A 71,659-nucleotide genomic window follows, 5' to 3' on the forward strand; every position below is an offset into this window, starting at 1 on the left:
CCTACGCTAGGTGAGACATATCCTACCATTTTCCCGTTATTCCCGAACCCTAATCGGTGTCCATTCCGTTTAGACTCGAGCTCCACCCTAGCCTAGATCCCATCCATGAAGCTTTCCAAGTTTGGCTCGGTGAATGTTGTCCAAACCACCCTAGAAGCACTCCACTAGTCTCTTAGAGCTCTTTGTACCTTTCGTGGCTGAAGGCATTGTCGGAGCCTTCGTCGGCGATCTCACTAAGGTGCTGCCGTCAAACCCCGCAGTCTAACCGCCAGCTGCTCAAAGCCTCATGGACTTAGGACGTCTTATCCGAGGTTCGAACCTTTTCCATCCTAGTCATTTGTCGATCTTTTGTAAATTTTTTCGAAACACGACACTTTATTATTATTCAAGCATGCATTTTCATCATCATTTTCTTATTCGATGCATTCTCAACTTATTTAGAGAGCGACGTGCCGACTATCCAAGTGATCGAAGGCGACACTGAACCGCCAGAGTTTTGTGAGTGTTGTGCATGAAGTGTCAGGTAGGAGCCGAAGCAGCAAGGCAAGCATCAAAGCAAATTTCACCTTATAATTTGGATCATGTGGAGTCTAAACTGATAAGTTATTGCTTATGTAAGTTATGCATGTTAACGTTCAATGTCGGGTTATATGGGTAGAACCTATGTTGCTGTATTACTTCTAACTTGAATTGTTGATGATCCGTATCCTTGTAACCTGGGTTAACAATGTTGTTGTTGAATTTGAAAGTTTTCTCCGACATGCTTAGCAATGGATAGGTCCTCGGTAGAAGTCGAGTAGTGGTTCAACCATTGTTCGCGAGCTTATGGCTCATTTATTGTTCACAAGAATAATAATGATGTTGGGAAGTATGAGTTGTAATAATGAGGCGAGATGCGAGCGATGCTAAGGGTAGGTCGAGAGAGGAACCCGTATGCCATGGACCGCTTACATCGTTTAAGCATTGACCGTTGTTGCAGTTGGCCCTAACACTTTCCATACTAACCACATATCTTATTATAGGAAGGATAAGTCGAATACCTCGTGTAGCTGTGACCCTTTGGCTTGCACGTCTCGGGTGTCGTGGGCATAATAGGCTTGTAAGGGTATCTAGTTTGCTCTATGAGTAGTTTTAGATGAATCCCGCACCTAGAGACATCTGTTCAAACTATTGGAGCTTACTTCAGAAAGGTTGTCACGAGTACCCCCTTGTGTTGACCTATGTGGTCACACAAGCCGAATGGTCCTCATGACGTGTGGGTAAAGATATACCCCTGCAAGGTGTAAAAACAATTCAAATTACCGTGATCTCGATCTTAAGCATGCTTCTGTCCATTTGTAACAGTCATAGAGTACCGATGTGGGATGATGGTATGGTATGTTGGGACATGGTCGGTGATGGCTGTTGATGAGATAAGATGATTTTGTTACAAATATGTTTATGTTAGGGATTTCAGGATAGAAGGGTATATGTGGTTAAGTGTAGATGTCCACACATTTGTGTTAAAAATTGCTTTTGCATATGAATCTACTTAACCTTGTAGCCGATTCCTTGCTAACCCATCCAAATGCATAATTCTTAGAGTGGGTTATTATATGTACATATTATGGATTAAGTCTTGTAAGTACCTTCGTAATCACATTGTTTTTACGGGTGCTACAGGTGAGGAGGAGCTAGTGTTTAGTTACTTCATATCCACCGATGTAGGGGACGGGAAGGAGTAGTGCAAACTACTCGAGTGATGAGGTTTTGGGGTGGTGCCTCAGGGCAAATAGATTCACCTATCTTTTATTGTTTATAGATCTTATTTTTCGTTGCGTAGTATCTCTAGGTGGCTAGGAGGTGAGACTGTTCTTTTATCATCCTACTATTCGAGTGTTGTAAATTGTTGTAAATGACAATCCTCTAAAGACTTGCAATATAATTTCATTACTCGCTCTTTATTAAGTTTGGTTGTGATGACATATTCTGGAAAGGTATGTGTTCCGATCTTGGGTATAAAACACATGTTGGGACTACCGGGATGGTATTATGATTAATCATTGCGGTCATGATTATGTAAATAATTGACTCAATGATTAATTACAATACTATTTGGACGGTTTCTCATAGCGTGACATCAGAGCTTGGTTTAATGAAGTAGCCTAAAATACTTAAGATGTGGGTTAATTAAATGTGTCAACATCACTAAAGCAACCCACTAAAATTTATCTTTAGATCCTAAGTATTTGCTCTACTTTATTCCTCACCTTGTGCTAGATTTTGTCGTACATCCGCTTGTTAATAGCATATTTAATCTTGATTCTTGACTCATCTCCTTCTTAATAGGTTGAGGATGATTTCACACGCAAGTCCAGGTGTATCTCCTTGTTCGGCACACAATCTCGAGAATGATGAACTAATTAGTATGAAAGCTAGTTTTTGTATTAAAAAGTAAATTTCATAAAGTGGAATGCCATTTATGCCGTTACCATTCGGAATATGGATCGATCACTCCATTTCCATTGGTTCTAGGGGCAGCATCAGTTCTGGTGCACCACCTTTAGATATTGAATCTTCTTTATCATTACCACAGTCACTCGATGCATGATTAACTATTACAAAATGAAGGTATTAGTTAACATACACACAATACTTTACATTCATGATACTATTCAATTACAATATGGAAAGAGGGTCTTACTCCTGTTGTCCTTCTCTGGACCATCGGCTTTGTGAGTTTGCAATGTACTTGCACCATGGCGTGTGTTAGATCAGTTGAGTGGGTTTTCAACAGGTTGTTCACTATCCTTCTCAAGAATCCGCCTCACAGTGCGAATTACTTCGTGATGTGCATCCCTTAGCATCACCGTCCCGTCTTTATGGTACCCACTGCTCTTTCATCTTCATGATCAAATTTGGCCAAAGCTTCCATTGCCTCTCTTTTCAGCATCCTGGTTACAGCCTGCGCAACCAATTCGCTAATCTCAGCCTGGATGTTAGGGAATGAAGCAACCTGCATAGGTTCTTCCACTGTTGCGTCTTGTGACAAGATTGGGTCACTCATGTAGTAGCAAGTGTTGACGTTGTTCCGAAGTTGCATGCAAAAAAAAGTAAGTCCTTGGTATAGATAATGCAAAAAAGAAAACTATTAAATGGCTAAGCATTGAATAACAGGGGAGTCAATGTTTGCTACTCACGTGCAGGGTGCCAAATGAAGCCTTTCCATCGTTATCCTTTTTCTTGTCTGCATTTTTTATACGATTAATTACAGTGGAATCGAAGAACTTTGCGCGTGTGGTATCGGTGTGCGTAACCTGATGGTGGCATCTTAGGTTGTCCAATAGAAAACCTAGAGCAAAGTGACAAGAACAAAGCATGAATTAAAGTAGTAATCAATGATCTTAAGAACTAATCAATATTTACTATAATCTATATCACAAACTAGTACAGAAACTCACTATCAAGAAAATTACGCAACCCGAGATTGATTTGATTCCTTTCTTCTCCCTATCTATCCTCCAGGACAGTGCAGCGTCACGTAGGTCATCCACCACAGCATTGCACCAATTAATACCGAGTATGATGGACAGGTCAAGAGTCGTATATGCATCCTTCCCCTTGATATATTTGTTTGTGTTTGGGAGCAGCAACTTGTTAAAAGCAACCATAAAGAAAAATCAGACTGTAGTTTCGTCATCTAGCTCGCCAGTTTCCAAAAGAATCTGGAGATACTATGCTGTCACCTAGTCATTGTTTTCAATACATATGAAATCCCTAAAATCATTTAGTGCCTTAGTTTATTCAGATTTTGTCGGAAGAGGTGGATCTCCATCACCAAGAAGTATGCCAAGTACTCTTTTCACAGCCCATGGGGTGATTTACAGATCCTTCTCTTTCCCAAGTTCAAGCTTCATATTGTTGGGGTTCAACCTATCCATTAAAAACTTTAATAGGTTCCAACTCTCCAAACCATATGCCGATACCTGCAGGAGGCCTCCAAATCCCATATTTCTTATTTTGGTACGCTGACTCATTGTTAGGTGATCGAGAAATCTACTGAAAATTGCAGGGGCAGAACAGGCAGTAGGCGGCCGAACATATTTGACCACATTTTTGGAAGGCTATAACATGATTAAAAAACAAGTTATAAATCCATGGAGACATGAGTGAAAAATACAAAATATGACAGCTTAGGATCTCATGAAGGAAGTACAAGATCACATACATGTACCTTTACAGTTGGCGCGATGGGATGTGCAGCGGTTGACTTGCCCTTAACCTTTGTTAGTTTATTGACTAGACATGTACTAATGCACTATTTCTTGTGCATATGGCCCAAAGAGGAGAGGCAGCAGAAGTCGTCATCGTTGTCAGTTGATGTACGATCCGAAGCAGCGGCACGCTTGGCAGCAGGTTGTTTTTGAACATTAGCTAGAGGATTTGGGTTGATCCTCACCGCTGGGCATTGCTCCGCTCCCGGCGGTGCTTGTGCTCCACCAGATTCCCCTGCAGGTTTAACCCTAGTGATCGAACTAACATCGAAACATCAAGCCTCCTGGGTGGTCTCTATAGAGAAAGCTTTGACCCTCCCATAAAGCTGCCGGGAGGATTCATCACTAAAAAATCATTAAATAAATGGTTGTAAGTAGTCTGCATAAATATAATATCAAGCTATATCATTGATCTGATATTTTGCAGCATGTATAATTTGGTATACAAATTACCACAACATAATCATGCACTTTCCAATACCACAGTTTAGGATTTACAACAAATCAAAATTGCGAGAACTGAATAACCTGATAGCACACATTTACTATAAACCTAATTGAAGTTACGAAAGCATTCAAAAATTAGTATTCCTAGTAACCCCAAACCGAACTATCAATGAACTTAGTGGACAAGCAAACAAATTATAGGATAAACATACTTAATTAATTTAACCTAGTGACGTGAAAAAAGACAATTTTATGGTTATGCTCCTAATTCCACATTCATCTTGCCCTGTAGTGATCAGGTCTATGGAAATCCTAATTCCACATTCACTGTTGCGCTACCCAAGTTACGATCCTAAAAGCAATATATTTACGATCCACAAAATAGGTTAGTTACTACAAATATATATAGTCACAACTATACTATTTTTTATCATATGATCGTAACTTGTTCACCTCTACACACACCCTCAGTTACGATCGTATGAGACTACTGTGTCAAATGTTGGACGATCAAATATATATGGTCGCAACTCGGTAACATTCTCTAGTCATATTTATGTGATCGTAACTTATTTATCTCTGTGTACACCCCCAGTTACGATTCCAACAGTAGTATAGTTGCGATTCACAAGATAGGTTGGTTACTATAAATATGTATGATCGTAACTCGGTAACCTTCTCTAGTCGTAATTATGTACTTTTTTATCATATGATCGTAACTTGTTTACCTCTACGCATACCTCTTGTTATGATCCTAAAAGAAGTATAGTTGTGATCCACAAGATATATCAGTTACTACAAATATGTATGTGAGCGTAACTCGGTACCTTCTCTGATCATAATTATGTACTTCTTTGTCATGTGATTGTAACTTTTTCACAAATATCAACTCACTACTTCAAAGTACGTAAACAGTGACACCGTGCAAGCTAGCAGCTAGGTAATCAAGTAGTCGAGTGATTAGATGACTCATCAGGTAAGCAGCAAGCGTGCCATTGTGACCATGGGAGTCGTCATAGTTCTGGCCGATGAGGTAAGACGAAGAGCCCTCCTCCATGTCGCTTGAGCTCTTCGGCTACCACGGTGTCATCGGGGACGACTACAAAGGCCGGTGCGGCTCGACCAATTACTACGACTGGGCCAGCTATGGCGCTTCCGGCAGCTCCAACTCTTATGGTGTAGGCGCCAAGGGTGCTACCGATTGCGTGTTGTGGATGGACGTGGCCTAGGCACAGCGCAAATCTATTTCGCACCTAGGCACAGAATAAACTTGATATGTGTATATATATAGTGTGACTCAGTTTATTAATTAGTTTCTAAATATGTGACTCAATTTGATCACCCCGACCGATCAAGTAGTATGCGTGGATATCGATTAACCTCCTTAAGCACTTGGTCAATATTGTATATCAGTCATTAACTTCCCATGCAATTTCCCAGCAATGAGCCAAAAAATGGCAATCTATAGAAACAACAATCAACTACATGTGCTCCTAGGAGGCTAGAATATGGGTGACGCAATAGATTTTCTAAGCAAAATTACAATGAAATTCACTACCAATATCAACGTAAAACACGAAGGATTAGAGTGTAATATTGTGTGTGGGGTTACGGGAGGTACGTGTCCGCTGTCCCCCGCTAGCTATAACGGACCTAGCCATGAATGAAGGGGGCACCGATTAAAAAATTGTGAGTTTTTTTAATATAAATATAAAGAACTAACATGGTGGTCGGAGCAAATTGCGTGGCTAGACTAAGTATTTAATATTTGAATGCGCGAATTATGCTTAAAAGTTTTTTTTAGTTTCTTATAATTTCTTCGTGACACTTCATCCTCTGTAAAGGAGCAGGGGAACAACTAAGATGAGCTGCACTTCATTGTGGGCGTGGAGGCTGTGTGCGCAAAGCTTTAGCTTTAAATTTTTTAAGAGTTTGGTATCTGTAGTTTCAAAATTTTATGGAGCTAGAGCGCAGGATGTACCGGAGGTGTTTGGATGAGTAATCTTGTTTCTATTTTAGATTAAAAATAGATATTTAAACCACTTTATATTAGCTTACTGGTGACGAGAGGGGGCGAGCGGAGAGCGCACGGGTGGACCGGGCTGCAGCCCAATTGTGGCCTACCGGAGCGGCACACGGGCGGCGGAACAGTCGTGGATGACCAGAGTGGCTCAAGGGCGACGACGCAGAAGAGAGTCGGGTGGAGGAGAAGAGGGGATCGTCGGAGAAGGGCGATGGGATTGGGGGATCAAACGCGTTTCTGTTCGAGATGGGATCGAGGACCAGAGAAGGGGGGTATGGAGCAAACGAACGAAGCAGAGGAGCAGAGGCATCACGTTCGGGAGTCGGGAGAGGAGCAGCACGTTTGAGACTCGGAGAGGAGGCGAAACAATAGTGGGCTCATGAGTGTTGGATGAACCGGGCGCTTTGGGCCATCGGATTTGATGAAGTTATTTGAGAAGAGATCTTAGCGCTTCATTTTGAGGAAGCATGATTTCTGGTGCATCGATTAAGGTGGATGGAGGATAGGTCATCTGTGTGAGGGCAGAAGGTTGTGTGGACATAGAAAAAAATTGAACCAGTACATTATAAGGGGTATAGATATAGATATAGATTAAAAATAGATACTTCGACCACTTTATATTAGGGTATAAATTTTAGATCTGAGGTGAAGTTCTGAGCTATAGCTTTATCTATCTTCTCGAGCATCGATGGATCAGACAGGGAGAAATAGTACTAATATCAATTTTGCAAATAGTACTATCAATTTTGTTTTGGCATTAGTTAGAGTCTCGGCCTCTTTTAGAACCAAACTGAGTCTAGGTTTCTATCACCACACATCCACACGGGGACTCCTGGTCTTTCTAAATTAAGCATGTAGCATCAACCAATCTATATATCGTATTTTATTTGAATTCACATGTTTATCTCGACCGTCATAATCTAGACCCATCAACTTAAATGGTGTAGTTTTTTTTTCCCTTTTACTAAACTAACATGAGATTTTCTAGGCATTGAGATAAACGTGGAGGCTCCCTTTTTTTAACCAACTACTAAGATAATAAAGATAGATTCAATAGCAATATCCTAAACATCTTTTCAGGACTCTTTCGGCCACGTAGTATATTACATAGGTTCGGTACTTAGTTACGGGGTATTAGGAAGGACTTAAAACCAAAAGTCCTGTTGGGGACGGCTGCTACTTGCTGGTCATCTTGGTTATGTAGGAATGATATGGTATTTGATAAAAGAATTATTTCATCTCCTTTGCAGGTTATCTACCTCTGTACTCACTGGCTCCGTACCTGGGCTATTTTATAGAAGTTGAATTCGCAGGATATTGTTACAGTGACGTGTCAGCATTTGGAGAAAGTGGTCAGAGAGTGTTTTATCCAGGTTTATGGTGACGGCCTAACCGGCGGATCGGAGCCCCTTAGCATCTCCCTTTTTGACCTCTGCTAAACATTTTATGTTTTCTCTTCTCTTTTTAGGCTATGTACATTTTTTTGCGGGAGACCAGGAATGTTCTCAGTACGATTGTATCACCTTAATGTAATAGTCTGAGATCAATAAAAATTTCCTTTATCAAACACCCCTAGTTTTGTTACTACATTCAACACTAGGAAAGACAAAAAGGCTGGGCACCAAGCAAGACCGATCTGGTTCTTTCACATTGAACAAATAAAAAAAAAAATCCTAGCTAGCTTTCATTTTGCTACCCAAACCTAGCCCTAAGCACCATCGAGAATACACTAAGAAGGAAGGCTAGAACTGATCTGGCACCGTCGATTTTTTATCTCGGCTCTTTAATTTTGTCGGTCTATCGCTATCTGTTTCGGTGTTTAGTCTAGTCTCTCGTCTGTAGTTGTAGTAAGTTTTCTAGGGAACATTTGGCAGTTATAGCTTCAGTGAACTGCGGTTTGTGTGGATCTCATCTGAACTGAAAGGTAGTATCGAATTGTCGTGTCGAATTGCCTTATCTAACTTGAAGCAGAATTTTACTATCATTCTGAATGTCTGGATTTGATTTGTTGTAGCTAGTCCATCATTAGAAATTGTGATTTTGATTTTGTGCTGCTAGATGATTACATTTTGCTACTGTTAGGTCAGGGTGATGCAATTTTTCACCAACTATGGATAGAGATTTAGTAATAAGATTAATACTTAATAAATTCTCGATATCTAAATTATGTTGGTTTTTATTCGTTTAAGTTATTTTATCATCATGAATGTGTGATTTAGCTGTCTGAGTACTATAACTATATAATAATAACTGTGGCCAGCCACTCTTATGTTAAAAGGCTAGGATATTCTATTCTATTATTAAAAAAAGGTCAAGGTGGCAGCAAAAAATATCTTGCTCATTAGTTTTAATACATCATGGAGCGATTATTTTGTCAAGAAAGTCAGTCAGTTCCTTGTGAAAATGTTTGAAGGTTGGCCCTGCTTTGTCATCAACATTAACTGTATGATAGAAACAAACTAACCAACGATTCAAATCTCAGTTAGATCAATGATAAACCGAAAGTTTCAAAGATAGGAAGGAACAAGCTAACTCACGCTTGCATATTAAACTCTGTCAAAACAATTCCTACTATACAATTTTCAGGCATCACATTGGTGTCAATATACTTCAGTCGATGACCTTGAGATCGGATCAAGTTTGCATGCCACCTGCAGAGCGATGTGTGATTCTGCAGATGCTGCTGCTGTACTATTTTATGTATACTACAAGCGTAGAGTTCAGAGTTCTTCGAGGCAGAGGCAGTAGTGTACATATGCAGATAAACAAATGGCAGGAGCACTAACAGAAAAGGTATTGGCTATTTAATTGTATTGTTCTCGTGAGAAGCACATGGTGATGATTTGTCAATGAGTGAGGACAGATTTAGATTGAGATGGAGGAAGTTGAGATGGGGAGTTGGGTTGGAGGTCGGTGGGTTCAGCTCAGCAGATTCCATCCATCCAAGTCTAATCACATTTTTCAACACATCCAAGTCTAATCACATTTTTCAACACATTTTGTGTTGAGATGGGGCCTAATCAGCCTTGCACGCATGGTCTTGCACACACCACGGTGCTGCGTGTGGAAAAAAGAAGAAGAAAAAACACGGTGATGTGCCTGTGTAGTGCGATTTGGGTGGACACCTTCCTTGGATGATGATTTCAGAGAAGCATGGTTTGCAAAGGAAGTAACTTCGAGTTGTACTAACGATGGTTCTGTCTTGAGATTTGGCTATAATCTGCTAAATTTCGTTCAGGTAGCATCGAATAAATAAAACGTTTGTCCTTGCTTGAGAAACAAATTCGTGGTTTTGATTGGCATGGTGCAAGGATATTTTTTTTTTCGAACACGCAGGAGAGTTACGTGTCATTATATTAAAAAGAAGAAAATGATAGCGTCCGATTACAAAGCCGTACCAACGGCCAGGTTAGTATTTGGATACATGTGTGCCACTAAAAATATAAACTACCCCGACCGAAAGCTCACGGCCACAAAGACCGCAATCTCCTAGCCCCTCCTAAGCACCATAAGCTAGCCTCTTCTTTGATCTCTCTTAGTAATTGTGGTATCCTGGGTTGAGCATTGTCGAAGATACAACGATTACAAAGCTTCCACACCGACCAAGCGGTCAAAATCACCAAAGAGTTGAATATCGTGCCACCACTCTTGGAAGTCACCAGCAATCCTCACATATTTAATTAGCACCGTTAATTAATCTTTTCGAGTTAGTAGGCCACAGGAGACAGCTAACGCCGACCAAATACCTAACTCTTATAAATAGGCTCTTTGTCAACAAATCTGAACTAGTCATAACTGACACAGTAGTTTATCCTCTCTTGACTTACAAACCATTCTATACATGCAGTTCGATTTCATGTCTTTAAGCTAAAGCACACTATTTTTAGACTAGAAAGCTCTACTTTCCTCTCCTAACCCACCTGATACTTCCCGTTAAAACCTCTAGAACCACCATTCTAACTCAGACCAAACCAAACAAAAAATCATAGGAAAAACAAGCTCAACAGTCCATGGACCCGGTGCACCTACACATCTCCCTCCCTCACACCTCGCATGGGCATCTCTGGAAATAAATTTTATGCAACCGTTGCATATGCAGCATCACTAGATGACCGTCATTTGTTCTTAATATGATTTAAAGTGGTAAATTTCACCTAAATGGGTAACTATCTTGCATGTTTATTACTTAATATAAGTTATTAACTTGAGTAGATCTTATCATCACTTTAAGATCTACGTTAAAAATAAATAGCGACTATTTAGATAGTGCTATCCGAGAATATATAGCAACGCTATATAGAATTTATTTCTCATATCTCCCTCCCTCCTCGCTTTCTTCCATCTCCACCTCCTCCAAGCTCCACCTCATCAGCAACATCTCTCTCTCTCTCTCTCTCTCTCTCTCTCTCTCTCTCTCTCTCGCTTCCGATCGTTCAGTTCAGGCGAGACAAACAAAACGGCAAGCAGTTGCTGCTAGCCCGTTCGGCGGCGGCGGCGAGCAGAAGCTATTCTTCTCGTCGCGTCCCCGGCGTTGCTTGATCTGCCTCCGTAATTGACCCGACCTATCGTCGCTCCGCCTCCGCCTTTCTTGACTTCGCCGTGCGCCTCTGGATTGCCATCAAGAACCGGCGAGAGGTAACGTTTTGGATTCTTTCTTGTGGTAGATTAGAAATATGCCACCAATTAGTTTTTCATTTGTTTTTCAAGAATCTGATTGCAGCCTTTACAGAACTGCAACAGAAATATAAATAAAGGGAAAGCATGATTAGCTAGATTATAAATTATACAAGTTAGAAAAACACAATCACAGCGGCATGGATGCGAATATTCCGTACTCTTGATTACTTTTGGTCCCTTATATTCTAGTACATATTTTAGCGTTGTGTCAATGCTTTTTTTTAAAAAAAAGGAAGAAGAGTGGTGTCAATGTCATAATATGGTTGACTTGCATCAACATGTAGTATTTTGCTTTGATGACAAATTACTGTAACTAAAAGGAAAACTAGCAACCCATCAATGCAGCATATTTCTGCGGCAAGTTCTTACTATTAGGTGATGAACATCTTGAACAAGTTTATTCACTATTCAGTAACGAAAAAGCGGCAGATATGGGCAATAATTTTGATGTTAAACACAGAAGTGGCTTGTTTTGTACATCGTCGTTAAAATCTTGTTTATGGTATCACTATGTCAATTTCTTGTGTGCTCACACCTGTGTCTGCAATGCAGCACCTGTGCTTCTAATGACTGAAGAAGTGATCAAAGAGGTTATCACCTCAACTCCTGTATCAGCTGAACCAAAAATCGAAGATCAACTGATAAATTCTCCAGCTATTATAGATGGCAACAGCGTGCAACCTGATCCTAAGAGGAAGGAGAAGCCAGTCCCTCATTACCTAAGACCATCCACTAGCTCTTGCCATGACAACTGCAAATTTGGGATCCGGCATTCCTCTGAATCCAAGAAATACTGGCCTGTTCGTCGTGCACAATTGCGCCGTGCGAGCACTGGGAACCAGGAATGCAACCGGGCTGAAATCATACTACCACAAAGAGCTAGGCGAAGCAAGGACCAGAAGCTGAAGATTTGTCATGTAAGAGATGGTAATACTGCTGCTCCTGCTAAGCTTGAATTCACCAGTCCCAAGGCACCACTGGAAAGAGCAGCTGATCATTCTGACAGCACTCCCTGCGTAGAAGAATTTTTGTCAGCTGAAGCATCTGAACCTTTTGTGGCTGGAAACGTACCAACTGATGCAAAATGCTTCGTCATCTCTCATGATGATGTGGCAGACTGTGGAGATGGAGAGCCATCTGATGGGGCTGTTAGCATTGAGCTGGAGATGCCATTAGCCATCCAGGACAGCTATGCATCCGATGAAAACATGGAGGATGCCATTCTGCCTTCCGAGGATGTACACGAAGATGGAGAAAATTCACTTCTGGAACTTGTGTCTGATCAATCAGCAAATGATCGTGCAAGTTCAGAGAAGAGGATTACTCAGATTGCGATGGCCTCGGAGAAGCATGAACAGGCTGGGCTTGGGACTAAATCAAAGAGTTCAGCTAATGAGTCTGTAAAACCGAAGGCGAAAGCAACATCGAGTGTAACCAGAAACACTGTCTCAACCCAGAATAGCAGAAGAAAGTCGCATCCGAAGGCTACAGGTGCAACTGTTGAAATCTCAAGCGGACCAAACACAATGAGAAAAAGGGCAGATGCTAGTGGTACGACAAAGTTCAGTAGGGAGAAGAAATTCAGCCCTACTGTTTCATCAGCTGTGCCAAAGGTTAAGGAGATCAATGTACCATCACCATCTAACGCGACCGATTCATCTGCCAAACCTGCTAGATTGGCAAAGCTGAAGGCTTCAGGAGCGAAAAGCGCTCCGTCTCCATCGCTTTCTTCAGGGAAAATGACTGACCGAAAGATGACAGTGAAGAATTTTGTCAAGAATGCTCAAGTTTTGCAAAATAAGGGAGAAGAGAAGGTAATAACAGGTCCAGTGAAACTGTTTCGTTCTGTAAACATGCCTGCCAAGCCTATCTCGAGTGTAAAATTGAGAGTAGTCAGAAAAGAAAAAATTGCTCCCCCAATCAAGAACATTAGGAAGGTTTCTGGAACAGAAAATTCTGCTGCTGATGCTAAGGATGCTAAAGAGAGAGTTTTGAAGACGGCTTCACCGAAAGTGCGAAAACCAGAGGTTAACAATAAAGAGAGCAGACCTCGCAAAGGTATATCGGCATCTCTTGAATCGTCACATGATTGCTTCCTATATCATGGGTTGCTTAATTATGCATTTGACAGTAGTTATAAATTTCGCATGTTAGTTCACAATGCCTGTTATAAGTTATTTTGCAGTGTGTGCAACAAAGCAAATCAGTGAATTTACAGATTTATCACGCTGTGCTTCTTGTGCATTTCTTCTTCTTAATGCAAATACTTTTCTGAATCTGGATGCATTTCTTCTTCTTAATGCAAAGATGCCTAGTTCGTCGGGTTTAACTTTTTCGGTAAATTCTTTTTTAAAAATCTTGCGATGTATGTTACATATTTGCACTGCACGTGGATGACAATTTTTGGCTCGCATCCTACAGAAAAATCTGCCAAACCAAGAACTGCAACTGCAAGGCGACCAAAGCCTGCACCCACCATCCCCTCGAGCAATGCGACGCAGCCGCCGCCTCGCAAGCTGACGTTCCGGCGCGGCAAGGTGCTGAACCCCGACGACAACAGCAACACCGCCCCGAGACGGCTCCAGTTCAGGCCTGCCATGGCCGCCGCAGACACGACCGGCAGGAGCAGAGGCGGCAGGGTCAGCACCGGCAGGAGGGTCGGCAGCAGCGCTGCAGGGGCGAGAGATGCAGGCACCTCACGAGCCGAGGTGGTCGTCCTGCGGCGGAGGCAGGACGGCGGCGGGGAGGGGAAGAGGCAGGAGCAGGGGCTGTTCAACAACGTGATCGAGGAGACGGCGAGCAGGCTTGTCGCCGAGGCGAGGAAGAGCAAGGTGAAGGCGCTAGTCGGCGCCTTCGAGACCGTGATCTCGCTGCAGGAAGGCAGCAAGGCTGCTGCTCCGGCGACGGCGGCAGGTGTGGCACCATGAGCGCTTCTTGATCCGGAGCTAGCGCGCTTTCGTCGTCTTGAATCCGTGGAGTTCGTGTAAATGTGGCACAAATTTGAGGTTTGCGTGTTTTTCTTCGTAATAATATAATGATCTGTAGCTCTCGACAAAAAGGGCTTGTACATTTGGAGATCTTCATAGGATTTCTCGTGCTTGATCGATCCGTGAAGTTAGAGAGATGTCGTGAGGATTTGCGTTTGTGATTGCACGTGTCATATCTCCTCGTGTTTTTACAAGTATCTTGATTAATTTTGATTACTTGTCCGGTGCATAAGATTTTTGTTCATTTATTGTACTAGTAGGAAAATGAGATAATTGTGTGAATCCAAGACTACAATTGTAAAGCCCTTGAAAAATGTACGATAACTACACAAGACTTATCCTAGTTGGAGTTTTCAGAAAAGAAAAAGGGATCTGTTACCACCTGACTGTACCAAACTTCAATGGGAGTATGGGACTAGGGTGTCAACTGGAACAATTTTCGTGAACAGCCTGACGACAAATATCTTACAAAGGCAGCACAAAATTCTAATCAATGAAGGTTATAAAGAAAACATCGATCTATATCCAAGATATCAACACAAAGAGGACGCTTAGAAACATGCCGCCACCATTTCCATATTATTTCCCACCATCCCATCATTAGATCCATTATTGAGATCGTCCCTCCATATACTTCGCCATGCAAACAAGGAAGACATGAAGTTTGTATTAAACATCGTGTACTCTTTATCTTATATCAATATCATGATGTTCTTCTTTGAAAATATGTCTTGCTTTATTATCTTTGTGATGTCTGAGTAGATCCGTTGGGGTAGGGAGCTTATGCGCCATGTAGCGCAACCCTAGTGTAGATCGGGGTATAGTCTTAATTTTGTTTGATTGGCCATAAATCCGAGGATTGAGCACATAGGTTGAGGAGACAGACCAAGTTGAGATCAGGGCTTAGTGACAAAGAGACCCTAAGGGTTAGCAAAAGAACTCTTGTAGGGAAACTACGATGCAACCACCATACTTAAGGTATTGGTAAGGGAGCAATCCCTTAGTAGAGGCATGATGCGAGTGTTCACGGATACAGAAAGAATAATTGTCTTGTCTAAATGGGAGGATGGAGGATAGAGCACATAAGGTTATGCCACCCAAGCATTGATCATTTATAGTTACTATAATAGGATTTAATTCTGCATTTATCTTTATAGATCAAATCTCGGTCACACAAAATATTAGCTGCGTGGCATTGTCATGTCTCTGTCCTTCTTTTATTATATATTGCTAAAATCCTAGTTTTATTCTCTCAATTGTTCTTTTAGTTAATTGTTATTTGATTCTGCATTTATTTTATTTTCAATCAATATAAATATTTCCCATATTATGGCACAACCAAGAAGATCTTTATAAGATAGGATCCACACTGCATCTTGGTACAGCACTTCACGCTCCCTAAGGGATCAATAAATAATCTAGAATCACTCTGGGAAAAGACATTGCCGCTTTTTTAAGTGATATTGGAGAAACATTCCTACGGGACATTAGTGATACACATGATTTTCGGAACTGCGATGATATTCTACTAAACTGAAAAGCAAAAAAAAAAAAAAAAAACGTTTTTTTGGTAGCCTGGTTCCTAAACCGATGTAATAATCCGCTGCCATATTTTCTTTGCTTCTTGTTTCCTTCACTGCATAAATTGGCAAATTCAACGCAGCTCAAGCAGTCATATTTGACACGTGTTCAATTCAAGACCGTTCTGACCATTCATGTTGGCTTGACTGGACCGTTGACCACGAAGCAGAGGGGTCCATGCTATATGAATTGGTTGACCAGGTCAAACCCATTCTTTTTTTTTTTCTTCTGTGAGGAGGTCAAACCCATTCCAGGAGCTGAAATCTGATGCTACTTCAATCATGTCTGAATGAAAGAACACAAGGGCTCTTGGGTTAACACTCAAATTACTAGAAAGGTATTTAAGTCGAGCCCAAATTTGGATTTATTTGATGGACTAAATGGAAATCAGAGTCAACATTTGAGGGAAGATTCCTCAAAAAAAGAACATTTGAGGGAAGATTTGGAGTAGTTCCAGAGAATTCCAACACGTAACCAGTTCATGATTTGGAGTAGTTGTCATAGTAGGATACAACACACATAAACAGTGGAAGCATCCAAAATTCCAAGTGGATCAGCCTGGCATATGTTCTAACTTTTGTAAGATTTTTTTTAAAGTATGTTCATTCTGATTACAAATACTTGTTGTTTTAGACGTATATGAAGTTTTTTTTTTTTTTGCAACATTGACTGTGAATAGATCTTTAAATATTTATATTGTAATCATGAAAATCATGTGTGTCACGTAAAATGCTTTCATAATGTTATTATTGTAGTTATTATTTTATTAGATTTTATAAATATAATACTAGAATTTTGTGAAAAAACCATGTTTCGGCGATTATGTTGATATTTAGAAATCATAACGATAAATAATGTGGCTAGACGGAGTATGAATGAATACAAAGGTTCTCGGAGTAACACTAGAATTGGTAGAAATACATGTCGGGCCTAAATTCATATTTATTTGACTGTGGATGTGTGACAAAATTCAAAGTCAACATTTGAAGTAAGCATTCAGCAGCTAGCCAGCCAAGAATTCCAACACATAAGCAGGTAATGATTTGGAGTGGTTGAGGCATCCAAAATTCCAAGCGGATCAGCCTTGCATTTCATTTTTTTTGTGTAAGCAATAGATAAAGTATTTTGGATAGAAGTCACTGGATGATCATGTCTTACGTAGTTACGTGGCATTGGCCTCCATTTGGACCATTTCCAGCCTTGTACTTCAGATTTCACTTCCCACATCCCAATTTGTATCTGGGAAGAAAAAACAGATATATCTGTATTTGTATTAGTTTATACTAGATGCAGATTTTTCGTACCATATTTATATTTTGCCGGATATTATATCGGTAATACAGATTATTTGTATCCATTTTCCTTCTATAAGTGATTTGATGTGAGAGGCCTATTGGATAGGAATCACATAGACATGTTTTTGGTTGCATGGGAAAGTTGCACTAGATCCGAGCATATCCACTCAACAAGCACAAAGTTCTTTGCTTTTTATGTTGCAAGTTGCACGCTAAGGAAAGTGGATAGAAAAAACACCTCCCTCCCTTCTCTCTGTCTCTCTCTCATTGATAATGGTGATGTGGATTTGGTTGATCTCTGACTTGCATCCTCTCCATTCCAAATGAAACGTGAGACTTGGACTTTCTCCTTCAATCAACAGACAACATTTCAGCCTCCAATTCTTGCTCTTTCTTCAAGCCAAAGATGAAAAGTCAGTCATCCTCTCTTTCTGATTGTCCTTGGTGCTCTTTCTTCCCTCGTTATAAAGTAAAACGTGCTTATCTTGGTAACCAAAACTAATTAAAAAAATTGCGCAAAGACTTGTAGCTAATTGGACTATTGTTCAACACCAATGTGATCCTATTGGATACTGGGGCCCACATGTCTGAGTCCGATCCCATACCAACTCCGCTCGTACATTGTATAAAAAGTTAGTCGCATAAGAAAAATCCTATCTCAATTTTTTTAATAACAAAAGATGATTTCTTTTAGTGCTCCTCTTACCTCTCTGGATGTAAGAGTTATGATAAATCATAACTGTTGATTAATAGTGATGTTTTTTTCTAATAAAAAGATATGGTTTCCTTCCCACTAAAACACACTATTACAAAAACTATTTTTCAGGATACTCAGTGTCTTTCCAGAGTGGGCTCAATGACAAACTGTCTTAGCAGGCCCCTGCGGTTTCGGACCTTCTATAAAAACAAATTTTCACAAGCGGTTGTCGTACAAATGGGATGATTACTACAGATGATTCTTTATGTGAACCCTGGTGTAAAAAGTCTTTTAGAGGTGATTTCTTATGTGAATCACCTCTGGAAATGTGATGATACCATATACGGTTCCTTATGTGAACCATCTATGTAAAAGATTATTTTCATAGACGGTTTCTTATGTGAACCATCTCTAAAAGAGATGATTACCACAGACGGGCCACATAAGAAGTCATATGTGTGAAAGAGTATTTACAGAGGCTGTTTCATATGTGAACCGTCTCTGGTAATGGGGATGATTTTCATAGACGATTCCTTATGTGAATCGACTTTGGTAATATGTTGCAAAAATTCATAAATTTTTCATACGAGATATAACTTTATAGTTGAAAACTTTTTTATTTGAAGTCATTATCAGATGGTAAAATATTAACCCCCATCAATAGTTTGAGCCATATTCAAATGGATCTGTCCAGAACTTTGAACCTTGGGATGGGCAAACTGAGAATGATTATGCACAAGTCTTAAAAGAGGAAGCACTCTTGAGATAAGTTTTTGCACCACTAGTAAAGACAGAAGTGGAAGTAGCTTTCTTTCCAAGATCAGTCTTTGGCTTTCTTATGAGTCCTCTCACTAAGATCAGATCCATATATATGTTTTGCTTTGTCATTATTTGGATATCCAATAATGGCTTCAAATAAAAAAAGTTTTCAACTATAAAGTTGTGGATCTCATCGAGGGCTATAATTTTTATATAAAATTTGTCTTCATCCTACTTCGTATAAAAATATAATGAATTTTTGCAACCCATTTCCAGAGATGATTCCTTATATGAACCGTCTCTGGCAATGCGGATGATTTTTAGAAGCGGTTACTTATGTGAGTCGCCTCTGGTAATAAGTTGTAAAAATTCATAACTTTTTCATACTAAGTCGGATGGAGACAAATTTTATATAAAAATTATAGTCCTCGATGAGATCTACAACTTTGTAGTTGAATTTTTTTTTATTTAAATCATTCAGATATCCAAATAGTCATTTGAAGTTTCAGACAGAACAGATCAAAAGGATTATTTATGTAATTATTATTACTAGTACTTCTGTGGTAGGATGGTAAGAACATATCGCGCGAGCTGAGAGGTCCCAGGTTCGAGTGCCACAAACCACATGCACGCGAAAAATCGTGTGACTTATGACTTACAATGGCCTTCACGGTGTTCCTCGAGTGCAAAAAAATCACTTTTTGGGTAAAAAAATATCAATTCTGGAAATTGATTACCAGATGCGATCCACTTAAGGAACCACCTGTGCAAATCAAATTATCAAAGATGATCCGCTTAAGGAACCGCCTATGAAAACGTATTACCACAGGTGATTTCTTAAGTAAACCGCATATGGTAATAAATTTTCACAGACGTTTCTTTAAGTGAACCGCCTCTAGTAATAGGTCTTTACAGTCTGTCTCTTTTGCGTCTATGTAAATCATTTATTTCTACAGATATTTGATTAGAGACGGGTGGTTAAATATCTGTACAAATGAGTTACCATCCGCCTTTAAAAATAAATTTTTAGTAGTGACATAAGGGCTAAAAGGAAAATAATAATGCACATACATATCCATTCTAAACTTAACCATGCTTGAAATCAAGGAAATCAAGGGCGCGTCTACCGAAGAGAGGCAACGCCAAAGTCCAAACCCATAATTATTGGGCCTACAAGTCAATGGAATCATCGCAAAAATGTTCTGCCTATTCAAAATTATTCAAATATCTGACATTACACAAATTTTTGTTAGAAACTAAAAGTAAAAGTTAGGCATATATTTTCTTTATGGTCTAATTTGGTATTAAGACATTTCCCTGCTAGGATATAATATTTTATTCTATTTACAATTTAAAATTCTCACTGAACATTTAGATAAGTTTTCATGTTTGTAGGACGTTCAAAATCCATAAATAAAAACTACTAGTTTGATTAGCGCGTCTACGTCGTGCCTGTTTTTTATTTTTTTGTATGGAGCACGACAAAAGAAGACTAAAAAAATTAGGTTCACAAATTTTGTATATTTCAATATTTATTTATGAAATTATTAATGTTAAACACATTTAATTAATTATAGAGAAAACAATAGTACTTTTATGCATGCACATAGTTTTAACATGTAGGTGAAAGTAATACTAACCTAAAAAAATTTGTTTCATATTTTTTTGAGTTTTAGATATTTTTCTTTGCATTTTAGATTTTTGTTCAGCTGATTTATTAATATAACTAATATTTATTTCGACATTTTCTAAATTTCCCGAAAAAGAAAATTACATATGTATGTATATGTATATATATATATATGTATATACATATGTATACATGCATATATACCTAGGGCCCATTGCTACAGTACCAACAGTAGCAGAGACTCTGAGAGCTTGAGAATTCTTCCACCGTTAGTATATTGATATTGATACATAGTGTATTCGAGTTTATAACATAAAGCAAGTGAACTTTTTCCACTAATTATTTAGCCATACTTTTTATAGCAAGTGGCAAAAGATGATTTCTTTCCTTATCTCTATATGATAATTGATGTAGTGTGTATTACCTCTCCTGAGGTAATAGGATGTCAACCATTGGATTAATTCAGAACGACAGTTCACACTATATGGGTGTATCTTAAAACAGACGTCCTTCCTTCACCACACCTGGCATCCATCCAATGCACGATTTTCGATAGTGTGAACATGAGTGATCCAAAAAAAAATATAGATGAGAAAATCCAGTACAGCTATACAAATGACTCTTCATATCACTAAAATCTTTTCCAGAAATTCCATATCAAATACAATTCTTATCAGGTTTCAAGATGTGAAATTAACATCTAGACTAGTGTAACACCCCTAGAATCAGCACAAGCCTGAAATGTCACTCAAACTAACCTACAGGGCTATTGAAACTTAAATAAAAATTCGGTAGTATCTCCTCTAAAACTGAAGGTATAACTAACAACATCACACGCAGAGATAGATAACATTTTATAAATCATCACACTAGCAACATATAAATCATAGCAAACGATAAACATGCATCGATCATACATCCAAACCACCACGGGTTAAAACATACATCACAGGGCAAAGTGTTGCCATCTAACAAGATAACAAGTTTTTTCAAAAGACAAAGGTGATTGTGCAAATGACAAGAACAAAACCAACGCCATTAGAAAGCTTACGACAAGAACTACAACTTTCATTATAACCCTACCCGACATCGATTAAGTCTCAAATTAAAAATAACCCACTACTCACTAACCAGACCAACAAAGTACTCAACCAACGACAGATCTCCACTTCCTACAAGCCTCTAAGAACTACCAAGGAGTCACCTTTAGAGTGGAATCGTAAATCGGCGAAGAAAACCAACGAACTCATGGAAGCTCTCCTCCTCCCTTCTCCTTCCTCTTCCCTCCCTTCCCTCTTTCTCCTTCCTCTTCTTTCTTTCCTCTTCTTTCTTTCCTTCTTCTTACTTCTTGGCCAGTTGGCCCTTCTTCCCAGCCCTCTCCACGCCCCCTGCGCCATCGGCTAATAACCAGGTGACACGACGGAAGACCAGGCGACAATAGTTAGATGCGCGACAATGGTTGAGTGGCTAGGGCTAGAGACAAGGGTGAGTCGGACCGAGTGGGGTGGGATTAGGTGGAACCCAATCCCACTGAACCTTTTTTATTATTTTATCCAATGGTATTTATTAGGTTTGTTACGGACTCATAAGTGTCCAAACGAGATATTAGATATCATCTTGATGAGATCTACGCATCCGTGATTTCTGACCGTCCATCTAAATACTGGTTAAAAAGATCAAAACTCCTGCTCCTCATAAGTCATGTGGTCACAATTGAGCTTCGTATTTTTCGGTATTACATCTAGACCCTTGGATCCCATCTTTGCGCTCAGAAACATTGCAGGCCAGGACTCAAGATGTTTTTTCTAATAGAAACTGGAGTCAGACACGGTGATTGTTTAATCCTCATCTGTTGCCATCAGATTTAGGTGACGCTCTCTACCTAGAAAACAAATTAGTCTCCCTAAAAAATACGGATGAACTGTGACTTTTTACGACACAAGTGATGAGAACATATCCATTATTGTTTGTGTTACACTAGTAGCTACTTCCTCTAATTATAAATACATATAGTTTTTTAAAAAATATAGTAAATTTTTTAAAACTTTAACTAATAATATATTTTAAAATATTTAATTTTAAAATTTTAAAATCGTATGTGTAGATTTATTTTAATTTTTTTATAATATCAAATTTTTTATAAATACTCTAATAAAAATAATAATTAAAGATATGTATTAAAATTATATCTTATCTAAAATAATATGTATTTATAACTGGTGGAGTAGTGCTTAATTAGGAGCTAAATAGCTCTCTGTAAGGGAGTAGCTTGGAAGGGGATATAAAGCGAAGCGGCAACGACCACCGAGCCTGCCTCAAGAATCTCTCTCTCTCTCTCTATCTCTCTTCCTCCCTCTCTCTTTCCATGAGCAGCATTGCGCAATCATAAAATCCTCCCTAGTAGTGCCTCTGAGTCTGATTCCAGTTGAAGGGGGCTGAAATTGTGGCTAAAGATTCGAGCTTTTCTTGATTTGCGCCGCCTGCATTGGGAGAAGAGGAACTCCTGTTCTTGGACATTCTTGGAAGTTGCTGAGCCGACTTGCGGCCGTTCTTGGGTTATGTGTGGTTGTCCAGGTAATGGCCCCTACCTGGTTTCTCTTCAATTTCAGCTTAATTCACTTTGGTTTATTAGATAAATCTGCAGCAAATTGTCATGCGTCTTGGTTGCCTGGTGTAGCTCGTGGCTGCGGCTGCACTGCTTCCAGTGCATGATTCGATGTTGTTCAGGTGATTATTGGGAGGGGAGTTGGTTTTGTGTGGTTCCATGAGTCAATTAGAGTGATCTTGGTTGATTCGAGGTTCAGATTCGGCTGGGTTTTGCTCGATCTTTTTTGTTTCTCTGAGGGATAAACCTCGTTCTTCAGTTTCCTTCGATTTGAGTCTTAAAAAAAGTTTGGTTGGATTTGGGATGAGAAGATGTAAGTTTGCTCATGATTCGCATGTCAGAGTTCTTATGAGACGAGCGTTTCGTGAATTTGCAGGATTTTGCTTCCCTCTTCAACCGATGAAATTTCTCCTTTCTCAAAAAAAAAAAGAGGAAAAACTTGAAGTAGAAGAGCTTATCTTTCTGCCTTTTGTTTCTCTATTCTTGGTTGAGGATGTTTTTTTGCCCTATGTTAAAATGGAGATATTTTGAGGTGCCTTAGTGCCAAAGAGCAAATACAGTTTCATGATTGAGATATCAACAAAGTGGTCACTTAAATAAAGGAGGCTGAACAGTACCACCTATTGAATTATGACCTGTTAAAATAAGAGCACATAATAGAAAAAAATTGAAACGGCAGGACTCACTTTCAGCTATGCTAATAAAGTAGAAATTTAGACCTTTTCGTACCAACTATTTCCCTTATTTAAGAGCATTGTAATAAGTCTCACCCATCCTAGTTGTCCTTTTGGTTGACACCACCGTTTGCAGGTTCTGAAAGCATGAGGTTATGGTTTCTCGTTCTCTTGCCTCTTCTCTCTCTGCCTGCACCGATTCGATCAGAGGATTACTCAGATGTAACTGTTGTTGTTCGAGGTTCTGAGATGATCGCTTCAACCAGCGATGAGTTTGTTTGTGCCACCATTGACTGGTGGCCTCCGGAGAAGTGCAACTACGACCAGTGCCCATGGGGACAGGCTTCAGTCTTGAATTTGGTATGTTCCCACTTCCCAAGAATACACCTTTTATCATGTGGTATTTGATATATCGGTAAAGAACTAATTTTGGTCCTATTGTGAATTTTCCCAGGACTTGACTAATCCGTTGTTAACTAAAGCAATCCAAGGTGAACATTCTTACTACGTCATTGAAGAATTTTCTACCAGTATGCAGTTGCAAACTCCCATATGGAGGCTACTTTCTTACACTACCTAAAAATAGAGGGTAAAACATCACTATGGGAAGCAGATAACAGTTCACTGCTGATTGGCAGAGTCGAGCCAATTAATCTACTGCTCAAGTGTACCATTCGGTCGCCTATGCTATCTTCATTTCACCAATCCACACAAAAAATGTCTAGAGCTATTCTCAATGTAGTTTGGCTTGTTGACAACACTTCAACATCTTTCTATCATGAATGTATTTCTTTTTCCACTTCTGTTCTTGTAGCCTTTAGCCCACTGCGAGTCAGAGTCGGCGGCTCCTTACAAGATCAAGTGGTATATGGAACACCAAATTTAGGATCTCCATGCGACCCATTTACAAAGGTTTCAGGTGGCCTATTTGGCTTTTCTCAAGGATGCATAACCATGGAAAGATGGGATGCTGTCAATGATCTGTTTGTGAATACTGGGTGAGGCCTTCCTTCTCCAGTTGTTTATCACCCTCGGTGTGTTCTTTAAGTTATTGATTATAGGATGGATTGTTGAATATACCACATCTTCAAACCTTTTATATGGTAACAGAATCAGTGTGTTAAGAATATCCTTATTCTGTTCATTTGGAATAGTATATTACTTCATACAGCTGTTTCCTAAATCTATTTTGTTTGATCCCTTCAGAGCAGTTGTTACATTTGGTCTTAATGCACTTCAAGGGCGACAGCGGGTACGCAAAGGTGTTTGGGGAGGTGCATGGAATTCTAGCAATGCCCGAGAGTTCATGGAATACACTATTTCAATGAACTATCCTATAGATTCCTGGGAATTTGGTAATGCATTGTGTGAGACAAAATTCTCTATATGCTGCTCTTGAAGTTGAGAACATCTTCCATTCATGCAATTCTTATAAATATGGTGTGCTCATGTCGACATGTCGTAGGTAATGAATTAAGTGGAAGTGGAATTGGTGCGAGTGTGGGAGCTGAACAATATGGAAGGGACCTAGTTGAACTCCAAACCATCATCAACCAGTTATATGGAAATTCTAGAAAACCACTGGTGGTAGCCCCGGGAGGATTCTATGACCAAAAATGGTTTGCTCAGCTGCTTGAGGTCTCTGGGCCAAATGTTCTCAATGCAATGACGCATCATATTTACAATCTTGGTGCTGGTGAGTAAGATAACTAGAATAGTGTTGGTACTACTCCTTCAGTAATCTTTGTTTCCTGATTCACATCCAAGATGACACAATCATGATGACTTCAATTTTGATTAGGTAATGATCCACAAGTTCCAAATAGAATCTTAAACCCGAAATATTTGAGCAGGATCTCTGATACATTCAGAGATCTCCAACTCACAATACAACGCCATGGGCCATGGTCTGCTCCATGGGTTGGGGAAGCTGGTGGTGCATATAACAGTGGCAGCCGTCTCGTGTCCAATACTTTCCTGAACAGCTTCTGGTAATTACTTGTCAGATGAACCAATAATCCTGTCTTCACTGTGGTGCTTTTCTTGTTCCATCTCATTTTTGCTGTTTCCACTAGGTATCTTGATCAACTTGGCCAGTCAGCAAAGTATGACACCAAGGTTTACTGCAGACAGACTTTGATTGGTGGCAACTATGGGCTTCTAGACACTGACACTTTTGTGCCGAATCCTGATTACTACAGGCTAGTCCCTACACTGAATGTGCTGCCACAGACATGCTTCTACACTTGCATATGCTTTGGACTAAACTATGGTATCTTTTCAGTGCTTTGTTGTGGCATCGACTCATGGGGACGGGAGTTCTTTCCATAGACATCAGCGGTTCTTCATACTTGCGTGCATACTCGCATTGCGGAAAGCAAAAGGTATGAGTTACACCCCCAATATTTTGATTACTCAACCATTTGTGTCCACCAAACTGAAACAATCTGAGTATTAAAATTGTAATGCACACTGATGACAACCTATTAGTAAATTATAGCTTTATGAGATTTCAGTTGTACAGATGCTGATCCCTTTGCTCTCAAAATGTTTTCCTGACTACAGGGTGGCATCGCTCTCCTCTTGCTCAACCTGCACCGAAGCATGGGATTCATGGTTTCAGTCAGAAACGACCTCAATGTCGATCTCACAGAGGGGCAAGGGATCAGAAGGGACAATGCCTTTGTCCATGGCCTGAAAAGGACGGTCTCTTGGGTCGGGAGCAAAGCTTCCGATGGGCTGGAGAAGAGGGAGGAGTACCATCTGTCGGCGAAAGACGGGAACCCTTTTGCCCGGACCATGCTGCTGAATGGAGTTCCTCTTGAGCTCACTGAAGATGGTGACATCCCTCCATTGTATCCGGTGCAAGTTTCAGTCAACTCACCGATCTATGTTGCTCCTCTGTCCATTGCTTTCGTCGTCTTCCCGGATTTCGAGGCTGAAGCTTGCGGCCGATGATCCACTGTAGATAGAATATCATGACGTTTTCAGCTATAATAGAGCTGTTCCTTTTTTTAAGGGAAATAAATAGTATAATAGAGCTGTTCTTAACATACGGACCCTAAATATTTGTGATCTAGTTTTCTGATCTGTGCCCCAATTGGGCCTTCCACGTTTTTCCAACATATCTAGAGTTTCCTTAGTAATGCCATACAGATCCATGTGTATTACTCGTTGATGTTCAATACATCGATATCTCCGAAAAAGAAATATTCGATTTTCACCAGATATTAATCTAAATTCCAGAGAAAGTTCTGCGTTACAACTTACTGATTTCTGGTGTTCAGAGCTGCATTGATCTCCTCATTAACCACTATTAGTTGAAGTCACTATTTATTCTGCAAACAATATATAATCAAACGAATGCATACACAAACATATAGTAGCTTAAGAGAGTCCAGATAGTTCAATGGCACACATAGTTATCTTTTGAGATGAACATAGCAGACATCAGAAAAATAAGGAGAGTTCGCTTTGCAAAATCAATATCCCATGCTTTTCACATGGTAAACTGTGTATACTCTTCATCAATTACAATAGTGATGGGGTTACCATCAATTCTGCCAAATCAGGCAACTTATACTGCTCCATCAAATACAAAAGAACCATCCTAAACAATATTATAATTTCATGAGCTATGATACAAATGGAATAAATAAAAGGAAAGGGGCCCTAGAGTAATGGGAAAAAAACATTTCCTTTATGTTCACTGAATATTCTTCATCAGCATGTGTAACTGTCTAGGGGACTACCGAGCATTCCCCAATTACCCTTCACAAACTCTGAATAGTCTCCAAAATAATGAATTTAATTTCACTTAATATATGCCTTTATTTATTTATTTTCATGCCAATCTACAACTGAGGCTCCATTATATCACAATTTCTTATGAAGTCATTCGAGTAGTTCACATGTCTCGTCCAAAATGGCCGCAGATGTTTAAAACCAATCTCTAGCCATGGTTTACTTTGTCCGTTATAATGTATAACTGCTGCTTGTCGAACGCTACTGATATCTGTCTTTTCTTGATAACCCAAGCCTAACAGATGCCACGACGGGTCAATTGGATGAACATGGCCTTTAAATGCAATAAGGCCTGGTGGTAATGTTCCAAGCCTCCAAAGTGTGAAGTTTGACTTCAGATTCTGCATGCAAAGGAGTAAGATTGGAAGCTCATCAACCTGCCATTTCATATGTACAATAGTAGACTGCAGATAGTTTCAATAATCAACTAAACTGGAAACTCGGAAAGTAATGCTGATAAAATGGAATTCAGCATCGCTCACTACAAAGTAACTTCATATGCCTTTTCGAGCAACCACGAGAAAAATCTCCCTATCTTTTAAGCTAACTAGCAGACATGTATGAATTTTTGTTTGGTGTCTTTTAGAACTTTGCTACAAGAAAAAGGTAGTTAAGTACTTAAGTTCAAGGGGTATATTAGACTTCCAAATGTCATATATATTCACTTGTTGTTTGCTATGATATGACAAAAAAAATTATGCTTACCTCCTTGACCCAATGATGGTATTTGTCTTTAATTGTTGTCTTCCTCCATGCATTCAGGTCAAAAATATTCATGCCATATGCCCAAGCACACTCTGAAGGGTCAAAGTTATTCGCGATGAGGGGATGAGAAAAGTTAAAATAATTCCTGAACCTCTTAGACATCACCCAACTGTCTCCACCTCTGCAAGTCTCAACAGCACCATTAACCTTCCCAGCTAGATTAATATCCCAAAGTGATGACAGATCATGTTGGACAACAACGTCATCATCAAGAAATACGACCTTGTCAAGGCTTGGGAACAACTGCTTTCACAGATTACAAGTGTTATCATGTCATTGTGGAACTTTCAGCAAAAAAGAGGTAGGTTAACAAATATAACTGCATTTTGAACAAGTTTGCACCACTATAGAATTTTTGTTATATATAATTAGAGAAGAGTCCAAATTCTCAAAGAGGGAAAACGTATCATGCAGCATTGCTTGCCTCTTGTCCTTAAAAGGACCAACTAACTACAATAGGTTCACAGTGGCTAGTTTTACAATGAGTAAAAAACTAAAATACTTTTAATCTTTTACATTTTTTATTGTTTCAGCTCATCCTTCTCTCACATAGTGTGCATGGTTACTTGTTCATCAAATACGCAAGAGCTGACAAATCTGCACTAAGTAAGAATAATAGCCAGAAGAAAATTCTTATACCTCTGGCAAGTATATTCGAATATGATTGAGCACAGAAGTATATGTTGGGCTTCCTGCCTGCAGCTTGGCAGCAAAAACCCTTGGGCTGTCACTCGCACTGGTTCTTGCAAGGTGATTTCCATGGTAACGATCTCTGACAGTGCGCTGAGTTTCTATAGCTTCAAGAACAGGAACATTTTCTTTTGTTAACCAATCAAATTGGTGAACACCTTTCACCTCAACAATAGCAGGATTATGAGAATTCAGAGCAAACCATGAATGCATGGCAGGATAGGTCTTTTTGTCAGTAATAACATGGAAGACTATCCTCTCAGGCTTCAGTGATGATCTAATTGTTGATCTGACAACAACTGAGGCTGCAAGGATGTTATCTGATGCTAAAACAAAATGGTAATAGGAGTTGTCGGAAAGACAAGGCACCAACTCAGGGGGTGGTAGTTGTTTCCTTGCAAGGGCATTTGAGGAGTATTCATCGGTTAAACGCAATGAAAGGCAATAAAGGCCTTTAGGAATAGCAATTGCAGCGTAGTGTTTGTTTAACTGCTCCGATAGCCTTGATGATCTCAACTCCTTATCCATGCTCTCCATCTGCATGGCATAATGTAGAAAATGAATATAAAAATTGCAACTTGCTGATGAAAGAGAAGCAGAGAAAGTTGTATAGATGACATCATGACATACTAGCTGACATTAAAACTTGAGGATGGTGATCACTGACATTCGGAGAGGTTGCATAAGTTCCAAACAAAACTACAAAAGGTTAACTATTTCTAAGAAAGATATGTATTTATTTTCCAAGCCATGCTGATCTGCTATAAAATAACTTGAGATTTAGTATCAGCTAGAAGGAGGCTAGTAATAATCATTCTTTACTCCAAAATTGAGTCCTAACACAGCATCCTCGTTATGCCACATCACCTTTAAAACTTTTGCCATTGATTGGGACTCAATTAAGTTATTAACCTTCAGATCTGAAAATACTTGAGAGATGCTTCAATTAGACACCTTTCAGTTGAAAGGTTGGAAGTTTGTGAAACACTGAAGCTGTAGGCATTGTTACATGAAAAGACATCCTTTCATAGAAAAATCCATTCCTACAGCACCCTTAGGACAATATAGATAGTGTATAAAAATCTTTTCGCGAGTCTTGATAGTACAAGCAAACATCAATCAATAAACTCACAGCAAAGCACGGGTGATACACTCGTCGAATAGCAAAAGAGAAAAAAATTCAGTTTTGACAATCTGGTGTGTCCATCATCCAACAGACTAACAACACTACAATCAAGACATAACCAAGAACTGGCATAAGCTAATAGTTTACTGCCAAAATTCAAGTGTTTGCACAAAAAAGGAGGTTGGATAGTACTGTCAATGTTTAAAAGAACGGAGGAAAAATAAAGAAGCTAAGCTTACCGTTGCCTTCAGCTTAAAAGCAAATGACCTTAAATCATAGTCATTATTCTTCGTATCCCAGATAAATTCATCAAAAGATTCCGGAACCTTTAAATCCACAGGAACTTCCTCAGAATGTAATTCATCAAGCAATGTATACAAATCCCTCACAACCCTCTGCACATTGGAATACAGAGGTGAAATAAGTAAAAAAAATCCTCAAAGCGAAAATAAAATAAAAGATTAAGGCACATAATAGTACCATGGAACCATCATTGCCCCTACCAAGAAGGCGCGGACCTAACCGTCTTCCAAGACAATCTGATAATAGCAGCTGGTGATTAGTTGATTGACCAGACATAGTATACAATTATATATTTTCTTAAACAAATTTCAGCATCGAGTACAAAGCTTGTTGCGCCAAACAACCAAATAATGAGAACCCACCCATGCTGAGTTGCATAATGCCAGGGTCCAGCAAAAATAATAGACACCTCTTTCTTTATAAGATTTTAAGTATTTAACTGAAATAACCACTGATGATAGAGAGAGGCAATTTTTTTATAAATGTGTAGATTAAGATGTCCTATACCTAGCAAATAGGTCTCAAATCCACTGTGCATAGCTTTTAGACATCACAGGTTTTTCCATTTCAACGCAATGGCTTATCTGGGCATAGCATTTTGGCATTTTGTAGCAGCTTCAAATCTAACACAGGCATCTAAAGGAAAAAGTGCACAAAATCCATCCTTTTTGTAGCGTAGAAAAGTAGGGGCGTTGCATAAAACATTGAACTATTGTGCCAATAAAATGCACCTAATTTCTCACTGAATCATATAGACATCATGGTTGCCACATATCAGGAACCGAAGCCACACATGTTCCAGAAGTGATCTTAGCAACTATTTAAGATGCTAAACAAGCGGCAAGCGGCCTCCTCTCTAGTTACCTTTCATATAAAGAGGACAATAGAAATATTCTCTAAAACACGGATACTTCAATTAGGTGCCGTATCCGTATCGGATACACCTCTGATACGCAATACGCCTCCGATACGCGACGGATACATATCGGAGAAGTATCAGAATAAAAATAAATAACATAATTCGGGATATTTGGGCCGATACGTATCAGCCCATCTTCACGATACGGCCCAGCCCAAGAGAGGTACTCCACGCAAACGGGCGTACATTAGGTGAACGAGCTGGCGTTCCCTGCCCTAGCCGTCTTCACTCTTCACGCACACGGGTGCATGCCGCAGGAGAGCTGTGCCGCCTCCCTTTCGCCCCGACTCCAGCGGCGGTGACCGGCGTAGGTGAGGTGACTGGTTGTATGCACGACGGTGGCTACATACGCTTGAGACTGTTATGTTATTGACTTATTGTTATGTAATAAAGCTTTAAGTAGAACCTGAACTGCGAACTGATGAACTTTGAACTCTATCTCTATGGTTTATTGTTGTGAACTGCTATGTCAATTTCAATATATGTGAACTGCATATGTGCAGTAGCTATGTGCTAATTGTTATGCGATCTGATTCAATAAGGAGGCTGGCTGGAACTGGAAGGGGAAGGAACTCCTTGACTGTTGGCTACTTGGATCATTGGGTTGGTTGTTGGAAAAGAGAGAAGAAACATCACAAGAACAAGGTAATTTGTTCATGCTACTATAGTTTATATGCACTATATTACTTTTAAAAAAAATAGTAAAACGTATCAGCGTATCAAAGTTTTTGGGCAAATGGCATATCCGCGCATCTGTATCGGCCCGATACCGATACTCGTATCCGTATCGGTGCTACATAAGAAATAAGCAGTTTCCGGAAACTTGAGCAAACCCAGTAGGCAGTTAATCAGGCAACTAAGCACATGTGCAGCCAAATAAGCTTGCCCAAAGAAGCCCCATATTCTAGCAACAGCAAATGGGCAAGTCACATGTGCACCGTACGTTACAAGAAATCAGGTTAAATGACACATTTATCAACCCCGGTGCCGTTATTCAAGAACCGGACTGCGCAATTGACCATGGCACGCACGTTCAGCATCTCTATCCAAGTAGTAAGTTATTTAAACTCTTACGGAGCTAACATTGCGCTATACCACATTATTTCAAGAAAGGAATGGAAGTAGACACACACATGACACATCATTTCAGGGGCGGAAGCAGCAGCACGTACCTAGGGAGGAGCACTTGTTGAACCCCTCGAGCGTCATGACGGCGGTGAGTATGAAGACGAATGGCAGGAGGAACGCAAGGATGAGGACGGTGTGGAAGACGGTGCGGTAGGAGAAGTGGCGCGCGGCGGCCTTGAGCCTCATCAAGTCTAGCAGGCCATGGCTAGTGGAGATGGTGATGCTCCTCATGCTGGGCGACAGCCGGATCTGCATCCTCGCTCGCGGACGCCGGCCGCTGCTGCTGCTGGCCCCTTGGAGAACCCGACGAGCATCGGGAGCCGCGGCAGCCCGCGGGAGAGCTCAGAGGGGGCATGCCAGGACGGCGCCGCGGGGGCGGGAGGCGCCGGCCGGATCCGGCATTGGCGCCAGGGACCGACAACCCCAGCAAGCGATCGAACTGCTCCCCTCCCCTCCCCTCCCCACGCCTCGCCTCGCCCCGCCGCTTTCCTGATCCCCCCCCCCCCCCGCCCCCGGCTCCTGGGCTCTCCCGGCCCGGATCAAGAAACCCGGGGTGGTTTCCTTTCCTCCCTGGTCAGATTCCTCGCACGATTCTTCTTCGGGCAAGAACTCGAGAGGAGAGGAATGGATCGCGCGGGAGAAACGGGAATGCGAGGGGGAATGGGTTTGATCTGGGCTTCTCGCTGGTGAGCTCCCAGATTGGGGATTAGGCGGAGGGAGGAGGAGGAAGCGAAGAGGACGACGACGAGGGATTTGACCCGAGGAACAGAACAGGTCGGCAGCGGGCGAGCCCGAGTGAGTCAGGCTGGTCGGGTCGGGTCGGGCCGGCTTGACTTGTCAAACTCTAGACGGATCGTTCCCGGAAGAAGATGAATCACTCTTTTTTTTTCGTTTCAAATTAAAAGTATTATTCTTTTATATTTGTGGGCATCAATACTTCCTTCGGTTATAAATATATGTCATTTTGAAAAATATATGTTAAATTTTTAAATTTTAACTAATAATGGTTTTCAAAATATTTAGTTTAGAAATCTTAAAATTATATGGGTAGATTTATCTTTAAAATGTTTTCATAATATCGTAAATTCAATATATTTTATAAATATATTTTAATATAAAATAGTGGTTAAAGCTATATATTAAAGATCGTGTCTTATCTAAAATGATATGTATTTATAACCAGAGGGAGTACTTTTTTTCGCGAGACCATCAAAATACGTTTCATATGTTCTTTTTGTGGAAAACGTTTTCAGATTAATAATGGATATTTAAAAATTATAAGGGTAAACAAAAAGCAGTTCCTTAATATCGTAATCTTGCTATGGTTTATGGATTATTAGTGTAGAGATTAGTGGTCTTTTCACAGCCGTCTTTTTAGACCATATCAAGATGACACCCACTCACCAGAGAGATTTTCACAAAATCGGTGTGAAATTTGCGACGTGCAAAGTGTATGGAATTATCGCAGAATTCTGTGCACATGTAAATGGCTATGAGGTCGTGAGAAGTCGAGGACAGCCAGTCATGGAGCACTCATGAACCGACCGGCCTACCGACACAAGATCTCAAATAAGAAAGAAAAAAGAAGAAATATTGGGTGTTAGACATGTATCAGGTTTTTTTTTAAACTAGTTATGTGTCTGTGTGTTGCAGCGAGAGCCGAATATTTTCACATTATAATATATATTGTCATCGTCTTAAAAGTGACTAGAGTAGCACAGGTGTTGAAGCCAAGTGTGTGTATGCCTTGGCATCTGCAGGTAAACTATGATACCGGGTTTGACATAAAATAATCAGATGATATCTAGTATAATGTATGTGTGTTGCAACAATATCTAAATATTTCGATTACATGTTCTGTTATTACAATAACATGTCACTTGTAATAACATGTCACTTAAAAAAAAGAATGTAATATAAAAATATACCTTAGTCAAAGATAATGTACATCATAGAATGTATGAGACTATACTTTTCTTCTTGCACCGAACTTCGCTTTTTTTTAACCCTTTTTGAACATAGCATGTCCTAAACCCTCACCAAATTTCTAACAATCCATCATAAAGAATAGTTGTTGCAACCATTTGAAATAGAATTTATTAAGAAGAACAAAAGCTCATTTGTCTAACCGAATGATTCAACCTGTCATAACAATTCCGTATTTGAAACTATACCGCCATTCTCTTAATTTGTCGCTTAATTCCGCATTGGCCTAATACATGCCTTTTGCAGTTTCCCTTTCCAATGATGTGTGTAAATTTAAAAATGAACAGCAATACTACGGAACTACTTTAAATAAGGATAACTGATATTGTTTACTTGTAACAAATCTAAATACTTCAGGTTGGTGCACCCCAACAGGAAAGGGCACGTTGTCGCTTTGCGTGGTCATAGATTTATGGCAAGCATTTGCAAGTGTAGGCTAGTGCTAGGGCACAGCGTGCGTTTGTTGGATGTGTGCGCGTGAATCTACAATTGTAATCTTAGGAAAAAAAACTACTTTCATTAGTAGCCAATATTTTAAAGTTTGATTGCACAGTTTCCTAAAACCAGACATCTATTTAGGATTGGAGATAATACATCACAAGCATGCCCTGTTTTCAGGCTACCTCTGCTAGGAGATTTTCAGAAATCAGTTTCATAATCTGGGGTTACCGAAACCACTACTCTTACAAAAACACATTTTATCCACGCTGATCCAAACAAAAATCATGTATTAATGTAATTATTGGCGAGGCTAACATCCTACAAAATCTCCAACGACAAATGTAACCCGACTAAAAATTCCCGGCTAGCAACGCACAACTCGTAGCCCCAAATCCCTTCATTAAAGAAACTAACATCAAATCCCATGCCACCATCTCATCATGAAACCACCAAACCCACCTCAACTCGCCGATTCCCCATACCCTGATAAGCCATTTCCCATGGCACGAGCGCAGCAGCCGGACCAGGACGGCGACGGGTAGGAGCAGTGCCATGGCAACGAAACAAAGAATGACAACGAGCAACCCCATGGCGGCGAAGGCCACATCGAAGTCCTCCGCCGCAACGCTAAAGAACTGCCTTATGGTGTTGTTCCCAGAAAAGTCCCACCTGAAAAGAATCACATTTTGCTCCAATCAACAGGTAGCCAGAATGAACTTTAGTTTGCTAGGCCTTCGATGTTATAGATCAAGGAAAAACCCGGCATCACTCAGGCATTTCACCATGGCAGCACCTCCGAGACGCTCCTTGTGGCTCTCACAGTGCAAGAATGTAGCTAGGCCTCATGCTGAACAACCTGAGAGCAATACCTGAAGTACGCAAATGCAACACTTGGAAGCATAAAAGAACTGAACCCCAGATTTACTTATCTGCTGAAATAACTGATGTTTATGCTGAAAATACCAAGGTGACACTGACTTTCCGGCTTTCACAAGGCCCTTCTGAAGGAGGTTACTGATGATAGCATCCCATATCCTCTAACCTCAGAAGTAGAGGACTGAAGACTGCAAAATGCAAACACCAAACATTGATCAAACTGCTGAAGAATGCAGGAACTTGTATACAAATGGTAACTTGGAGGCTTGATTTATTTGAGCCAGGGAAACAAACAAGCATATGCCATTTCTGAATACTGAATCACCAGAGAAGGATCCACCACCATGGGAAGAAGGGAAGAAACGAGAATTGCCTGCCCCCATCGTCGTCATGCTCGGTGTCCCTTGACAACTTGACCTAGGAAACAATGGTAGATATAAGTTTAGTAATTAACCATAGAAATAAATTAATCTGAATAAAACTATCAAAATCAAGACAACTACATCAAAAGGGAAAGAAATCAGTACCATCTTTGTGAAGCAATCCTAAACCAAGGGAAAATAACCTAACATTTTTACATAGCTGTAGACCAACAGGGTACGATAATTGCAGGCCTTGTTCATGCCACTGCAACATTCATAAGGAAAAATAATTCGAGATTTGTGTTGCTACATTTGAGGGCCATACAACATGGTCCTCATTATGAAGTCATCTCTACTTGATAATATTCCAATTTAATGTCTGGCCTTACTTAATTGATATATTTCTGTTGTACCATCTAAGGCTCTTTTGCCTTGCTTTTTATTATTTCCGTTGGGTCGATAATCCACCGTTAGCATCACGGTATCCTCAATTCGATCTTCAGCACACATGTTCAACAATCCACTTCTTGAAAACCCAGATTGTGTTATTTGAATATGAGAACTAAGGGCTGCCTCTCAGTAAAATAAGTGTGTTGGATATTTGCCTACACTCAGTTTTATTCTGTTTTGTCAATTGTAATGATTTAAGTACTTGAAGCCAGAGAGACCCTTCTCATCCAATAAAAAAATTACAGCCCATCTAGGCAGGCATTTTATCTAACATGTTGTGGACATGCTTCTCAGGAAGTTTAAATAATAAAAATTTCAAGATAGCTAGCTATCCCAATTGCACTTGTACCCAGTCTTGAAAACTCTTATTGTGAATGTTTACAAAAAAGTTAGGGGCAAACAAAATACTTTCCAGGTAGCACACAAAGCAAGGCTTACCCCCTAGCTGAAGGCTCCTTGTTCTCTTACTGAATATAGACAAACTGAATAGCACACTTAAATTACTCTAAGATACAAGTGATCCTACAACTGTTTAATTAATATTTGTTGGGTTCTCCTTTCCTAACTTCCTTTCTTGTGCACTCAAGACTCGAACATTAATAAAAAAAACTATACATGTTTCCCCCAAAATGTAGCCAACTTTATTAGCATGATAATAAGTTAATAACAAAAATGTTAGAATCATCATGAGGGAGGCCTAACAATCCATCGGATATGACATATGAGCATTAAATAACTCCCTATCACATGGGCTTAGCAGAATATGACCTGAGTCACTGTAAATCAAAAAAGAAAGAGAAGATCAGCTACCTAATCAGGAAATCAACAGATCAGAAGGCATCCTGGTTTATAGCTATACTAAGCAGATTCTATTAACTAACTGGAACATGAATTATTAATCCGAAATTGATGCTGAAAAATTAAACTTCCGTAAGCAAATGAAGCAGAAATGTATCAATCCCTCCTGATACCCAACTGGGAAATTGATGATCTTTTTTTTCTTCTGGTCAACTGCACACACGCAAGCGGATTGTCCAACAAACCAATATGGTAAGTTTACAGAAAGAGCTACGGTCCACTTGGCCATGCTAGTTGTGTTTGTAAATACAGAAATATGACTCCGACACAATCAGATCTTGCGCAGATAAAGAGATGACAGAGAGAGTAAGGGGCTGAGAGGAAGGTCACATTCTAAGACCAAATATCATCTCATGAAAAATAATCAAGGATTCAAGACTCTTCAAACAAAGAAAGTTCTAAAGAATAGCTATTTGATTTCTCAAAGGAAGAAAAAAACGAAAGAGGAAATGATAACTTTGCAAAAACAATTGTTGCAGATCCAGTAAAAAACATCCTTTTGCCCCCAAAAGCTACATAATATGTGCCTGATAGAAAATTTCGAGTGCTACAAAAATTCAAATAGATCTGACTTACTCCATTTCCTTATCAAACAACCTATTTTCTAGTCCCGATCTTTTTTTCCCTGCATAAAAGATGAAGACTCACTTTAAGTTCAATTGATAACTCAAACTTAGGTGAAATAATATTCAGATGGCACAATGGAACTTGCTACATAACTTGAGAAAAAAGGTTGAGGTACAGAGTTACATGACATCAATGTTGTGTATCAAGAGAAATTATGATGTCAGCAGTTAGGGGTTAAACTTACAGTGTAAGTCCAAATTCAAAACCTCCAAAGTCCCAGATAGCACTAAAAAATTGTTGTTTGGCCAACAGTGGGCAAAGAGAAAACCATCAATAAAATGGCCATTTTAACAAGAATCTTTCTTGTTCGACATGAAGCTTAAATAAATTAACAAAACAACAATAGAGATTTAGCCAAATAAATGAAGTAATGCTTTTACCATGCCTGGATCTAATGTATCAATGGCATACAATCCATATCTATCATCAGGGACGACAATTCTTGCTTTCTCGTTCACAGAAACCGTTTTACCTGCTCCATTAGAATAACTTCATATCATATGTCATGGAAACAGGAAAGATTCTACTAACAGAAGGAACAAAAACACGATGGAGAGACCTAAACTTGTACTTTTGCTTATCAAGCCAAAAAAAAGATGTTGATATTATTTTATAACCATTGCCTCTGAAGGCTATGCAACTTTTGTAAGCGTGCCTTCATTTTTGTTTGTTCAACATTTAACACCATTTTGTTTTTTTTTCCAATCATGTAAATAAAGTAAATTAATACAATTCATAACGTTCGAATTTAAAGTATAATAGCCCATTCAACCTAAATTATGGTAACATGCAAACTGATGGAGAAGAACCTTGCTCATACCAGTGGAGGCATCAAACTTGGACCATAGCTTCTCTCGGAACTCATGCTCTGCAGCAAGGATGCGCACCCACACTCGCTCCTTGTTTCCAGCCTCATCAACAGCTTCAAGAATGGAACCGGCAATACCAGGAATGAGTAGCACCGGGTCAAGGGAGGGGAGAGGTGTTTGGATGACAGGGGGTGAGATGCGGCAGCGACAGCGTTCCGATTGGATCTGAGACCAGTGGAAGTGAGGTGGCACTGGTTAGTGGTGGATCTAAAGGATAGTTTAGGTGGGTCTTGAATTATCTTAGGATCTGATTTAATTTTGATTTAGTATGTAGCCTACTTCACGATTTATCTAAAGAAAATGAAAAAAAGAAAAATCTAATCTGATGCCTACTCAACATTGTGGCACCGAGTCCGTCACTGACATTGGTGTAGATGTGAATAAATGGGCACATCAGATCGAAAAAATCCAAATAGTGGGAGGCATGGCGGAGCCCGGGATGGAGACCGGGAGGAGGGGGAGGGGGCGGAGGTGCCTTCGAAGCGGCGGCGGGCCGGTCGGGGTTATGGTGAAGGAGGAGGAGATGAGCGATGTCGGCGGGGAGGCGGCGGCGGGCATGGAGGGGGCAGCGGGGAGCTGTGAAAAATTTATCGTCGAAAAAAATCGATAAACTTGATAATCATGTTTATCGGTGGGGCCGGTAAATTTACTTATCGGTCAAAAATTTTGGTAATTTTAAAATTTGGCATCATTTGATTTTCGGATCTAACACGTGAGCAACAAAACGTCGGTCCGCAGACTGCAGGCCGCCAGACCACCCCTTCAATCCTAATTCATTTATGTGTTATTTTTTATGTCAAATGATTTGGATGCAATCTATGTGATTTTCTAGATAAATTCAGCTTTTTTTCAAATTTTGTCCAAAAATTTTTATCTATCGCCGATAGAATTTTGATAAATCCGATAATTCTATTTATCGCTAACCTCCGATAAATTTTTGTTATCGATAAATTTTTCCTTGGCGAGGAGGTAGCGCAGCCAAGGCGTCGTGTGGGGAATCGACTGGGCGGCGGGGAGGAGGCGAGGAGCGTGAGGGGGTCAGGGAAGGGGGGATCGGAAGGAGAGCGGGGGTGGTGTCACCGGCGTGGCTCAGGCGCGAAGGAGGAGGAGGCGACGGCGTCTCGGGAAACTGGAGAGCAAAGAAGCGCAGATGGGGGCTGGGGCCGTGGCTTGGTTGCAGCACACATGTAAAGTGGGACAATCTCGTGAGACTCTATTTGTACAACAGTATTTTGTCGTATATTTGCGCAATTCCCCGTATACATAATAAAAAAGAAACGGAAAGGAAAAGGAAAAGAAAAGAAGAAACAAAAGAAAAGAGAAAAAAAGAAAGGAAGGGGCCTCGACTGGCCCATTCCTTTGGCCGGCCCAGCCCGGCTTCCTCTGCCTCTTATCCTCTTCTCCCCGTACCGGCTCGAGCCCTGTTCTTCTTCCTCACCCGCGCCGCCCGCTTGCCCCTCTCCTGCGCGCGTCGCCAAATCGAGCTGGCGCCCCCTCCCTGACCCGCCTCCTCATGCCTGCTCTCACACGCGTCGCACCAAGCCGAGCCGCCTCCACATCGATCAAGACCAAGCTCCCGAGCGCGCCACCAGCCCGCACGCCACGGTAGCAGCCTCAAACCGAGTTCCCTCCCTCCCCTCTATCTCTATCCTGTGCGTTTCGAGTGGATTTGGGTGGATGGAAATCGGTCTCCGGATTTTCCCCAAATCCTAACAGCCTGGACTTTATCTCCTCCCCCAAATCCTAGCGGTTTCAAGCTTATCTCCTCACGAGGGAACCCCGTGCCATGCCTATATAAGGTGCAGGGAGAGGGTGCCCGAGAGGGGGGATCATTGGAGATTGTTGGTCGGAGACTCTGCTACATCAACAAATCGCCGCTGCCACTTCCTGGACGCACCGTCAACCTCTAACACCGCGTAGGTGGATCCCGCTGCCACACCAGCACCCTTTCCGCCGGCCAATCAGTCTCTGTTGCCATGGGTTTTAGCTCTGTTTACGCCGTCGTCCTCTGAGGTGAGTCCTGGCTGTGATCCCCTCCTTCTAATTCCCCGGTCCAGGTCTGATGGTGATGGTATGTGATGTTGGTCAGCCATCGTGCCGTGCATGCTCATCGTTATGTTGCGCTTATGCTTCTCCCCGGCCTTCATGCTGTGGTGCTCTTCGCGCTCGTGCTCGTGCTCTAGATGATTGCTGTTGTGACATGGAGGCCGGTTGGTGCCGCACCATGCTCAGTTGACCCCTGGCCATGGCCAAGTCGGCGAGCCTCTACAGTGCTGGCGTCATGCCGTGGATCTCTTGTTGTTCAGGCTAGCTGCCGGTAAATTGATGTCGCGCAGCCCCTTTTCTCTGTATTGTTCTTGATGGAGTTCTATTGCTCAGCATTGAGTCGGTTTGATCATGGTTTAGCTACTAGTTTGTTTCACTAAGGAGTGGTCTGATCTTTTAACGGTTGTGGGCATTGGCATGTGACCCCCCCCCCCCTTCTCAGTATTGTCCCGGTGTTGTTTGGGCGCTGGCCTGGTGCTATTCTGGTGCCGAGTAGTTGTCAATCAGCTATGATCTTCATGGTCACTCCATCTATTGATTGACTATACTTGCTTGACACATGTTGGTGATATCTCAATCATATTGGTGCTCTACGATTACTTGTTCATGATCGATTCATGATCTCTGTTAGCTTCATCATTGTCCCTGGTGTTTGTTATATGAGAAAGTCATTGCTGTTAGTTTGGTGTTGATGGTACTGGATATGCTGACAGTGGCTCAATCTTGCTTATGCTGCTGATCTTGCCCTGCCTTGGTTATTGTCGGTTGATGCTATGGCTACATTACCCTCCCTGATATTTATAAGCAACCAGCATAAAAGAAAGGTGATTGCCCTTTTGCCTATATGGCTTATCGCCGCCTTTGTGGCTAACCAGATTATCACCTTTGTAGCTGGAGCCTGCGTGGCCCAAACAATGGTCACCCTCGCCTTTCTGGTGTGTTGCCTTCGGAGACGACCGATGAAGACAAGTCCAAGGCCTGAAGAGGAGCTAGTGAGTCGAGCATGGCGTCGGAGCTCTCGGTTGTGGCCACGCTGCTACTTCCGGTCGAAGCTACATGTCGTGCCGCGCTCCTAGCCTACCTCTTCATATAAACACAATTCTGAGACCTACGTGGCTAATGATGACCCGGGATACATAAACAGTAAAAAAAAAAGGCTCATGCTAGACTGTTATCCCGTACTCTACTTCATTTTATTTCTAACATTATCACTTTATTTGGTCTTTGTTGTGTGTGACTACAGCCTTGCAGATTCGGAGATGACCTCGGTATGACGACCGCCAGCGCACTTAATCGGAGGTAGCCCGAGGATAGGCGTAATTAACCAGAGAACCTCACGAGGCCACGGGAACCAAGACGAAGCAATCGCCGAAGAAATCATAATTCAGATAGCGTGTGTGTTGTGGAGTAAAACTTTGTAATTGAAAGTGTACTTTATGAATTCGACACGAATTAATAAAGTTTACAATTTCATTACATTGTCTCCTGTCTTTCGTATACATTGCGTATACTGGCACGCCCGCATATATTCATATTCAAAGTTACACAATTTGAATGCTAGTTTCGAATCCGCGAAACACTATCTATATTAACAATCTTGTGATTTAATGACTGAGCTAAAGAGAAGAGAGAGGAAGTAAACACGTATTATCATAAAAGAGAAGATATTTAGAATAAGATCTTATACAATTTGCTTCTCGATGAGACGAACAACGAGCGGGTAAGACAGAACAAATCAGCTATAAATGAAATAGAGATTTTTTAAGTAAGAGATTTTAAGTAGGTGAAGAGATAGTCTTAGTTGGCACATGTGATCTGTTTTATTGTAAACTAGCTAGTTAGGATTGGAGAAAATGCTAAGCCATTTTGGATGGTCATATCGTACGAACGTAGACATGTTCTGTCTGTTCTTTTGTTTCTACTTTGCAGGTGGAGGTTGAAGTAGATCAAGAACTGGTGCTTGCTCTTGAGTGCGTTGGTAACTACTGAAATCTGACAAGGAAGCGGCCACTGATCCCAAGAGGAGAAGGGATCAACTGCAGACAAAATAGGGTGACGAAGAACTTACTAAATCGCCAAAAAAAAAAAATCTAGAGGTACTCTTAATAAACCACTGATTGTTTCGCTGTCATGTGTGCACGCGAGAACCGAGAGCGTCTTCAGGAATGGACAGATTAACTCCTGCTGCTTGTGTTTTTTTTAAAAAAAAGATTAATCCTTGCTTCTTGTTTCTTTTTTAGAAAAAGATTAACCCCTGCTGCTTGTTTTTAAAAAATATATGATTAACTCTGGCTACTCCTAGGCTCCCATTGGCATTCTGCATCCGGCCCACCACCACTCTGTTGCCTACCAAACAAAAACACTACTCTTCTCTGTCGTCTTCTTGCTCGTCTCTCACAGCTCCTCCACCACTCTCTTGCCCTATCTTCTTCCTCCGTCTCCAGAAGCAACCGTGTCAGGATTGGAGTTTTAGACTGAAGAAACATTCAGTTTTGTCAGATAGCTCTTGTGTTAGGAGGCTATAGCAGATAGAAACTGGCGGGGAGCGTAGCGCTTCTCCGACTTCACTCTCGCGGGAATAGAGTTGCTGGCGTCCGTTGATAAGGCATCTAACGGTGGCTATTAAATTTACTTTTATCGCGTGATTAAGCATGTAAGCGGTATCTTAAAGTAGCTAAGCATGTCTTAATCATGGCGCTAATGTAATAAACTGGTAATTGCACTTTTGGGGCGGGTATATAAGCCTCCAGATGAATGAGAGAAGGACGAGACAAATTTTGATGTCTTCTAGTATATTCTTAGAGTAATTAGGGTTCTGGTTAGTTTCCCCCAATTCTATGTGGCGATTTCGATTTATCGATTCCGGTTCGTGTTCTTGCACGATCGTTGTCAGCCTCTGAACATTTGGGGTCTGACAAAGGTATCAGAGCCTCTGGCTCCTCGTATCGAAGTGGTGAAGAGTCGAATCGGCCGCTCAGGTTGCGCAGCTTGGTTTGCATGTGAAATCCTGAGGCGGTCGAATTGATATCCTCACAGTGAAGACGGCGGGGGTTGGATTCAGGCTAAGGTTTCAGACTAGTTCGTGTGTAAAATCCCTGGTGTCGATCTCCAATCCAAGCAATGATAGACATCTGTGAGGCATATAAATCAATCCTCGGCTGTCCTTGCAGACTCGATGTGTTCTTCCAATCAGTTGATTGTGATGGCGTCAAGCAGCAAAGAACCCTGGAGGAGGGAGGTGGATGATATCAGGAAGGAGCTGGCGGATCTGCAATCTCTGAAGTTGGATTTAGCTGAAATCAATGGGTTGTTGCTGATGCGAAATGAAGCTGGAGCTAGGCCAGTTCAAATTAGTGAGGCACATGGGGGAAATCTGCAGATAGGAGAACTCGTCTTTCATCGAAGTAATGGTAACTTACAAACACATGCTCCTAGGATTGCTAATGTTCCTACAGTAACATCAGTAGTTGGAGTTAGGCACTCTCTTAGAGCCTATTCCTAGTAATATGCCTATTCATCATCAACCTATTGTCCCAGTTGTGAGATCTATGGGTGTGGGTAGATATCCTTGCCTACCCCAGTACAATCCTTATGGTTTGGGTGCTAACAACAGATTGTCTAGGGGTCAGTCTCCAAATAAAGAATCCAGTTAGTAGATCATAACCGAAATATCCATGTATATGGTTCCAATCCACCTTATGCTAAAGCTGTTCTTAAGGGGGCCAGGTTAGAGATACCTTTGTTTGGAGGGGGTAATCCATCAGCATGGGTTAGACACTGAAAGATTTTTTTGAACTCACATGTACTCCTTATGATCAGTGGGTAAATCTGACTACTGCACACATGACTAGCAAGGCTGAAAACTGGTTTGTTGGATTGGGTGTGCCCTGATAATTGATATCTTGGGACCAATTCTGTAGGATGATACAGGATAGATTTGCTGCCATGGGAATTCATGAAGCTGTTTCCAAATTTCAGAACCTTAGGCAGGAGAGAACTGTATTCCAATATGTGGATAAATTTGAAGAGTGTACGGCTCAACTCAAAAGAGAACATCCATACATTCAGGAACAATTTTATTTGAGCTATTTTATTGGAGATCTTAAAAATCATATTTAGCATCAAGTTACTTGTTATCAGCCTGGGAATCTGCTGGAAACCTATTGGTATGCCAATCACACGGAACAAGCCAATTAGCACAAGAGAACAATACCAGCTGGTAAGCTTGTCTTTAATCAAAACGGGAAGGTTAGGTCTGTAAGCCAGGTTGTAGGAGTTCACAATCATGAAAGGGCTAGTAAAGATAGAAACAAGTGTTGGTATTGTCAAGAGCCATGGACACCTCAACATAAGTGTAAGGTGAAGAGTAGACTACAAGCCCTATTATTAGAAGGAGAACAAGAGATGGGTTGTTCAGAAAATGGTGATGACAACAATGGAGGGTATAATACTGCACCTAGCAGTCCTATTGTGACTGAACAAAAGATTTCTGAAGGACCTTGACAACTCTTGCATTTCAGCTAATGTTGAAGTTGGTACTAATAGTCCATCTACTTTCTCTCTGGTTACTCGTATAAATGGCAAGAGAGTTGTGGCCTTGCTAGATAGTGGTAGTACTGATTCCTTTTTGGATTATGAATTTGCAATTTTGGTTGGATGTAAACTGACTTATATCAAATCTAGGAAGGTAATTGTTGCTGGTGACGGTGAATTGCAAACTAATGCACGAGACAAACTTTTCGCCGCCCTAGGTGCGCGTTTGGGATGAAGGATCCGAGAAGCGACTTACCCTATTTGTCAGGCATGAAGATGCGTGAAAAGATAAGTATGACAGAAAAGAAAGTCGATTGACTTCCTAAACAATATGATCTTTATTATAATGAGAAGTTACTCATAGGACTTACACTTAGAACTTAAAAAAAAACTCTTGACGGCCCACGAGCTATGTAGACTTATTGTTTTAAACCTAAATGACACATACTAGATTAAGCCGATAAGCAGTTACCCTTATTACTTTGGGGTAGTGTAAGCGCTATTTCATGGGCTCTGAACAGGTCGTGAAGCCGAGCCCCCGGGTTTCTGGGTTTGCATCTCGAGACGTTGTGATCACGATCACGAGTGATGCTTCTTATCCACCTTGATCGTTGAGCTCTTGGGTTCCTTGCTTGGTTGGTGTTGAACTGCCATGTTGAAACTCCACTTGTCGCATCGGTGACCTACCTTGGGACAACCCCGGACGGTGACGACTCCCTCAGGTCTCAGGATCTTCACGCACTGATAAATGTAATGTGTGGATGCTATAAATTTGGCAATAGTAGGTTTTCCTACTATTGACCATGTCGAACAGAATTTTCTTTGTCGGGAAGTTGCCATGCTTCCTGAAGGTAGGATAGCGATATCTGGCCGATGGGGGTAACCGAAGATCCATATATTATGCCATGGAAGGCTTAAGTAACCGATTTGATAGCAGACCGAGAGATCTGCATTCCTTCAAGTGCGTTAGCGAAATGGATGTTTAAGGAACTCTCTTCATCGATAAGGACTCGGGTAACCTTGCAATTGTTTATCATGGGCTCGATCACTATCGGGAAGCGTCCTGGCCATACAAAGTTATCAGGGCAATTTTCTTAGCCGAAAGAAATTTCAGTGTCCGACCACTTAACGACCTGATGACCCTTAGGGATGACAACTAAGACTTCTCGGGTCACCATCTTGTACTGCCGTTTGAACTCGTAGGGTGTGAAACCACCGAACATGTGGTCGATCGTCCTCTCGTTCGGCTGGAAAGACATCGGGTCCGTATCGTCCTCACTACCATCTAAGTCGAAGTCGCTGCATTGGGTCACGCACTGGATCTTCTTTCTCTTGGCCACTTTTTCAACTTCCGCTTTGACCAACTTTTTCTACAGGCGACACTCATAAATGTTGTGGTTGTCGGTTTGGTAAAAGTCACACCAAGGCTTTCCATCTCGTTCGCCGGAGCCTGGTGTAAAGCTTCTGTCCTGGGAAGGACCGGAGCACTAGTTAGGACTAACGTCGAGCAGATATGCAAAATCTTCTTCAGATTTAGCTTTCTTGCCCTTACCTCCTTTGGTGTTTTTATTGCGCTCTGGACCTTCTCGCTGCTGAGCCTGGTTTGAGGACGTTTGATGCCCTGAGTTTTCTTCTTGATGTGGAGGAGTGCATCCTCGACCCTAGAAAACTTATCGACAATTTGTATTAGCTCTTTAACATTTCAGGCTCCTTTCTAGTGATGTCTTCAACACAACACTGGCTCTTAACCCCTTGAGTGAACGTCTGGATGACATCATAGTCACTAATTTTGGGCATGGTGTTCCGGGTATTGATGAAGCGGCGCACAAACTCGCGCAAGGTTTTGTTCCCTATTTGTTCGCAACAGTGGATATTTTTTTGTGTCGAGGCAAACATACGTACCATAGAAGTTAGCTCGGAACACGTCGCAAAGCTGCTCCCACGAGTAGATGGTCCCTGACGATAGATTGGTCAATCATGTCCTGGCTACTCCTTCAAGGGCTATAGGGAGATAATTCGGTGTTACCTTCTTATCCTCACCAGCCATCTGGATGGCCATGCTGTAGATCTAGAGAAACTCAACGGGATTCGTACTTCCATTGTATTTCTTGATCGTCCTAGGATGGAACCTTACTGGCTAGCTTACATTCTGTAGATCTGGAGAGAAGGTCAGACATTCGTTGATGATGTCTTGCTTGGTTCTAGCATCCCTAAGAGTCTTTCCCACAATGATTAGAGATCAATCCTAATTTGATAGATGTTGGGACGTTCCTTGATTAGATCGATGAGGGGTGGATGAAGCCTCTTCAGAAGCTCTTGGGTGCCTTCACCGGTCATCGATGACCTGACGCAAGTCATTGATCGAATGACATTTGACCGATGAGGTTCGGTAGCGGTTGTTTACCTGATTATCATCCTAGGAAGCCTTGTTTCTATTGTTACGCCTCTTCGGGCCTGATGCATCTTACGACGGGAGATTATCTATCTTGCCCCGATTAGTACTATTTTCAGCTAGAGCCAGATGAGAGTTCTCGGCTTATTGAATGATCTCCTTTGTTAAGTCAACCGTCGAGTTAATCCAATCCTTACTGAGTGAGGTAGCTAGATCTGTGGTTGGAGGGTGAATGAGGGCCTCTTGTAGAAGGATGATCCTCTTAGCAATTGCGTACTTGAAGCGACCAACCTCCTGCTGATGTTCAGGAGATGGTAAGACTGGGGGGCGTTAAGGACCTGGGGTGATGTGCCCGTCTGAGGCTGATCATTGTCTGTTGTTGGGGCCAAAGGAACCTGGCTGTTTGCAGGTTCATCATCATGATGATCCAAATCATCACCCCTGTTGGTGACATAGGAACCAGGGGTCCCCGAGTCCCGAGATCAGGACAGCAGAATGCCACGTGGCGCCTTCCCTCGGGGACTATTTCCCTGATGACCCGAGAAGGCAGTTCTGGGAGAGGGTGCTCGGGGCCATGAACAGTGGTCCCCGAGTACCTGAGTTCCCCGATGACCTGATAAGGCAGTTCCGGGAGAGGGCGCTCGGGGCCACGAATAGTGGTCCCCGAGTACCCGAGTTCCCCGAGGACCCGAGAAGGCAGTTCCGGGAGAGGACGCTCGGGGCCATAAACAGTGGTCCCCGAGTACCTGAGTTCCCCAAGGACCCGAGAAGACATAGTTCTGTGAGAGGACGCTTGGAGCCATGAACAGTGGTCCCCGAGTACCCGAGTTCCCCAAGGACCAGAAAAAGACATATCTGGGAGAGGGCGCTCGGGGCTATGAACAGTAGTCCCCGAGCACCCAGAGTTTCCCTAGGACCTGAGAAGCCCCTTGTCAGTGGACCCCACAAGGGCTCAGCGGTGAGGTGTCAATTGGTGAGAGGCTCGATGCTACATTTAAGAGGGAGCATGGCCTGTCGTTCCAACCACTCCCCCACGCCTGTTGTCAGTCCCTGCCACTGCCCGTCAGGGAGGCGTGGGGGCATTTAATATGACGGATCCCCTCGGACGTCATCCTGCGCAGCTTGGGGATATCGTCGCTGGGCTTGAGGCTTATCGCCTGCCCCCCTACTGTGTCAGGCCCGCTCTAACCGAGCGGGTATGCGGGGTGGTTCGGCGGCTGCTCGGTGGGCCCCCCTCCTACAAACGGCTAAAGCCACGCGTAATGAGCAACAAGACCGGTTAGGGACGCACTTTTCAATACCCCGTAACATCAAACTGCAACCCCATGATGGTTGCTTTCCATTTATGGCTCATGGGGACTCGTGCCCTCCTTTCTGGGCACGCTAAGCCGCCCCGACGGGATATAAAAAGGGGAGCACACCCCGGAGAAGAGGGAGGACGACGGACGGCAGACAAGTTAACGAAGTCAGGACACACGAAGCTCGAAGCAAGACCGAAGCTCTAGACTTAGACAAAAATACTTGTAACGCAAGAGATCCACAGAGAGGCATTCCCAGAGCATTTATAGCATACAGTATGGTATTACACTTCATGCGGCATGAACCTGTCTAAAATCCCTCGAGCATTTACTCCACTAGCATCCGATCATCCGTCCCACTTGCATCTCCCATATACTCTCATTTAATTCACGTACGAGGTAGATTCAGAATCATCCCCCCGGTAGAATCTCAAAGGGGGTTCCTCCGGATCCCCGCTTGAGGAGTTCATCCTCCGATAGCTGGCGCACCAGGTAGGGGGGTTGCATCCCTGAATCCGCTTTGTTTTCTGCAGAAAAGATGGCAGGTGGACATCGTCTCCAACGCACCAGCTCCAACTCGAGCGAAGAGGTGGAGGCCCATCGCTTAGGAGGCCCCAATTTCTGCTGTTCCTCAGCAGCAGCAGCGGTCGGCCCGTACGGCGCCCCCTCCCTTGGGGACAATGATGTTGGGCCCAGCAGAGCTGCCGCCGCCGTCGCAGGTGGGCCCTACCACAAGATCCACGTCCGGACAGCGTCGGGCACCGTTATGACGCAGGCTCGCCTTTGGAGACGCCAGCCCTGGGAGCGCTTTGCTTGAGGCGCAAGCACTTTTTAGGCACCCACCTGTCCAGGCAGCGGGGGAAACCCCAGAAGGCCATTGGCTGCAGGAGGTGGCCGCCTTGGTGGGCACGGCTCACCGGCAAGTGCTGGCCGAAAGCTCCCGTGCCACCTCCCACCACGGCGTGACCAAGGCCAGTCCATCCTCGAGTGGCGGCAGAATCAGCCGGGGAGCCTCCAGGCGGAGCACCGCCCCCCTGGTCACTACAGGAGCGCAGGACCTCCGCTTACACCACAACGAGCAGAGGGCTGTCGAGGATGCGCGCGTCACTCTTGAGCTCCACCGGGAGTCCCGGCGCGAGGTCGAGGCAGAGGACAAGGCTTCCTCTATGCCGGCCCGCGACCGCTGGGGTTACCCGGCGCGTCGGTGTTCACCCCCAACGGTGCTGCTGGCGCCGTGGGATACGACACGGGCTGCCGTGCATTCACCAGGGAGCTCCGTCAGGTCAACTGACCCATGAAGTTTTGGCCAGAGCTACCAGAGAAGTACGACGGGTCCATCAACCCCGTCGAGTTCTTCCAGATCTACACCACCGCCGTCCAAGTGGCGGGTGCCAGTGATAAGGTTATGGCCAATTATTTTCATGTAGCCTTGAGGGGTTCTGCCCACTCCTGGCTTATGAACTTACCTCCAGGATCTATTAGCTCCTGGGATGATCTATGCCACTAATTTGTGGCCAATTTTTAAGGCACTTTCACGCGCCCCATCTTGGAGTGCGACATCCATGCTGTGAAGCAGCAAGAGGGGGAGACGCTGAGGTGCTTCATACAGCGCTTCAGCCAGGTCCGCAACACCATCTCGCGGATTACCCCCCATGCCATCATCGTTGCATTCCGCTAGGGCGTTCACGACGAGCGGATGCTTGAAAAGCTAGGTACACATGAGGTCGAGACCACCGCAGAGCTCTTCGCGTTGGCCGACAAGTGCGCCAAGGTGGCGAAGGCTCAGGTGTGGCATGTCCCGCACCCTTAGCAACTCGCTGCCAACAAGGCAGGTCCTTCCCGCTCTGTAAGGTGGGAAAAGAAAAGGAGAATGAAGTGCGACGCTGCCCCTGTCGTGCCGGCAGAGGGTCCTACCCACAGGCCGGCATGCCGGGCGGCTGTCGACAAGAAGCCCGCTTCCGCGAGGCCCGAACCGGGAAAGTGGTGCGAGATCCACCAAACTAACTGGCACGACCTCACCGAGTGCCGGTCGGTAAAAGGGCTCGTCGAGCAACGCCAGAAGGAGCATGAGGAGCACCGCAGGGGTGGTGACAACAAAGCTGCCCCCGAAAACCAAGAACTCGGGTTCCAAGAGCCCGAGCACACTGTCGCTTTCATCGACGGAGGCGAATACATGCCCTCCTCTCGTCGCTGCGTCAAGACAATGCGGCGTGAGGTGTGCTTGGCTATCCCGAGCACTGCGGCCGTAAGGCCTCTGAAGTGGTCGGAGACCCCGATCACCTTCAGTCTGGTGGACCACCTCGCGAGTACTACAGGCGTGGGGCGACTACCTCTGGTAGTGTCCCCCACCATCTGCAATGTGAAGGTTAGCAGAGTGCTGATCGATGGGGTTGCAGGACTAAACCTCCTATCCCAGGAGGCCTTTAAGAAACTGTAGGTGCCTTCAAGGCGCCTAAAGCCGTCGCTCCCCTTTTACGGGGTGACGCCGAGGCACACATTGCCCCTCGGGCAGGTCGAGCTGCCCATCACTTTTGGGAACCGGGACAACTTTCGAAAGGAGAATGTCGTCTTTGATGTCGCGGAAGTCCCTCGCCCCTACAACGCCATCCTTGGGCGCCCGACGCTCGCCCGGTTCATGGTGGTCACGCACTACGCCTACCTCACGGCTAAGATACCGGGCCCTGCAGGCCCCATCTCCATGCCCGCCGAGACCAGCAGCGCCATCTCCTGCACCGAGCAGCTCTACTCGGCCTTGGTCTTTGCTCGGGCCGAGGTCAAAGGACATCCAGGGAGCCCAGGACCCTCTTCATCCAAAGCCCGACTCGCCGCTGACGCCTCCATCCCCACGAAGGAGGTCGTGGTGGGCGAAGACTCGTCCCAAGTCATCCGGATCGGCGGTGACCTGGGCGACAAATAGGAAAGCACGCTCGTCGCCTTCCTCCGAGATAACGTTGATGTGTTTGCATGGCAGCCGTCCGATATGCCCGGGATCCCTAGGGAGGTGATCGAGCACCACATTGCTGTGCGACCAGACGCACGACCGGTGAGGCAGAAGGTCCGGCGGCAGACGCTCGAGCATCAGGAATTCATCCGGGAGCAAGTCAGCAAGCTCCTCGACGCCGGCTTCATCCGAGAGGTCCTTCACCCAGAGTGGTTGGCAAACCCAGTCGTCATCCCGAAGGCCAACTGCAAGCTGCGGATGTGTGTCGACTACACCAACCTAAACAAGGCTTGTCCAAAAGATCCTTTTCCTTTACCCCGTATAGATCAGATTGTAGATTCCACTGCGGGATGTGATCTTTTGTGTTTTTTAGATGCAAATTCAGGTTATCACCAAATTCGTATGGCCAAACAGGACGAAGAAAAAACATCTTTTACTACCCCGGTGGGACCTATTGCTATGTGTCAATGTCTTTTGGTTTGTGCAACAATGGATCATCATTCCAGCGGGCCGTGCGCATGACCCTTGATACGCAGGTTTGCTGCAACGTTGAAGCTTACGTCGACGACCTCGTTGTCAAGTCCCGAGACTGCGTCACCCTGCTGGAAGACTTAGCCGAGACTTTCAATAGTCTCCGCACTACCCGTCAGAAGCTCAACCCCGAGAAGTGCGTCTTCGGGGTGCCCGCGGGCAAGATCCTTGATTTCTTGGTTTCCAGCCGAGGAATCGAAGCCAATCCGGAGAAGATCCCGGCCATTGAGCAGATGCATCCCCAGGCCTGGCTCAAGGAGGTCCAACATCTCGTGGGGCGCTTCATCTCCAAACTCGAGGAACGAGGGTTCCTGCTCTTCAAACTACTGAAGAAGACCGATCATTTTGACTAGATATCGGAGGCCGAGCAGGCCTTCCAAGATTTGAAGAAGTATCTCACCTCACCGCTAGTGCTGGTGGCCCCCTCTGAGGGCGAGCCTTTATTGCTCTACGTCTCGGCCACTCCTCAGATCGTGAGCGTGGTTCTGGTGGTGGAGCGTTATGAGTGCTCAGGGCAAGATGCTGGGTCCGAGCTCCCGGCCGCCCCCGAGCAGTCTACGGGTTTCGGGGCTCCTCCCGACCAGGGAGTCGAGCCCGAGACCTCGGCCGGCCCCGACCACTGCGCCGAGCTCGAGGGCTATGACAAGTCCTCGGGCGAGGCTGCCTGCCAGGCCCACCATATACAACGACTGGTGTACTTCATCAGTGAAGTCCTTCAAGACGCCAAGACAAGATACCCTCAAGCCCAGAAGATGCTTTATGCCATGCTCGTCGCTTCCAGGATGTTGCGCCACTACTTCCAGGCGCACAAGTTCTCGGTCATACCCACTGGCGCCGATCCTCCGAAATTGAGAAGGCACTGGGCGTATCGTCAAGTGGGCAGTCAAGCTCGCAGAACTCGACCTGCACTTCATCAGCCGCCAAGCAATCAAGAGCCAGGCTCCATCTGACTTTGTGGCAGAGTGGACGCCGGTCCCCGAGATCGACAATGAAGAGATTTTCGCGAATCCCGGGCAAGACGGGCCCGGGTACTGGATCATGCACTTTGACGGCTCCCTCACATTGAAAGGCGCAGAGGCTGGAGTGGTGCTCACCTCCCCAATGGGTGAAGTACTCCGATTCGTCGTGCAGTTGCATTTCCGAGCAACCAACAACATGGCGGAATATAAGGGCCTCATCGCTGGCCTCTATGCAGCGGTGGGTCTCGGGATCTGGTAGCTGCTGGTCAAAGGAGACTCCCAGCTGGTGGTCAACCAAGTTTCCAAGGAATACCAGTGCGCGGATCCTCAGATGGCGGCATACGTGGCAGAAGTCAGAAGGCTGGAGCGGCACTTTGACGGTCTGGAGCTGCGGCATATACCTCACCGCGATAACACTCTGGCTGATGACCTCTCCCACCTGGCATCTGTCCGGGCACTCATCTCAGCTGGTGCCTTTGAAGAAAGGCTCACACGGCCATCCGTCCTGCCTGCCGACCAGGGCAAAGGGGAACTGTCGGAGGGTGAACTCCTATCGCAGGGATCCTAAGGGACCCCTTTTTAGAGATTCGGCCAGGGGGATGATTCTGAATATGTTTGCTGGAGAAATAAATGGACGTAAATACGATGGCAGGAGGGGTGGAATGATCCAATGCCGGATGCAGTAAATGCACTGGAGGAATTTTAGACAGTTTCGGGCCGCACTGAGCGTAATACCCTACTCTTGTGTGGATGATATAAATGTCCTGAGAATGTCTCTCAGGGATGTTGCTGGTTACAAGAATGTCTGTCTATCCTTGAGCTTCGGGCTCCTTGTTCTTGGGCTCTATGCTTGTACGAAGGTGTTCTTCGATTTCTGAGCAAAAAATGCCTGAGAGTTCGAGCACCCTCTGCTCTGAGTTCTTCTGTTATCTTCAACTTGTCTCTCTCTCTGTCTGGGATTTTCTCTCTTCCTTTTTTTTTCTTCTCGTCCATGCCGACTGGCTGCCTTAAATACCCGCCGGTGGTAGTGTGACTCGAAAGGGAGGGCACGAGTTCCAAGGTGCCATAAATGAAAAAGGCAATCATCATGGCCTTTGTGCGAAGTGACGGGGGGTTAAAAACGCACCCCCCGCCCGGTCTTCAGTCGTCATAATGGTGATGGCAACGGGTGCCGTGGAGAGGGCCCACCGGGCAGTAGTGGAGCAGCCCGGCGTGCCCGTTTTGTCTTGTACGCCTGCCACAGCAGGGCGGCAGACGGGGCGCCTCGGGCCTCGCGATGCTATCCTGAGGCGCGCCGGATGACACGGGATGGGACCCGTGCATTAAATGTCCCCACGCCCTTCTGCCAGAATATGGCAGGAACTGATATCGAGCGTGGTGGGAGCAGTTGGAGGTGACAGGCCACGCGCGCTCTTAAATGCGGCATCGGACCTTTCACTGGCTGACACCTCATCGCTGGACCCCGGTGGGGGCCACTGACGAAGGGCTTCTTGGGCCATCGGGGAACCGGGTGCTCGGGGGTCACTGTTCACCTCCCGGAGCACTCTTTCCCGAAAAACACCCTCTCTTGACCCTCGGAGAACCTAGTGCCCAGGGGTCACTGTTCACCTCCCCGAGCACTCTCTCCTGGAATTGACTGTTCGGATCCCCGAGCACTCTCTCCTGGAATTGACTGTTCAGATCCTCGGGGAACCGAGTGCTCGGGGGCCGCTGCTCACATCCCCGAGCACTCTCTCCCAGAACTACCTTCCTTGGGTCCTTGGGGAACCGAGTGCCCGGGGGCCACTGTTCACAGCCCCGAGCACTCTCTCCCGGCACTCGGTTCTTTTGGTCATTGGGGGTCTTAGGTGCTCGGGGGTCACTGTTCACCTCCCCGAGTACTCCCTTCCTGGTTACTTGGTCTTCACAGGTCATTGGGGAATCTGGGTACCCGGGAGCCACTGATCGTGGCCCCCGAGCGCCCTCTCCCGGGACTTAGTCTTTTTTACCTCTCGGAGATGATCCCTGTGGGATGGCGCCACATGGCGAATTACTGGCCTGGCCTTGGGATTCGGGGACCCCTGGTTCCCGATTCACCGACAGGAATCCTCGAGCCTAGTTGAGAGAACCCAGGCAGCACCGTCAGTGGGAGGTCTCGTCAGGGTGCCGCCGCCCGGTGAGTGCACTGCGCTTGCCGGTGGTTCTCAAGATGCCTCGTGGATCGACGAGATCCGAGGATACTTGAAAGAAAACATCCTTCCCGAGGATGATGCCTCTGCGGTGAGGATTTCATGGCAGTCCAAACGCTATGCCATAGTAGATGGGGATCTCTACCGATGCGGCACGGATGGTGTCCTCCTGAAATGTATCACCCGGGCAGAAGGTAGTGAGCTCCTCGTTGAGATCCATGAGGGCAAGTGCGGTGGCCATGCATCGTTCCGCACGCTGGTCGGGAAGGCCTTTTGGCAAGGCTTCTACTGGCCTACAACCCTCCAAGACGCTTCCGAGTTGGTTCGGCGCTGCAGGGCGTGCCAGTTCCACGCAAAGCAGATTCATCAGCCACCTCAGGCTCTCCATACCATCTCCTTGTCATGGCCCTTCGCAGTCTGGGGGCTGGACATCCTGAGTCCATTCCCCCGAGCAATTAGGGGCTATGAGTACCTCTATGTCGCCATCGACAAGTTCACCAACTGGTCGGAGGTGGTCCCAGTTGTCAAGGTTACCAAGAAGACGGCGATCCAATTCATTCGCGGTATCACAAGTCGCTTCGGCGTCCTGAACAGGATCATCACCGACAATAGCACCCAGTTCACAAGTGCTCTGTTCGGAGACTACTGCGAGGACCTCGACATCAAGTTTTGCTTCGCATCTGTTGCTCATTCTTGGAGCAATGGGCAAGTCGAGCGTGCCAATGCCGAGATACTGAAGGGGCTCAAAACCCGGACCTACGACGTGCTAGCAAAGCATGGGAAAGGGTGGATCGATGAGGTGCCTGCTGTGTTATGGGCCAACCGGACCACGCCAAGCCGCGCCACTGGGGAGACGCCAGTCTTCCTCGTCTACAGCGCCAAGGCTGTCCTCCCCTCCGAGCTCACCCTCGGCTCCCCCCGAGTGAATGCCTGCTTAGAAGGCGAACAAGAACAACGAAGACGCGACGACGTCGATCACCTGGAGGAGCGTCGGCGACGAGCCACCGTCCAAGCCGCTAGATACCAGCAGAGCCTACGGCGCTATCATCAGCGCCATATCCAGGCCCAGCCACTCGATGTTGGGGATCCTCCGACGCTCTCAAACGCGCGAAGGAAAGAATAAACTCTCCACTATGTGGGAAGGCCCCTTCATTGTAACTAGTGCCCCGCGACAAGGCTCGTTTCATCTGGCTACGGAGGATGGGCAACCTCTCCCAAACGCATGGAACATCGAGCATCTGCGCAAGTTTTATCCCTACGTCGGCATGTTCATGCTCGGGCCAACCCAGCCAGGGGCCTCCCCCCTGCCCAAGTTGGTCGGGCGCTGCCACCACACATGTAAGTTAGCACTTCTGTACAAATTGTCAATATACACTCTATTCCGAGTTTTCTCTCTGGAATCCATATGTTTAATCTGTTTGGTGAGATGCTCGATTCGTGCGAGAAAAATACACTCTCTCATTTTTCCCGTTGATAAAATGAATCCCGATTGGTATGCGTGCAGATAGTAGCTGCTGACCTAAGTCTATTGTCGTAGGTTGTGGTGCCCGGCTATATGGCAGTGCCCCGAGCACTACCGAGCCTCTGGGGTTCTCGGGTAATCGTACCGCTTGAGCAAAGAGTGGTCGGGACCGCCTAGACCCCAGGGGCGGGCTGTCGGTGCTCGGCCTGGTCAGTCTTGCCCTGGGCACCACCGAACCATTGGACCTCTTGGCTATGCCTCTGTCTGTACACTTCGCTGGTCCGGGTATTCGAGAGGTCTCGGGTCAAAAACGAGAGCAGTCTATAATAAGTATCGCACTAACAAAGCGCGCCAAGCAAAGAATCTTTGCCTATTTCTTAAGCTTACAAATCAATGATCAAGAACCAAGCAGGCTGACTACAAGGGCCTTAGTGCCCAGGGTGCTGCTCGAACCTACGGGGTCCTCGGGTATTCCTACCGCTCGAACATGAGTGGTCAGGACCGCCTAGTCCCTGGTTCTGTCACCGGGTTTCCAGTACTCGGGTGCTGAAAGGATGTCCTGGGGGCTCAAGCGCTCTGCACAAGGGAACCTAGGTTCCTGGGCACCCCGAGCTCGGGGCATCTACCCCCTCCTGGATCGGTCGGCCGGAAGATTGACAGCTACCCGGTGAGTCACTAAAATTATATGAATTTACTTTCATATATATGCAATAAAATATTGTTCCCGAGTCATCCTCGGGACCCTCGCATGCTAATTTGTTCGGCGAGATGGTCTCCTCGTGAGCAAAATCCTACCCACGTGCTCGCTTTTCCGGAACGACAAAAACAAACAGTAGTCGGTGTACCGTACAAGCAACGATGGCTGACCTAGGTCCTTTATGGTGGCCGTGGTGTCCGGCCGGCTTGGCAGTACCCCGAGCACTACCGAGTCTCTGGGGTTCTCAGATAGTCCTACCACTTGAACAAAGAGTGGTCGGGACCGCCTAGGCCCCAGGGACGGGCTGTTGGTGCTCAGTCTGGTCAGTCCTACCCTGGACACCACCAAACCGTGGGGACTTTTGGTCGCGTTTCCGCCCGCACGTGTCTCTTGTCTGCTTGTTTGAGAGGTGGAAGGGTGGAAAGTGTTCACTGATCGTGGCGTGCATCGTGCTGGATGGACTTGTTTCCCGAGCAAGGAAGTTCGTGTCTGTGTCTCTTTGACTCAGTTACTACGGACTCGCGAGGGCTCGGGGGCTGGACGCTCGGGTGGTCCCACTACTCGAACGATGAGTGGTCGGGGCAACCTAACTCTCAGGGGAAGAGGGTCGGGCTCTGTCCGGCCAGTGCCTCTCGGGACATCAAGAAAAAAGCAAAACAACATAAAAGAGCAAACACAGAGCGGAGTTTCGATCCCAAGAGTGGTTTCTATTACATTTAAAAGGAACCGTTCAGGAGGGGATCACTCTCATATTTACAACATTCCAAAAACAAAAAACCTAACTATCTACAGGCTCAGGTGAAGGAGAGGACACATCGCTACTGCCGTCGCCGCTCGGTTCCGCCTCCGACTCCCGCACAAAACACGCCGCCACCTCGGCAGCGACGTCGCGGACGGCTTCCCGGGCGGCAGCTTCCTTCGCCTCAACCACGCCCAGTCGGGCAGGCTCCAATGGGAAGGTGGAGTCTCGGCCACTCCTTGGACCAGAACACGCCCCTCCCGGGTCGCCAGCTCCTGCACGGCGTCTGGAAGGGCCTCGAGGCGTCGGGAGATCTCCGCGAATCCGAGGGCGATGTGGCCTGTTGTCTCCTTGTCTAGCGACTGCTCGCCCACGGACACGCGCCCGAGCGCCTTCCGCCGCGCCCCGAAAGCGCCAACTCCTCGCCGAGCATGCAAGAAGCGGTACGTCCATGCTCTCTCTCTCTCTCCTCTCTCTCTCTCTCTCGTCTGAATTTCAGTGTGACCGAACTGAACTTGTGCCTGAAAAATGCAGGAAGTATGGACTATCTGCTGGATATTCAGGAGGAGCATCACCTACAAGAAGCAGCCGCAGCGGGTCGCCGACACGATGGCCGTGGCGCAGCCCGATTCGAGCTCCATCACCGGAAGCCTCGAGTCGGACACTGGGGACGAGTACATGAACGGCCTGCCGGCGCCGCAGGCTCCGGTGAATAGCAACGTGAACAACGACTATGGCTACAGCCAGCAGTTTCAGGGGCAATGGAACAGTAGCGTGCTGCATGCGGCGGCCACAGCCCCTCTGCCATCGCCGGCGATGGCAGCATCCCATCACGGCGTGCTTAGTAGCCCCACCGCACCGAACGACGACCTGTACTACAAGGATGGGTGCAGCTGGGACGACATTTGCAGGATGGTGATGGAGTAGTTCATCCGTGTTCGGCCCAGCGAGAGAGAACAAGAGAGGAGGGGGCTGAGGCCGGCCCAGTGAGGGGGAGTTTTCTTTATCTCCTTTTTGTTTCTTTTTCTCTTTCCTTTCTTTCTTTTCTTTTTATATATATATGTATGGATATATATATATATATATATATGTATATATATATATACATATATATATATATATAAGGGCATGTTACGCATATTGTGAAAAAATACCGTTGTACACAAAATAATAATAATAATACAGGCACAGTGCTTGGCTTATTTTTGTTCTTACTGAAAGCGGGGTGTATCCATTTGCTTGAACAATCTTAATTTTGTCAACGAAAGACCTTATATAAGAAGATTCATGATTTTACCTTATTAGATTATTAGTGTGGCCCACAATTATTTAACATCATGAATACTGAAGAGTAAGCAGCATAGATGACAAAATATTATCTATACAAAAAAGTGGCTCCAATGTACATACATCCGGTCTAAGAGATTTTGATCGTAAAAGATCATGGGCGGACTGCAAAGAGGATGCACCAAGACCGTGGAATCCTTGCTTGACGGCTTGCATCGTATAAGGAATGAGAGTTTTTTTTTATAATATTTGTAAAAATACACTGTTATTTTAAAATATTGCACATCTAAACTACCTCCACCTGTTGAAAGGGTGACAATAAGATATCGCTCATCTAACAGATGACACCTTATAAAACTCACGATACAACAATCAGAAATTAATTACTTTAGCCGACATGTCGTCTAACCAACAGACGACATCTTTACTGTCGCCCATTAAAAGAGCAACAAGACTCTGCTAAGTCCATAAAAAGGTGTCTCCTGTTCAATGATCGACACATTTTCATATACATACTTTTTTAGTCAAAAACATACATTTATACATACTTTTCAATACGTAGATACACATCAATACATGATGTTGCTTTTGGACATGCAATGGACGTGTTGTATGCATACTTTTGGACACACATCAATGCATGTTGTTGCTTTTGGACTAAAAAAGTAAGTGTGTGAAAAGATGTTGCTCATGGGAACAGCAGAGTCCTGTCGTTTTTCCAACATGCAATATTAAAGGTGTCGTCCGTTGGTTGGACGATATATTGACGTGAACACCATATCGACCATGATATGTAATTTCTGACCGTTATATTATGGATACTACAATATGTCGTCTGTTGGATGGATGAGATCTTACTATCACCCTTCTAACGAGTGACAGTAACCTAAATATGCAATATTTTAAAATCACTATGTGTTTTTACAAATATTAAAAATTATAAATATATAAATAAAAGAATTCTAAGGAATGAACCTTAGCACGGAGCCAGCCCTAGTTAGCTACTGCCCCCAACAACTTCCTGTGCAACCTTAAGCTTAAGGCACGGCATAGCAGGTAGGCGGGCCATGCTTGGATCGACGCTATGGCACACCATATCGGTACAGCACGGCCTGATTAAACGCCGCTCCGCTGTCGCTCCACCCAAGCCTTAGCCCACCGCCGCACATCCGCCCCTGCCGCCCTCCGTGTGTGGCAAATCGTGTTCGGACCGATCCCTCGGGTCTAGTTGACCACATCTTATAATCTAGTATCTCGTATCGCTCCTTTTTTATTATGGCTTCAAACTTAAGTGGTATTTCGAGTGGTTCTAAAGAATTAGATAATTGGAGACACACAATCACGTCCAATCGAAGGCCAAACGAGGATCAAAGTTGCCTAGAATCATCACGTGAAGACAGGAACCATCAAGTGCACTGTTGTCTGTTGCTTTTGACCAATCACCACTCACGTGCTGTTGAATGCTTCTGGGTAGAGGTGGGACTTGGGCCGGGTCGGGCCGGCCCGACCCGACTCCTTCGGGCTTCGGGCCTTTCGGGCCGTGCTAGGATGTCCCGATAAACTGTTCGGGCCAAGCTGGGCTGGCCCAATCCACCTTCAGTTAGGCTTAGACATGGTCCGGATGCACGATGAGCCTTATCGGGCCGGGTTGGCACGGGCCCAGCACCACCACACTCCACCGCGCGTGAGGGCGCGAACCCATTTTTTACCGGGCCAGACCGCCCATTGAGCCCCATATCAAAGCCCGGCCTGGCCCATAAATCGGACCGGGTCAGCCCGACCCATCAGTGTTCGGGTCGGATCGGGTTTAAGCTGGACCGAGCCGTGCTGGGCTTGGGCCGGCCCAAAAAATTCGGCCCAAAGTCCCAGCTCTACTTCTGGGTGTCGGGACTCGGGAGTTAGGATATTTATTTTTGTTTGTCTTTTTAGTTTTCATCATAAGCTTAGAGGTCAGAAGTTTAAATAAATAGTTTTATTAAAAAAATAATGTTTAAAGAAATTAGAAGTCTATTTTTATAGAAAAACTAAAAATTGATAAGTCAGTCGAAGTAGTTTTTCTGATAACTAATATACTACAAAGTTAAAAAAATATTATAAAAATAAATAGCTAAAATTCAAAAATAATTTTCTAGTAAGAAAAACACAACTTAAAAAAAAAACTAAAAACAAGAACTCAAACAAGCATACTCTTACCTCGTGAGGACCTGAACCAATTACGTGGGGAATTTGATTGCCTACTGTTCTTGCGTCACGTCGAGTCTCCCAGCAATCACAATAGTGTGCACAGTACCGGTCAAATCACACGGAGATAAAAAAGAGAATTCAGATTGAAGATCGATATTTTAAGTGTTCGACATAAAAATTGTGCCAACAGTCGTATAAGGGGGAAGACCGGAAAGGTGGCGGCGACAATGGGAAAAAGAGTGACATATGGGAATAAGGAGCAATGGAGGAAAGAAAGAAACCATGCTTATTTAATCAGTTAGAATTTAGGATGAGATACTGTTGTTCATAGTTTGGTATTTATAAGAATATACAGTCTGTAATGTCATAATTTAGCAGAGGTGCTGTGGATTTTTTTTAAGATAAAAGAAAGAGTTTCGGCCTTTTTATCTTCTGATACAAACAGCCTTAATATATTATTACATCATTGATTCAATATAAAGGAAATAAGAGAAAGACATAGCATTAAGCACGTAGCCTATTATTAACCGACCACTCATTCCGCGCAAAGATTTACATGACCACCAACTCCAAATAATGACATGCCTTCAAGATATCTTCCATTTGTGTTTCTTTTTATAGGAACCTCTAAAAACGTAACTAATAATTTCCCCTGAAAAATCCCTGTATTAAAGTCATAGAGGGTTTTTTTTAAAGGACAATGATGTCGTCTAGAGGGGGTGAATAAGCGTTTTTACAAAAATTCGTCCCCTTTAACCATTGGTCTAAATTTGCAGCGGAATATAAATTAACGGATTTTTCACAAGTGAAAAACCTAAATATGCTAGTCTCAACTAGTGCATAATCACCCTAAATAAATGTAGAAATTACAGTACTAAGGTGACAAAAATTATTCAATTCTAACAAAAGATATAAAATAAAACTTAAATTGAAAAAAGGCTGAAAACACTGTTCATATACCTGAAAAAACTGTTCATCCGGAGTACTCCGGTGTGTACAGGTCCGGAAACTCCGGTAAAGGCCGGATTCTCTGGGTTCTGTACAGAACTGAGCCGAAACTGAATATAAAGGATGAGTAGAGAGTTTTAGCTCAAAGCAAGTGATGTCGTGTGTTCCCAGAGATAATTCCAAGTAGATTCACGAAGAATCTACACTCAAATACACAAAAACAAGTAGATCGAGCAATATGCACAAAAATTGAGCAAGAACTTAAAAGTAAGGAAACAAGAGAGGAGACACAAAAATTTGTTTCCCAAAGTTCAGATTCACCACCATGAATCCTACGTCTCCGTTGAGGAAGCTCCAACGAATCGGGTCTCTTTCAACTGCTTTCCTCGATCCACTCTTGATTTCTTCCCTTGCGGAGGCGAAATCAAGCCCTTCACAAACTTCCGCGGCAACCCACAACCTTGGGTGCTCGTCGGTGACGCCTAGCCGCCTAGGAGGCTTTACCTTCAAGAGTAACAAACACGACGATGAACTTCTTGTCAAGAACTCAAGTGCTCAAGACTGGATTTTAGCTCACATGCACTCAATCTTCCAATATCTCAACCCAACTCACTTTTCTTCTCAAATCACACACTAGAATGGAGTGGGAGAGGTTCTTTTGGCTCTAGAAATGTGTTCTTTTCGTGCCCTTGCAGCAACCCCAAAGGATGGGGTGAGTGGGGTATAAATAGCCCACTCCAAAGAATTAACCGTTACTGTTCTGACACACCTACCCCGGAGTATCCGGTGAACACTAGAGTATCCGATCCCAATTCCAAAAACGGCGTCAGAACGGTCACAGAATGTGTCAGAACTAGCCGTTACGCTCTTTTCTGGACTTTTACTGGAGTATCCAGCCTACACCGGAGTATCCGGTCGGCACTTAACACAGAAAATAGCCCCGGAGACTTCCCGGAGTCTCCGGCCATTTCAGGTACCGGAGTATCCGGACTTCACCGGAGTCTCCGGCCTTTCCAGGTACCGGAGTCTCCGGCCTACACCGGAGTCTCCGGCCACAACACAGCTGACCTTCGAAAAACGGCAATAACTTTTGATCCCGGAGTCCGATTTCGACGATTTTGGACTCTATGGAAAGTTTATTCAGAGGGCTACACATCCCAACTGAATTCATGATGACGGTCCATTGCAGACGAGTCTTGCTTGCCCGTCACCGTCTTACCATAGAAAACCACTTTGTATTCGACATATTCAAGGAATTCATTTTATCAAATATGGAGTCCAATCTTATTCTTCACTCTTGGCATATATAATTTCAATTCAACTTATGCCTTCTTATGGATCCTAACCCCAACTCACTCTCAAGCACAAAGCACATGGGTTAGTCCATAAAACCTAAATGACAACATTTATACCTTAAGTTACTTGATCTCCACAAGTAACTTTTAGCCTTCATGCATATTGTCAATCTTCATATAGAACCTCACCCTACTTATTCTTAAACACATAGCACACAACTATTGACAAGTATATCTTTAGTTACTTGATCTCCACAAGTAACTTAGCCTTCGAGCTTATTGCTAATCTTATTGAGCTTCTTCTTCTTCTTATGAGCATCACTAAAATATCAATGATTTTTGATGTAATTCTTTGAACTCATGGCATTTCTCAAAGAATCCATGCTTCATCATTTATGCATCTCCTATGAAATAACCTAATAGCAATTCTCAATATGATTGTTAGTCCATAGGCATTGTCATCACTTACCCGAGCATCACCTAGAGCTCATTCATCTTGATGTATTTTCATTCTCCCCATTCACTTAGAGCTCATGCATATCTCTCATCCATGCATCACCTATGGAACAACCTACTAACAAACTCAACACCATTGTTAGTTCATAGGTATTGTTATTAATTACCAAAACCACACATAGGGGCTAGATGCACTTTCATTTTTGTTAAATACAATATCATTACAACAGAGTCATATAGACCAAAAGATGGTAGCTGCCACTACTAGAACTTGGGAATTAGAAATAGCTTTCCTTATCATAAGCCAATTTCCCATTATATACTCATACTGTTAGGTTTTTGGATATCCAAAGCAATAGTGATTATGTACCAAATGGACCTAGCAAAATGGCATTCAAAGAACAAATGCTAAATATTTTCATTGTGGTTGCGAAAACAACATTTTAAGCTACCATTCTAATTTCTTTTGATCAAATTATCCTTGGTAAAAAATAACTCTTTTACATAAATACCATAAGAAAACCTTGACCTTGACCGGGAGCTTAAGCTTCCATAGACCTTTTGCATAAACGAATAAGGGTTGTGTTATAATTTTGTTGTATATGGAATGAACCAAAAAATAGAATTCGAGTGCAATCCCAATTTAAGGATATCCCGACCATTACATAATTGATTTGAACTAACTTTGACACCATATTGTGCCAGGCTATTAGTTTATCTCCAATAATTGGTCTAAGAAATGAGTGGTTTAAAGGTATGATCTCATAACCTCCGCCAATGTGCTTTGTTTTCTTTTAACCACATTATATAGTGATGGATATTGTTCACTCAAAGTAGCATTACCCAACCATGTATCATTCCAGAATCTAGTCTGGTTACCATCCTTAATCTGGAAAGATCCCCATTTGAGGAAATCATGTTTCACCTTCATGAGTCCAGACCAAAAATGAGAGTCTCCTGATTTCCCCACAACCTGTGTGAGAGATTTACTGCCAAGGTATTTATTTCTAAGCAGTTGTTGCCAAATCTCATCCTCATTAAGCAGCCTAAAAAGCCACTTGCTAATGAGGTAAATATTCATAACCGAGAGATTAGTAATCCCTAATCCACCCCAGTCTTTTGGTTAGCAAAGTATATCCCATCTAGCAAGCTAATATTTCTTTTTATGACTATCCCCTTGCAAAAAAAACATTGACCGAAGATAATCCAATATTTTTAGCACACCCTAGGAAATTTCAAAGAAGGACATCATGAAAACGGGAAGACAACTTAGTACTAAGTTTAGAAGTACTAATCGACCTTCAACAGACATAAGTTTCCCTTTCCAGCTACTAAGTTTCTTCTTAAACTTTTCTTCAACCCCCTTCCAATCTCTATTCCTTAGCTTCCTGTGAATCATCGGAATGCCCAGATATCTGAAGGGCAAAGATCCAATATCACAACCAAATAATTATGTGTATTGGTTCTCACATTGTTTGACAGCCCCATAGCAAAAGATTTCACTTTTGTGAAATTTTATCTTAAGCCTAGATAATTGTTCAACATACATAGCAATAGTTTCATATTTTTTGCTTGATCAAGGTTATGATCTATGAAAATGATGGTGTCATCTGCATATTATAGGATAGATAGACCATCGTCTATCAGGTGTGAAACAACTCCAGTGATTTGTCTATCTTTTTTTTATTAATATTGCAAGCATATCAGCTACAATATTAAAGAGGATGGACGATAAAAGGGTCTTCTTGCCTTAGTTCTTTTTGTGTTTGGAAATAAGTTCCGATATCATTATTAACCTTAATTCCAACATGGCCCCAAGACACAAAAAAAAAATTATCCAATCACACCATCGTGTTGAAAATCCTTTCATTCTCAATTTCTGCTGGAGAAAGGGCCATTTAAACTTGTCATATGCTTGCTTGAAATCAATGTCAAGATAACACCATTTTGTTTTTTCCTATGCAACTCATGAATGGTATCATGAAGTATTATCACTCCTTCCATTATATTTCGACCAGGCATGAATGCATTTTGTGAGAGACTTATTACTTTTTCAGCAACTGTACCAATCCGATTTGTGGCAACTTTAGTGAAAATTTTAAAGCTGACATTAAGGAGGCAAATTAGACGATATTCATGGATTTTTAGTGCATTACTCTTTTAGGAATCAGAGTAATGACACCGAAGTTTAGACTAAAAATAGATAATTGCCCTTGGTGAAAATCCTTGACTAAAGCCATGAGATTGTCTTTGATGACTTCACAAAACACCTGGTAGTATTCTGCAGGAAAGCCATCTAGACCTAGAGCTTTATTATGCTCTATTTGAAAATTTACCCTATTTACTTCTTCCTCTACAAAAGGAGTGGTAAGGATCTCATTTTCTCTTTCATTTACTTGAGGAATATCACTAATTAGTGATTCATCCATCTCAAAATTATTGTACTCCGGTTTACCAAAGAGGCCTTTATAAAATTTTGTGATATATTTTTTAAGATTAGCCTCCCCAATGACAAGTTCATCCTCCTGTTCCAATTTGTATATTCTTGTCTTTCTATTTTTTCCATTAGCCACTAGCTAGAAATACTTGGTATTATTATCTTCCTCTAGCAGATCTTTGACCTTGGCTCTTTGATACCATTTGAGCTCTTCTTCTCTTAGCAAATGAGCTAACCTTTCATTTAGGAAATGCTTCATTGCTACCTCATTAGGCGTTAAAATATTATTTTCAGTCTTTTTATCAAGCTCATTTAACATCGTGTTGAGCTGATGTTTTTCTTTCTCGAGAATGCCAGAAGTATGTTTGGCCCAACCTCTCAAGTACTATCGAAGGGTCCTAATTTTGTTTTGCCATTTTTCAATGGCATTGCTCCCTCTATTCTCATTTTGCCATACATTGGTCACCATTTCAACAAAACCTTCACGAATCAACCATCCTAATTCAAATTTGAATAGGGGTTTTGTACAATAAAGGAGATTATCACCCGTGCTGAGCAAAAGAGGGGTATGGTCTGATCGAGACCAATCGAGTGCCTCGATCTTAACCTTTGGGTACTTGGATTCCCACTCGGTGCTCATGAGAACTCAATCAAGTTTCTCAAAGGTTGGTGGATCCAGGTCATTTTCCCATGTATATTGTCTTCCACTCATCTCAATCTCCCGTAAATCTAATGTGTCAATTATTGCATTAAATAAATGGGGCCACTGAGGGTCAAAATTGTCATTATTTTTATCTTCAGGGCATCTCATAATGTTAAAATCCCCCTATTATCAAAGGATTGGTTTCCAAACTACATACACGAGCCATTTCAGTGAGAAATTCTACTTTAAAATCCTCTTGGGATGGTCCATAGACCACATATAACGCCCAAATGAAACCATCTTCTCTATTCTTTAAAAGGAATTTAGAGTAAAAATCTCCTTCAACTATGGAGCCAATGTCAAACACAGAAGCATTAACCCCAATAATCATTCCCCTTGATCTTCCTCATGGTGACATAACATGCCATAAGTAATCCAAGCCACCACATAAATGATTCAGGGTTGAAGCAGAAAAAGTGCTTCTACCGGTTTCCATAATAGCAAGGAAATTGAGATGTTGTTCCTTTACTAAGTCTGAAATATAATTATGTTTAGCCAAGTCTCCTAGACCTCTGCTATTCCAAAAGATACCTTTCATCGAATATGTATTTTGGATAGAGTATTTGACTTTTTAGCAAGGTGAGTAACCTTGCCTTTTTTCTTAGATGAGTTGGACTTTTTCTTTCTAGGGACCACATTTAGGTTATCACAAACCTAGTCTAAACCCTCTTCATCGAGGACCTTAGTTAAATCACGACGTATGTGACTGAGGGTAACATCCAGTCCATCAATATCCTCCTCATCCTCAAAATTATAAGGAACCGGAAGCTTGCTATCTTGTTTACCTCTACCTCTGGAACTAGAACTAGATGTATTGGCTACCAGAGATAAACGATCAATCTCTATGTTTTTTATAGAAAAAATATATTGCTTAATTAACATATCATCTCTACCCATAGACATGCCTAGATTCTTAATGTTCGTAGTAACAAATCATTAGGTAAAGAAAGGAAAGACAGATTTTGTGTACCTCCATCCAGGTTGAGCTTTGCTGCCAAATGTTTCGTCTTGTTCATCAAGTCCTCATCTCCCAAAGCTATTAGCTTGCTGCTGGTGGGATGCTTAGCAACCATGGTATCCCTTGGGATTTGGAATAGATCCCCCTGGGATGCCCGCTCTTTAGCAGCAGTCTTTGTCTTTCCATTCATCTCCTCAAAACCATCCACCATCAGTAGCGCCACCAAGGCCTCAATCATCTCAGAATTTTTATGTTAGCCTTCACCCCATTTTGCTTGCAAAGATGTTGCAGTTGTTGTCTAGAGAAAGTAATAAGAACAACCCTCCTTGGATCGGTGGCAACCCGCCAGCATGATGATACTGGGGTTCCCGACTCAAGCTCCACCATCACATTGTCACCATTAACATCAGCTGCGTTCTACACCCCTTGGACATGAGTATCAGTGACCACCCTGGACACAGGAGCGCCATGCTTGACGAACGATGCACCCTGGACTGAACATTCCTTCATTGTCTTGTCATTCAACTCTTCGACCTCCACCGTTTCGCTGTGGGCGGATTCAAAGGCCATTTACACCAACGCGCCAACATCAGATATGGTCTCCTTCGCAGGCACGTCATCCACATCAGCCAACACATGAGCCACCGGCACTAGAGAAGCTCCAGCCACAACAGTATCAGTCGCTGGTACAATGACTTCATTTGTCACCGGATGTCGCACTGTACATGAGTTCGGCATCAGCACTTGCATCTCCTGAGCATCATGGAGATCAGGGATCGACCTACCGTAGGCTACGGCATCAAATCCCTGTGTACTGCACACAGCACCAGGCGCCGTCATTACTTCATTTGTGACCACATACGACTCATCGCACTGGACACTGGACACTGGCACACAAGGCAGCAATGGACCGTCCAGCACGCAGTCCTCCTAAGGCACCGAACATTCCGATGTTGCACTCAAATGCACTGGAACTTCCAGCTCCCCTTGCGATGCATCGCGAGCGCATCGCATGCAGCACCGGTCGCCTGGCCATCCGCAGCTACGGCTGTAGCATTACGTGCTGTCATGGGTTCAGCCACCGCACCCTGCACAGCCCCAGTAGAAGCATCGAATGAGACTCCAGTGTCATTAGCCAAGGTAGTCGCCACCGCACCATCATCACCAAGGCTCTGAGAGGTGAAAATGGTCGCCATGCCAGGTACACTTGAAGACACAACATTATCGCAGTCTGTAAGGACATCAACAAGGGACACCTTCCCCCTGGTAGGCCCAAAGATTGGGCTAGTTGTGACTGCTTATCCACATAAGTGTTGACACCCATTGAAGCCTCAAAATCCTCCTTCACCTCATCTGTAGTGTCCTCTTTGGCAATGACTGTGCCAGCTATCTCCAATAAGAGATTGTCCACAACTATGTTTATTGCATCTTGAATCATTTAATTAACATGATCACCTTTGATAATTGTAGAATCATCATTTTTAGCGTCTTGTTGCATCACATCTTCCTCTTATGTGTCATTAGAAGGTGCATTTTTGTCCTCAAAAGAGTCACCCCTAGATCTTTTCGAGGCTCTATCTTCCATTTGTTCATCCTCACCCTGTTGGTGTTTATCCTCTTCATTTTCATTGTCTAAATTATCTTCCCATTTTCCATCCTACAGGATCTTGTCAAACTTGAAGAAAATGTCATACACCCCGTCGTCCACCACTATGTCAGTGGAATCAGGAATGGCTTTAGCATCCAGAACAACAACCAATATACGGACCACCCCAGTTCTCTTTGTGTATATCATATCCACTTTCTGAGTCGCCCCAAGAATAGATTCAACAGCTCACAACTGAAGAAAAGATCTAATCTCATACGAAACCCCATACACATCAACCCACACCTTCTGCAGATATTGGCATGGTTCAATCTTAGGATCCCACTCGTTGAAAGTCATAACCCCCTCCCCTTTGTCCATTCTAACCTCACGAATCACCATAATTCTTTGTAATTCCACTTTGCATGGAAACGGAACAATGAATCCATCTTCATGCTCCTGGACCATCCATGTCCACTAATAGGAATGAGGCGAGCCAGTTCTGACTTTATTAAGTTGACGGGAACCACACCTTACTTAACACGAATCAAAGCAGTAGTTGTTTCTTCAGAGAGTTCATCATAGTTCTTCCAGCTGTAGGTATTTGGAAGAAGCCAAGTTTGTCACCTACAAAAGCACAAAAGGTTGCAGACGGCTTTGGAGCCCGTAGAAGTGGGCATTCTGGGGTCAGATGCTCCTCCTCGTAGATATGACAACACAAGGCCCCTTGCTTCTTCTTTGTAACATCTCCACCTTTCACTCCCTATGTATCACCCTTCTCCACTTGATGGTTCTTCGCATTGGTCTCTGACGGCATGACCGGTGCAGAGGCTGAACCCAGGCCCCCCCTGATGATTAGGCCCTAGGTTAGCCTTTCCATCTTGCGTCAACGACGCATTCTGATCACGCCTGACGCCCCGGCCCCTGCCTTGTCCGTGGTCGTGACCACCACCGTATCCATGACCACGTCCTCCACCACCGATGCCACGACATCGGAGCGAATCACCGCCTCCGTCAATGTTGTGCTCCCCTTTAGTTCCCTACCAGAAGAAACGAGGATGTCGAAAGCCCCCGTTCCCCTGGCCAAAGCTCCTACTGCCAACACTGCCGCCCTGACCGCCATCAGCTCGCCCACCTCCGGCCATCCCGTTGATCACCACTTCCGCGTAAGAGCGAGAAGGAGCATATCGATGTGGAGGTGCTATGGA

The 71,659-nt window shown here is 43.6% G+C and overlaps 3 protein-coding genes and 1 long non-coding RNA gene across 11 annotated transcripts; 2 read left to right on the forward strand and 2 right to left on the reverse strand.

Annotated features, from left to right (window-relative positions):
• Positions 1-10,930: 10,930 nt before the first annotated feature.
• LOC133905587 (flocculation protein FLO11-like) lies at positions 10,931-14,548 on the forward strand. The gene is made up of 3 exons (XM_062347409.1): positions 10,931-11,358; positions 11,953-13,458; positions 13,822-14,548. The coding sequence occupies exons 2-3, from the start codon at positions 11,967-11,969 to the stop codon at positions 14,325-14,327; spliced, it is 1,998 nt and encodes a 665-aa protein (XP_062203393.1). The 5' UTR covers positions 10,931-11,358; positions 11,953-11,966; the 3' UTR covers positions 14,328-14,548.
• Positions 14,549-22,614: 8,066 nt separating this feature from the next.
• Positions 22,615-26,753, forward strand: LOC133905244 (heparanase-like protein 1). Of its 3 annotated transcripts, none has more exons than XM_062346980.1 (10): positions 22,615-22,923; positions 23,734-23,988; positions 24,083-24,119; positions 24,443-24,626; positions 24,835-24,983; positions 25,094-25,324; positions 25,430-25,619; positions 25,704-25,829; positions 25,913-26,012; positions 26,194-26,753. In XM_062346980.1, exons 2-10 carry the CDS (start codon positions 23,776-23,778, stop codon positions 26,584-26,586), a joined length of 1,623 nt encoding a protein of 540 aa, XP_062202964.1. In that variant the 5' UTR covers positions 22,615-22,923; positions 23,734-23,775; the 3' UTR covers positions 26,587-26,753. The 3 variants fall into 3 exon arrangements, with proteins under 3 accessions (XP_062202964.1, XP_062202963.1, XP_062202962.1); XM_062346979.1 differs by having other exon boundaries at positions 22,616-22,923; positions 23,765-23,988; XM_062346978.1 differs by lacking the exon at positions 22,615-22,923 and adding an exon at positions 22,983-23,076 and having other exon boundaries at positions 23,765-23,988.
• A 325-nt stretch (positions 26,754-27,078) lies between these two features.
• On the reverse strand, positions 27,079-32,618 carry LOC133905246 (probable galacturonosyltransferase 13). The gene is made up of 6 exons (XM_062346981.1): positions 32,408-32,618; positions 30,494-30,552; positions 30,253-30,408; positions 28,837-29,424; positions 28,138-28,440; positions 27,079-27,773 (listed from the first exon to the last, which is right to left on the reverse strand). Exons 1-6 carry the CDS (start codon positions 32,616-32,618, stop codon positions 27,483-27,485), a joined length of 1,608 nt encoding a protein of 535 aa, XP_062202965.1. The 3' UTR covers positions 27,079-27,482.
• A 2,437-nt stretch (positions 32,619-35,055) lies between these two features.
• LOC133904362 (uncharacterized) lies at positions 35,056-38,996 on the reverse strand. Of its 6 annotated transcripts, XR_009907468.1 has the most exons (6): positions 38,784-38,996; positions 38,344-38,435; positions 38,148-38,189; positions 35,754-37,961; positions 35,550-35,659; positions 35,056-35,459 (listed from the first exon to the last, which is right to left on the reverse strand). It is a non-coding gene; the product is annotated as an uncharacterized LOC133904362 (long non-coding RNA). The 6 variants fall into 6 exon arrangements; XR_009907467.1 differs by lacking the exon at positions 35,056-35,459 and having other exon boundaries at positions 35,477-35,854; positions 36,010-37,961; XR_009907465.1 differs by lacking the exon at positions 35,056-35,459 and having other exon boundaries at positions 35,477-35,854; positions 35,992-37,961.
• Between the last annotated feature and the right edge of the window lie 32,663 nt (positions 38,997-71,659).

This window comes from Phragmites australis, chromosome 22, assembly GCF_958298935.1.
Source record: "Phragmites australis chromosome 22, lpPhrAust1.1, whole genome shotgun sequence".
NCBI lineage: Eukaryota > Viridiplantae > Streptophyta > Magnoliopsida > Poales > Poaceae > Phragmites > Phragmites australis.

What these genes read in the sequence shown, in the direction of transcription:
- LOC133905587 (XM_062347409.1), top strand. Translation starts at nt 11,967, where the DNA reads ATGACTGAAGAAGTGATCAAAGAGGTTATCACCTCAACTCCTGTATCA. An exon ending in AGAGAGCAGACCTCGCAAAG is followed by an intron (nt 13,459 to 13,821) that starts GTATATCGGCAT and finishes CGCATCCTACAG; the next exon opens with AAAAATCTGCCAAACCAAGA.
- LOC133905244 (XM_062346978.1), top strand. An exon ending in GATCTGTTTGTGAATACTGG is followed by an intron (nt 24,627 to 24,834) that starts GTGAGGCCTTCC and finishes TGATCCCTTCAG; the next exon opens with AGCAGTTGTTACATTTGGTC. An exon ending in TATAGATTCCTGGGAATTTG is followed by an intron (nt 24,984 to 25,093) that starts GTAATGCATTGT and finishes GACATGTCGTAG; the next exon opens with GTAATGAATTAAGTGGAAGT.
- LOC133905246 (XM_062346981.1), bottom strand. Translation starts at nt 32,618, where the DNA reads ATGCAGATCCGGCTGTCGCCCAGCATGAGGAGCATCACCATCTCCACT. An exon ending in CAACAAGTGCTCCTCCCTAG is followed by an intron (nt 30,553 to 32,407) that starts GTACGTGCTGCT and finishes TGCTATTATCAG; the next exon opens with ATTGTCTTGGAAGACGGTTA. An exon ending in GGGGCAATGATGGTTCCATG is followed by an intron (nt 30,409 to 30,493) that starts GTACTATTATGT and finishes TCCAATGTGCAG; the next exon opens with AGGGTTGTGAGGGATTTGTA.